Genomic DNA, 71,340 nt, shown 5'->3' with positions numbered 1-71,340 from the left:
TTTGTCCGAACCTGGCCGCCTGTAGCCTCAGCCATAGTCTGCGTAGAACCGAGACGGCCGACCCAGCGTAGCCTCGAAACGTTCCCCCGCTAAGCCGCGATCCGAGTACGCTCCGGCTGCGTGAGAACGCGGCAGGGACCGGCAGGGTGCTGGTCCGCAGCGCCCAGCTCCGAGCAGGGGCGGGGCGGCGGCGTGGGCCGCCCGGGAAGCTCTCTCTGGAGACAGCCTGATCCTTTCTGCGGAGAGCACGCTTCTCGCAGAGGGTTGAAGACGGGCTCTTCCAGCACTACGGTTGCTGATCCAAACCTTTCAGGCCAAGTTTTAGTTCAAATATATTCATTTTATTAAAAATAGGCGGCCCAATATCATACCTCACTCGAGCCTCACCGAGGGCGCAAGAGAATACAGTTTTCAAAATTAATTGGAGGCAAATACTTTACCTTCTAACACTTGAAAACACATCTGGCCGCGTCCGCATTAGTGGGCCCACCTGACCCCTACGCGCTGCGTCAGTCGTGCTGGCCCCGCACAGGCGGCGGCTGGACACACTCACCCGGTACGCGCTTCTCCTGCTTTTCGCTGCTCGCGCCCAAAGCTGAAGAGCAGAAAGCGACGCGGGAGGCGGGTCGGGTCTCCGGGTACAGCGAATTTGCGATTTATCCGGTTTCTGCGCCCGGGCCGGGGTCTAGGGAGCTCTTATTTCGGGCCATCCTGTACCCGATACGGAAGGTGCGCAGCGCCCAAGCACTGTCTAGATGCCGTAGTGCGGTGCGCTCAGGGGTCCCCGTCTGCGCTCCGGGGAGGTTTCTCATCTGACAGCCCTGGGGCCCCTCGCTGTGGCGTTTCCGCTTTCGGCCATCCGCCTAACTCGGCCTAGGATCTTCTCGAGCAGGGAGCCGCCGCCGAGCACCCCTCCCCGCCCCTCCGCCCCCCCGCCCCCCGATCCCCGGAGCCGGGGCGCGGAGTTTCATGGGTGGGGGGGGAGATCAGCGTGGAACTCGCGGCTGAGTCCGAGGACCGACCCGAGAACCTGTACGTGGCTCTAGGGGAACCTGTCTTGGGCTCCGGTGCACACACAGCCTGCGTTCCGGGCCCGCTGGTGTTGGGCGGGTTGGGAAGACCCAGCTGGGTCCGAGTCGTCGGCCGAGACTTCCAGTTGCGGGCCCCGCGATTCTGCGCGCCTTTGCGCACAGTGGCCACTTGGGGTCGCACTTTATGCCTGTTTGAGCCTCTCCTCGGCTGGCTGACGCCGGGATCTGCTTAATCGTTACAAAACGTTCAAACAAAAACAGGGCCGGTTTCCCAGCAGCCAAGAGCCACCCGGAGCACCGTCCTGGGCTGGCCTCAGCCCCCAACCTCGGAGAACTCAGGGTTCACTGCGTTTGTCTGGGGAGAGGGCTTCAGAGCCTTTGGGCCGATTCCTTCTCCACTCCCTTCGTCTTTTGCATTTGTGGGTGGGGTGTGCGGGGAGCGGCGGGGCCCGCCGAGTCCTGTCTCGGGGCTCGGCCACCACAACCGCCAGGAGGGGGACGGCTCCCGCTTGGCCCGAGGAGCGTCCTCTGAGGCTGAGTTGGATTTGAACACAACTCTTCGAGCCCCAACCCTGCCCCCCAACACACAATCATGCTCAGCCCTGCAAAAACACAGCCACGCACTGCACACACACGGCCCGCGGCCGCGCTGCACACGGAGAGTCCCCCACTGGGCGGGGGACGCTTGCGAACAATGGACCCGAGAGGTGTCGTCCCGGCGCTCATTCTGAGCCTCCTGGGGGTGACACGGACTGGGGTTGGGGGAGCCAAGGGTAAAGAGGGAGGAGAGCGCACGAAGGGGTGGACGAAGCGGCCCAGCCTATGGTGGTGGAGGGGGTGGGGGGGCGGCTGGCACCGAAGGCGAGCGGGCGGGGGCCGGGACACCGAGGGGGTGGGGGGCTGGGCCCGAGCCGGCGGTCCCTCTCTGCTCCAGCCCTCCGCCAGGCCTCGGCGGCTCTCCGGCTGCTCGCGCCGCCAGTCAGCTGACACGGGGGGCGGAGGAGCTGTCAGGCGCGCCCCGCCCTGCGCCGCCGGTCCGCGGGGCCCGTACAGCCATTGGCCAGCGCGCCGGGCTGCCCGGGCCCCCGCGCCCCGGTGACATCAGGGAGGCGATAAAAGGCAGCGGCTGCGCCGGATCCCGCACAGCTGCACCGCCGGGCTGCGAGCGGCTGAGACCGAGAGAGCCCAAGAGCAAGAGAGCTAGAGAGCGAGCGGCGGGCGCTCGCCCGGCGCCACCCCTCGACCCGGCCGCGCGCCCCGCTCGCTTCTCCGCCCCTCCCGGCTCGGCCCGGCCCCGGCTCGGCCACAGCCCCGAGCTCTGGGGCGGCGCAGGCAGCCTCGGGACTCTCCCGCGCGCCGCCGCGTCCCCAGACAAAGGCTTGGCCGGCGGCCCCGGCCCGCTGCGCCCTCCGCTCCCCACCTCCCGGGCTCGCCGCTCTTCGCCCCCGCTCCCGGCTCGGCGCGCCCCGGCCGGCTGCAAAGTTTCCCCGGGCGGCGGCGGCGGCGGCGGCTGCGCCTCGCGTGAGCGATGGCCGCGGAGCTGAGCATGGGGCCCGAGTTGCCCACCAGCCCGCTGGCCATGGAGTACGTCAACGACTTCGACCTGCTCAAGTTCGACGTAAAGAAGGAGCCGCTGGGGCGCGCGGACCGCCCGGGCCGGCCCTGCACGCGCCTGCAGCCAGCCGGCTCGGTGTCGTCCACACCACTCAGCACGCCGTGCAGCTCGGTGCCCTCGTCGCCCAGCTTCAGCCCAACCGAACAGAAGACCCACCTCGAGGACCTGTACTGGATGGCGAGCAACTACCAGCAGATGAACCCCGAGGCGCTCAACCTGACGCCCGAGGACGCAGTGGAGGCGCTCATAGGCTCGCACCCAGTGCCACAGCCGTTGCAGAGCTTCGACGGCTTCCGCGGCGCGCACCACCACCATCACCACCACCACCCACACCCGCACCACGCGTACCCGGGCGCCGGCGTGGCGCACGACGAGCTGGGCCCACACGCGCACCCGCACCATCACCATCATCACCAAGCGTCGCCGCCGCCGTCCAGCGCGGCCAGCCCCGCGCAGCAGCTGCCCACCAGCCACCCCGGGCCTGGGCCGCACGCGGCGGCCGCGGCGACGGCGGCTGGTGGTAGCGGCAGCGTGGAGGACCGCTTCTCCGATGACCAGCTCGTGTCCATGTCCGTGCGCGAGCTGAACCGCCACCTGCGGGGCTTCACCAAGGACGAGGTGATCCGCCTGAAGCAGAAGCGGCGGACCCTGAAGAACCGGGGCTACGCCCAGTCGTGCAGGTATAAACGCGTCCAGCAGAAGCACCACCTGGAGAATGAGAAGACGCAGCTCATTCAGCAGGTGGAGCAGCTTAAGCAGGAGGTGTCCCGGCTGGCCCGCGAAAGAGACGCCTACAAGGTCAAGTGCGAGAAACTCGCCAACTCCGGCTTCAGGGAGGCGGGCTCCACCAGCGACAGCCCCTCCTCTCCCGAGTTCTTTCTGTGAGTCGTGGCCGCTCCCGGCCCCCGCCCTTGCCCCGGCCCGGACTCCCCGTCCCGTGTCCCCAGCCCCGGACTCCCCCGGACCCTGTCCCTGCCACGGCCCCAGCCATGACCTGTTTGACTTGAGGGAGAGGGAGGAAGGGCGCGCGGGACGCGGGCGACGGGAGGGCGCGCGGGCAGGCAGGGGACCTTGGCCAAGGCGAGAGCGGTGAGCGCCAGCGGCGCCTCCTAGACTCGAGCAGAACCAGAGAGAGGCGAGGGGGTGGGAAGTTCCAGAGCAACTTTTCTCCAGGCTGGAGGGCGGCAAGGCATAGTCGCGAGGAGTCGCCAAGGCCGTCTGGAGACTCCTGGCTTCCTGAACTTTGCGCGTTAAGCCGGGGCCGCTTCCTCGCGGCCCGGTGCGTAATCCAGCCCAGCAAGAGAGCAGCGAGGAGAGGAAAGGAGAGGGACCCTGGCGTCCCGGCAGGCGCGAGGCGAGGCTGAGCGAAGGAAGGAAGGACAGACGGACCTGTCTGTCCAGGGTCCGGAGAACACTGGCTCTCAGCCCCGAGACGCGGGCCTCAGTTAGGACGTTCTGCGCGCAAATCTCATCAGTTTTATTGCCTGCTCGATTATATAGAAAAAATACGGAAATCTGCATTAAAAATATTAATCCTGCATGCTGGACATGTATGGTAATAATTTCTATTTTGTACCATTTTCTTGTTTAACTTTAGCATGTTGTTGATCATGGATCATAATCCCCCTTGTTTCTTTGGGTGAGAAGGGATCGCAGTTCGGAAACTCCGGCGGCTGCTTGTCGGGTTTCAGTCTATGGGCTGTAGGCTTGTAAATACCCGCCCCGCCAAACCGCTTAAGAGAACCTGGCAGCAAGCTGAGTGTCTTTGTTTGGGTTTATTATTATGGCATTTTTTTGTAAGTAAAAAAAAAAGAAAAAAAAAAACTTCTGGGCATTTGCATCAGAAAACAACTTTGTCTTGGGGCACCCTTGGAAATTGCATGTTTTCTCCCCCTCCCCTGCCCCCTTTCGGTCCTCTTTTCCTCCCGTTCTAGTTTTAAATTTTGTTTTTGTTGGGATAACGAGGACTGGGGTCCCAGCTCCCTAGTACCAGGGCAGGGCAGCTGCAGAGTTTCACACCCTGGAGGCCGGGGAGTGTCCTCACATCACCTGGTTTTAGGGCTACGTTGTCGACACCCCTACCAAGAAAGGAAAGGAAAACAGATCTTGTTTGCTTTTTATTGCAACCAGAATCACCCCAGGGTCCCCACGAAACTCTCCAGGCCCGCACTAATTGCTGGGGCCGAAATGCTCCTCGGGTGACCGGCTTCACCAGCCCAGACTGCCCAACGGTGACCTGAACTTATGTTGAACCAATCACCACACTCAGAAAGTACCAGAAACCCAAACATTGGCAAGTAATTTTGCAACTTTCAAGTGCGTTCTTTAGACCAATATGTTATGTGTGTTTCTTTCCCTGCTTTTGAGATAGCGGGAGAGTTATTGGTGGTGTTACCCCCGCCGCCTTCAGTTGTATAGTAGTTATAGGGACGATCTGGGTGTTTTTGCTTTATTATTACTTTTTTTCCCCTGCAGGTCAGTAAGAGGATTTAAGTTGCACTGACAAAAATACCAAAATGAAAGCGTATTTTTTAGTTCTCATTTGAAATTGCTGGCGCTGCTGGCCGGATGCATTTTTGAGTTTGTATTAGTTGATAAATTAACAGTAATAACAAGATTGTATGAACCGCATGGTGCTTGCAGTTTTAAATATTGTGGATATTTGTCCTGCATCAGAAACGAGCTTCGGTTTTTACGGATTCAACTGTGTTGAAATCAAATTTGCCTCAACAGAAATTGTTTTTATTTCATGTACAATAAGGGATCAATTTCAAACCCTGCTTATGATATGAAAATATTAAAACCTAGTCTATTGTAGTTTTATTCAGACTGGTTTCTGTTTTTCGGTTATTAAAATGGTTTCCTATTTTGCTTATTAAAACCATGGAAATGGTGTTTATTTACAGGACTCCGCGTTCGCCTGTCTTTTCTTCTCTTGCCTCTTCAAGTATCGCCCCAGTTTGGGCGGCACTCTCACCCTTCCCCCGGCCAGTGGGGAAACAGACAAATCTGGGCAAAGCTCTCCCTTGAGTGTGTGAGTGCGTGTGTGTGGGTACCTGAGCCTCAAACGTGTCTTCTGCTTCTCACTCTAGGTACGGACACCGGTCAGGAGCCGGTTGATGAGCGGAGAGGGGGCACACGCCACTTTGGCGGAGCTTTCAGGCTTGGGCATCAGGACTGGTCTGCTAGCCTGCTGGCTCTGAGGTTGGCTGAACCCAGGAAGCCGAGAGCTGCCACCCTGATGGGGAAGCAGGGTGTTTCTGGCAATCAGGCTCTCGGGCCCTGCCATTCTGGCCCTCCTGCTTGGAGCACCTGCTGGGAGCAACCAGAATTGCCCTAGAATGCTGGCTCTGAGTGGAGGCCTAGCCTCCTCTCCCCCAGGGCTTGTGAAAGCAGGTGGAATCCGGCACGAGGTCTTGGGGTGTAAGACCCTTCAGACAGGAAGCCCATCTGTGCAAGCCGTTTGCTGCCACTCAGGCCTGGAGCCCTCAGCCCCAAGGAAGGGCACTGCACCATCGGACCAGGATCTCAATGACTCCACAAATCGGGGGTCGTAGGGGGTTGGGGCATTGTTCTGGTGCGGCAGCTCTGCCCATATGTCCTCCACAGGGAGGTGGTTCCAGAACCTTTCCTTTCCCAGACTCTTAGAGGAGGCAAGGTTGTCTGTCTAGGTTCCTCCAAGCCCCTCTCAGCCTTCTCGGAATCCCATCTATAACTCTGGGTAGGAACCGCCCCCTCCCACCACCTCTGGAAGAATTCTCTGCTTCTTTGGCAATGGCAGGTTCCAAGGGGTTTCTGCTCTACTCAGACCCAGTACCTGCAGTCCGGGAGACTCAGCTTTCCAGCCATCGGGCTCCCTGGCCCGGGATTCCTAATGTGGAATTTCAGGACCTGAATGGGGAGATGCAGGAAACCCAAGCAGTAGAACCCCAGCGGGGAACTAGAGCTGGAAAGAGACAAGGAGAAGAAAGGGGACGGTGAAACTAACAGGCAATAGATTTTGGCCTAGGTCCCTGGGGGCCTGGGATTGGTGGTCAGGGTATGGCAAAGAGGGGGGAAAATCCCGACGGTAAGGATGCAAATAATACCAGAGTAATTTACATTTAGCAGAACTTTGGTGTTGTTTGGGAGGAGAGAAGTCAGAAATTCTAGCTTGAATTAAATTCCAAGGCCCAGTTCATTTCACCAACCCGAAGAGGTACCTGGCAGGGAGGGCTTTGGCTGTGATCTGGGAGTAGGATGGAAGCTGAGTCTGGCCGTGGGGTGCTCTACCGGTGCATGCACAGCGGAAGGAGCAAGGGGGTATGATAGTTGGGTAACTGCGTGTGCAAGTGCACATGCACAGAAGGGGTAAGAGCGTGCCCACATGAACGGTGTATCCCCTTTGGGGCAAAAAAGGTCTGGCAGGTGGAGCTCTGGAAGAAATCCGGATGCGTGGCTCGGGGGACCAAGGGAGATCCCCAGGACTCCATGCGGTGGAGACTTGACTCCCTTTGGAATCATCCCAAGCTGACTGGCATCCTCCACCTCTAGAGTCACCTGGACTCCGCCAGAAAAGCCTCTGGGCTGGGAAGGGTCGCAAGACTCCAAAGCGTTGTTCCTCCTTCCCCAGAGCACAGAGACACACACACAGTCCAGTGACCGACATCATCACGCTGCATCCAGAACGACACGGTGGCTCAGGCCGGTTTAGAGTGACCATTTGCATTTCTGAGAAGCTGACAATCCCACGACACAGTCCTAGTGACACACTGACACACAGATAAACAGACATCCACATCCTGCATCCACACTGATGCCCTCTCAGGCACTGTTAGCCCCTGCGCAACCTACCATTGGAGCACCAACCGGCCCGGGCGCGCGCAGAGGAGAGCAGGGCGTCGGAGGAGGCCGGGACCTCCAGCAAGCAAGTTCCGGCCACGTCCCTGCCTGCCGCCTCGCCGCCTCGCCGCCTCGCCGCAGACCCGGCGCCCAGAAGCTCCGGAAAGCGACCGGGGGCCCGAGGTCCTTGGGTTCGTCCCACCCCGACGGCGCCTTGCAGGCCGGAGGCTCCTTTCGGTTCCCACCACTCCCCGCCACCCACGGGCTCCTCGCGACCCTCCGTGAGCCGGCGGAAATAATCGTCCCCACGTCGGGTGTGCTCCACGCCAGCACGGGTCCCACGCAGAGAGGCTGGCGCCTGCCCTTGGGAGCGCATGCCGAGACAGACACGCGGGCCTCGAGACAGTGGCTCCGCTGCAGCCCGCGCCCCGGGCTGGGGAGGCCCCGGTCGGGTCGCGAGCGCAGGCCCCCGCTTGCGACCCCGGAATCTCAGGGGCGCTCGGGAGACTGTGCTGGCTGGACCGGTCGGGGAAGGCGCCATCAGCTCCACTCTCCTGTCCGCTCGCGTCCTTACTTTCTTTGCCATTACCCTTTCCTCAGCTCTTCCTTTGGGAAACTCATCATTTCAGAAAACTTTCTCCCTCTGGTTCCCCACCCCCCTTTTTTCCCATTCTCTTCTGCCTTTTATTCCGGCGCTGACTGGCAGAGAGGGCTTTGAGAGCGGGCTCTGGGGTGCCGGGTAAGTGTGGGGAGGAGTGGAGGGATGGAGATGAGAGTCTGGCGTCCCCAGAGCCACCGCGCAGCGCCGGAGCCCTGGCCAGCTGTTCTGGGCTCCCGCCGGCCCGATTCCGCTATCCTCCCTTTCCCCTCCTCATCCTTCCCCCAGCGGCAGGGCTGGTTGGGGATGGACCCGGAGCAAGGTCCTCGCTGGTGCGAGAGGGGACCGGTCGGTCTCCACTCTCCGTGAAAGGGGTCCCTGGGGAGCTGGGGCTGGGTCCTACACCCAGACCCTTCTTTCTGCACAGCCAGGCTTCCTTCAGTCCAGGGTCTCTGGACATTTCTGTGGCAGGACAACCCCCTCCCCTGTCAGAGGTGCCCACCTGCCCCCTGCCCACTCCAGCTGTGCCTACCCAGGGGCCTCACAGTGGGAGCTGCCCATAACCACGCCAGGCAACCCAAGATGGTCGTTTCACTTTTTCTGTGACCTAGAGATGCAGCTTCTGCCACAGCCGGCAAAACCCTCAGCCACCCATCCCCACTCCTCAAGTTCTTTCTCTCCAGGCCTGGGAAACAGCTGGGTTTAGAGACTAGTTCCCTTGCAGGCTTTCAGATGCAAAACCCGCTTCTGAGCCCTTCTGTTTTCAGAAAGGAAAACCCAGCACTGGCGTCTTGCGTAACCCTTCCCTCTACAGCCCTCTGTCCACCCGCCTGGCCTCCCAACCCTGAGATAGCAGTGTTTGGATTTGTTATGTAAGGACGGGAGGATTAGAGGTTTGCTCTGCCCCTCCTCCCCCCACCAAAATAAAAGTCCTCACACGGCGCATCCTGTAGACAGTGTCTTCTGCAGCAGCAGCTCTCCTGGAAGAATTCAGTCAGGGTAGAAAAGCTGCTCCGGAGCTTGTGCCCAGCACAGTACTTGGGGGAGACATGCCAGCTTACCAGAAAGGGAGAGTCCCACGTGCAGGGTGTACCTGGTTTGAGGAAGCAACCACCATGAACCGTCCCAGGCTGATACTTACCAGGCTCAGAGGACTAGCCTCCTCTTGGGGAAGGCAGATGCTTCTGCTGCGGGAATTTTCATCATTTCTACACTTCTTGCCCCTGGAGCAAGGTGTCCAGACCCTGGAGAGCACCCCTTTCACCGGGGGAGCCCACGTTCTCTGTGCCTTGTGTGTCTTCACCATGTGCTACATGCATTGTCCATGCCTTACACGTGTTCTTAATATCTTGTACCCTTCTCCCTTGTCCTGCACATATTATCTTAAAAGATGCATTTAGATAAGAACATCAGAGCTAACTGTTCTCAGCTGGAGGAAATTAAATATATCAGAGAAGTTGCTGCTCCAGTTTGGAAAACAGCCTACCTTATTAATAACGATTTGTTCCAAAGCAAAACTTGGTTTTAGCTGCGTCTCTGCATTCTTTGCATGTGAAGGTACTTTCATGTAAAATAGCCACTCATTACACATTCCTTTTTATTGGTGTCAAAAAAAAGATGATTTCCTCTAGGCTGGAGGGGCCGCCACAGAGGCAGTGCGAGGAGGCCTGCAACTTTTGGAAGAAGCCAGTTGCAGCGTGAGAAGAGAGCTGAAGCCCACAGATCCAATGTTTATATTGTTGTGTTTTCCTTTTTGGAGCTTGGGGGCTTTTATTGGGACTTGCATTTCGTCCAGTAAATAGACGGGGTGGGAAGCTAGAGGGTGTCCATTTCGGAGCCGGGGATGGTGAGGTGGACATTGAGCCTGGCCTGTGACTCCATCAAAAGTGAGGAAACGAGGCTGTCCTGAGCTTACTCTCAAGTCCCTTTGTTTCTTCCGATCTGTCACTTTCACTGCCCTGACCCTGCCAGGGTTACCTCCATCTGTGTCCTACTGAGGAGAGCCCACGGGCCTGGGCTGGTCTGGGGACAACAAAGGGCTGCACTTCCCAGGGCAGGACTCGGCATCTGCCCTCCTTTGTGTCCTGGGAATCCGAGCCTGGTACATGTCCATTTCCACGGACCGGGGCAAGCAGATCGCAGCGCATACAAGGTCTGACCAGATCACGAGGTTAATCTCATTACGACATTCCCCTTAACTCTCTGAGTGCAGGCTGCTAGTACCCATTGCCGGTCAGGGATGGGCAAGTAGGCCCAGAGTGGTCATCTCTTACCCCGGGTCACCCAGTGCAGGGTCTAGGACTTGAATCCCCACCTATCTGATGCCAAAATTTGTATTTTTGCCACCAAACCCCATATGTCCACTATCCCTTATCTGAAACACTTGGGAGGTGGGTAGAGCTTGGGGAAAAGTATGGACCGGTGGGAAATAGCCCTTTGGGGGACAGTTTCCTTTTTAATTCCCTTTGCAGAGGGTAGTCACTTTCTTGGGGGCATACGTAATGCTCTCCAGCCACAAGGCTCCCTGCCCAGGCACAGAGATGGGGAATGGGGCCTTGGAGATGCAGCAGGACAAACGCCACAAGGGGGTCAGAGGGACACTGCAGGTCTGTTGCTCATTTCAGACTCTCATGGAGGAGCCAGCAGGGTGGTTATGTGTGTGTGTGTGTGTGTGTGTGTGTGTGTGTGTGTGTATGTGTGTGTGCTGTGGGGAGGCCCGCCTGGGCATTGTTAGGCTTGGGACATTGGTGCTGTCTGTAATTAATCAGAGTCCTTTCACCTTTTATCTGTTCTCAACTGAACTTTCCAAAAAATGTATCGTAATGATCAGAGCAAGTGTTTATAGAAGAAGTAGCCTCTAGGTGAGGCAATTTTAATGGAATTACTCATAGATGAACCAAAGCTGTTTCCAGTATGATATTGGAGCTTTGGACCCGCACAGAGATGTGCTTACACTCTCAAGCAGGCACCTGCAGAAACACGTATGTAACTCATGTTTACATACACAGAGACAGGCACATAGGTGCACACACACTTAAACGCAGAATCCACGTGTGCTTATTTGCCATACATGCACTCTCAGAGTCACGTGCACACACACATGCATGTACATTGCACATGGATCCACAGGTGTGTATCCTTGCCCGTGTGCATGCATGTCCAAATGCTCATACACAGCCATTTACACGGTATGCATGGAATGTGCAAAATTATGCACATGCCCGTTTGGATTTATACTCGCACTGAAATACAATTGATTGCATACGTATATACACTCTCACAAAATGCACGTGGGTCACATACACAAACACACACGTTGTATGTTGAACACTGGCCTTCATATTCATTCACACACAAGCATCATGTCACAAGTGAAATGTGGCACTGGTGGGGTTAATGGAGGCCCAGACTCCCATAAATATTTATACGAAGCACTCAAGCTCTCAAAGTGGGAGACGAAACCTCTCCCTGCAAGCCGCTGTAAATCACGCAGCTGCTGTGTGGTACCTGTCAGATCCAGGGCTGTGTGATCCTGGACTTGTTCCATGAGGGCAGCCATATACGTGCTGGAGCACACGGCCCTCTCCCCGCCTCACCAGGCATCCCAGCAGATGTGCCAAGGTCGGTCCCCGCTCCGAGGATTCTTCTGTGAGCAGCAAAAGGAAGCATTTGAACACTGCTGCTACTGCAAGTGCAGGGTTGGGGTGGGGGGAGGCAAGGGCGAGGCTTTTTGTGAATATCTGAGCCTTGTCCTCCCCAGTGAAGAGAGAAGTTATCCCGGAGGGACTTGGAGAGCAGGTGGGTGCAAGAGAGGGCTGAGGGTCCTGGGCTGATCCAGGTTCACTGCAGCAGGGACTTCAGCTTCTGGGGTTGAGTTCACCTACTAAATTTTGGGTCCCAGGAGCCTGCTGAATGGCAGTGTGCTGTAGCCGCTATAACCCTGAGTTCAGTGAATATTCTGCCTCCAATCCTGCCACCTCAAAGCATTCATTCAATCATCGAGCAAATATTTGTTGTGTCTTCCCGATGCCAGGCACTGTGCTAGGTGTTGGCAATACAACAATGGGCAAAACCAGAGACAATCTCAGCAAACAAATCCTCGTGTGGTTTACAGTCTAGCAGGAGAGAAAGAGAGAGAGAGAGAGAGAGGAGAGAGAGAGAGAGAGATGCAGTTAGATGTTACAGTAACCAGGGTATAATTTCAAAAGGAGATAACTGTTATGGAGGAAAGAAACTGAGCCCTCTGAGAGCCTATGTACAACAAAGAAGCTGACACAGACTGGGAAAAGAGTGGTTAGGGAGGGCTTCCTGGAGGAAGTGATGTTTGAGTAAAGAGCCGAAGCCTGGGTAAGAGTTATCCAAGTCAAGTGGGTAGGCGAAGAACATTCTAGGTCTAAATTTCTTTTAGTCTTAATTTTAAAATAAGTGATCAGGATCTCTGTCTCCTCCCTGATTTTCTCTTCTACTTTCTCACCTTGCTCACTATTCCTGCCACACTGACTGCCTGGTGTTTCTGGAACTTGCTGGTTACCCTCCTTGCTTAGAGCATTTGCTTGAGCTCTTCCCTCAGCCTGAACCACTCTTCCCCCAGATAAAACTGTGGTAAACTCCCTCACCTCCTTTAAGTCCTTGCTCCCATTTCACCTCCTTGATCAAGTTTATCCTGACCTCCCTACTTGATCTGGCAACCCACTCCCTTCCTCCTGCCTGGGCACTCCTGACCTGCCTTATTCTGCTCCACCGTTTCTTTTTTTGTTTTTGCCCCATAGCACTAATCACCTTAGGACACTGGATTACCTCTTCATTTATTGCTTATTTTCTGGTAAATAAGCTCTGTGTGGTCACTGTCTGATGGCTGTTTTGTTCACTGATGCTCCTAAACAAGATGAGTGGTGCCTGGCACTGTAGGACCTCAATAACCCGATAATGGGCTGAATGAATATGTGTTGAGGAAAATGTATTTAAAGCGGAAAGGGGCAATAGCTGTGAAAGCATGGGTTTGAGGTCCTGGCTATCTGTATTTACCTGTCTATCTATCTATCTATCTATCTATCTATCTATCTATCTATCTATCTATCTATCCAGCCAATCTATATACCTGTTCATTTATCAACCATCTATCTATCTAGCCATCCAATCTATGTATCTATTCATCTATCAATCATCTGCCTATCAATTATCTATCTATCCATCCAATCTATGTATCTATTCATCTATCAATCATCTATCTGCCTATCAATTATCTATCTGTTTATCTATCCATCCAATCTATGAATCTATTCATCTATCAATCATCTACCTGTCTATCAATTATATATGTATCCATCCAATCTATGTATTTATTCATCTATCAATCATCTGTCTATCAGTTATCTATCTATCTGTTTCTCATGTATCTAGTTTTTTGATACTCCTTAAAATACATACTGCTAAAAAATTTTTTTAAAGATTGTGTAATCATGCTCCAAAATCTTGTATATGTCAGTGGTGCACTTTGGGATACATTTTGGTGTCCGTGAGGAGAAAGGCTGACATCTGATAGGAGAGGCAGGTCGGGGAGCGCTGGGGTGTGACAGCAGGGGAGGGGGAGTTGGGGAGGGGGCCAGAGCAGAGCTTAATCTCATTGTTTCCCCCTAGATTCCTGGTGGGTCTTTGAAGAGAAAAAGGCAGGGTGGGGGGGATCAGAGAAGGGTCTTGTCAGGATGCTGAGGGCAGGGAGCTAGCCAGTTTCCCACCCGTTGCTGACTGCCCTCCCTCCCCCAGTTTATCCTGTCCCTCGCTCTAATCTCAGGCAGAAAAAAAGGCTCCTTCTCCCAGTTGCTTTCTGAGCTGAGAAGAAAGCCTCCTAAATACTTTGTCCCCTTGACAAGTTATTTTTAAAAAGAAATAATGTCTCTGAATCCAACATTTGTGATTTTTTTTTTTTTTTTTTAGAGAAAACACTCCACAAATCAACAGCTCTCTTGTTTTAAGCGATTGCTAGGGTTTGGAGAGCAGGCTGCTTGGTAAACACACTTTGTAAACATCCAGAAAAGATTGCATCCAGTGTCCTCCAGTCAGAATCAACCTTCCCCAAGCTCCTGCTTTGTGTTTCATTGACGCAGGAAGGGGCTCTCTAAAAGCAGACCAAAGGCGAGTCTGCCGCAGTTCCCGGAGGACATTTCTTCTGGATAATCCGGTCTGGGAAATGTAGGCACGTCTGTGAGCAGCCCCCGACCCGACTCCCTAGCCATTTGGCTCTTTACCTCACACTGGAAGGGATCAGCCATTCTGCCCATCTCACAGCTGGGTAAACAGAGTCAGGGGCATCTTGTCTCCAAGCAGAGCTGGGAGAGAATGTGTCTCCGGGTGCCTGTTAATACCACGTGGCCAGTGAACTCTTCCAACTTATTGTTTTAGTTCTTGAAAAATAAGCTGATTTCTTGGGGCCAAATCTGCATTTATATCCTCCATTTCTGGCTTTTTCCACCACCACACCTTAGTCTGGAATGTCCCCGCTTCTTTTTTGGTTAATTCCTAGAGTCTTAATAAACTCGTTTTCCAGGCCCCACCCTACTCCTCCAAGACTGCCTGGGCCCTCTTTCAAAAACTTACCTGTGAACATGTCACTGTCTTGTTGGCAAAATCAACAAGTCATTGGTTTGTCTTTGCCCTGGAAGAGAGCAACTTTCCAAATTGCAGTTCCGTCTAAACAGTGGCTTTGGCAGTACAAGATGCTGAGCCCAGATTCTGAGGCAATTTGGGGAAGGTCAAAGGTCAGAAGCGAAGTGCAGTGGCCCCTGGGAAGTCTGTCCTGGCCTTCAGATGACCTCTAAAGGGAACCCATATTTGCCTGCCTGTCGGCCTGTCCAGCTTCTGTCTCCTTCAAGGTCAACAGAGAGTGAACTTTCTCTGGGTTTTATACTTTTATATAGTAGGAAAGTTATATATGAATTGGATTATAGGCATCTTGTATCTAGAAAACCTTTCTCTTGCTTGAGATCTCTAAAAAGAATGACTCTGCTGTGTTCTCTTGGGTGGCACCTTCCTCTCTCTGTTGGCATGATGGAGAAGAGTGACCAGAAGACCAGGAAGGGCCCTGAAGTCCTGCTCTCGAAAAGTAGAAGCATTAGGTTGAAACTTATGAAATTATTGATATGTGATAGATTCATTCTGCAGAACCTGTGAGCCTAAAGTTGGTTCTTGGGAATCTTCCAGGGCATGTTATTCAAAGGATGGCTTGTAGGTAGCAAAGGAATTGGTGATTATTAGGACCCAGAATGGGATCACTAAGAACACACCATGTCAGACTCATCCTATTTTTATCTTTGATGGTCAGGGGCTGTGGCCTTGAAGAACCTTATTTGACAGACACTTTCCACGTGCCTGGCACTGTTAAGTGTTTTACAACTGTTAACTCACGTAACCCTCACAACAACCTTATGAGACAGGGGAATAATATTATCTCCATCTTCTGGATGAGGAAACGGAATCAGAGAGGTTAAGTAACTTGCTCAAAGATGCACAGCTAGTAAGTGGCAGTGCTGGGATTCAAACCCAGGCTGTCTGAATTCAGAGTCTTTGTTTTCAACTATTATACTCTTCTGAGACTGAGGATTGGATGATAGGTGAGGTAGAATTTGGGACTGGTTGTAAAATGTTTCTGGGATTATATCCAGTGGAGACTTGACCCTGGGAAGAGTATGCCTGCCACCCCCAGACCACCCTGCACCCTCTCTTGAGCTATTTGTGCTCCACTGGGGACACTGCTTTAAAAATTTTTTTTGAGATATAATTGACATATAACTTCATATTAGTTTCAAGTGTGCAACATAATGATTTGACATTTGTGTACATTGTGAAATGGTCACCACAGTAAGTCTAATTAACATCCATAACATCCCTGGTTACAAAAAATTTTTTTTCTTGTGATGAGGAGGGATCTTACCTTTATTTTTTTAATTACAAAAAAATTTTTTTTGTAATCCAATTTTTAAAATTTATTTATTTATTTTAAAATTAATTTTTATTGGAGTATAATTGATTTACAATGTTGCATTAGTTTCTGCTGTACAGCAAAGTGAATCATTTATACACATATGTATATCCACTTTTTTAGATTCTATTCCCACATAACTCATTACAGAGTATTGGGTAGAGTTCCCTGTGTTATACAGTAGGTTCTCATTAGTTATCTACTTTATGTATAGTAATGTGTATATGTCATTGCCTGTAAATTAATTTTTCTGAGATATTGACAACTAGTCAACTAGTCAAGAAACCATTGATGGCTCCCCTTGGCCTCCTGGGCACGTTCCAAATTCTTTAGCCTGGCCTTCAGGGCCCAGCACTGGGAGCCCTTGTTCCTCACTCGGCGTCTTGTGCTCGGGCCAAATTGACCCCAGAACTGGCCCTGGGTTCTCCAGCCTCCACACCTTGGAGGTGTGTTTCCCCATGAAGTTCTTTGTCACCCACAGTCCTCCCCTCTTTAGATCACCTCCTTCTTCAATTGCTTCTAGGTCACAGATAGGTTAAGCAACTTGTTCAAGGATGCACAGCTAGTAAGTGGCAGTGCTGGGATTTTTTTCTGACATCCTTACTGGAGCTGGAGTGGGGGCCTAGATGGAATTCAGCTTGTAGAGTCAGGTAGACCCGGGTGTAAACCCAGCCCCTCCTCTTACTGGCTGTGGGGACTTAGGTTCCGACTTCGCCTCTCTGAGTCTCAGTTGCCTCTTGGTAAAATGAGGAGCATCTTGTGCACTTCTTCTGCATACAGGGGAGATCTGATGGGATATGGCCTGTCAGTGATGGCTGGTGGGTGGTGTGATTTCTGGGAGGGCGTGGCCGGGCTGGTCAGAGTCTCCCTCGGATGATGGAAGTTCTGGAGAGAGGGCTGGATCTGAGCCATCTCTGGTCCCCAGCAGTGTCTTTCTGAAAGGGTCCGGCCTTTCGGGTAGCAGGCAGGAGCTCAGGAAACACTCCTAGAAGTAACCTGGAAGGATTAGATTTAGCCGCAAGCCAGACTCCCACATTGCAGCTGGGAGACTGTCAAGCAGGTCTAACCGGTCCCATCCTCTGGCCAGGATCTCGGGGTCAATTTGCATGGAAATTGATTGGCAAGGAAGGCACTGGAAAGCAGTGTGCAAACCCCAGCAGGAGCTCCTGGGAAGTGGGATTTACAGCCTTGAATGTACTGTGGGAAATAAGCTGGAGTTTCAGCCCTGGTGAGAATAGTCTCACCCCCACCAGCTTTTTCCAGATGCTCAGAGCCCAGGGAGCCTTGACTCACAGGGCTAGCCAGCATTTTTCTGGCATGGTCGCAGTACATGCTTGCCTTCCGCCTTGGGAACCACGTTTTGGAGAGAACATCTTGAGTCTTTAGGCTGAGGGCTTGGGTCCCTCACTTGGTGACAACACAGCCAGTTTTTGGTAGCCGTATTTTATGTGAGTCTGTGTGGTGAGTGTGTCCTGGTACGCATGCGTGTGTGGGCACAAGGGCCCCTGGAAGGGTGTGTGTGCACGTGTGTACACAACCACAGAAAAACAGTGTGCCTTTGTGGTTAAGATGGGGGACCCAGAGTCAGGCTGCCTGGGTTTGATGGTCACCTCTGCACTTGCTGGCCCCTTGATATCAGAGAGATTACTTCCACTGCAAGGTTTCAGATTTTATATCAGCTGAACGGAACTATAATAATGTTGAGGAGTTAAAGCTCTCATGAGAATCAAGTTAGATGTGCATGTAAGGTGCTTAACATGGTCCCTCATGCATAGCTGCTCAGTAAAGAGTGATCGCTATTTTCATTGTATTATACATCTAACGTGGGTAATATTGAAGGCAGGAGTGTAGACTCTGCCTTCAAACCGGAATGTCAGTTCCAACATGTTCTAGCCATGTGGTTTTGCACAAGTTACTTAACTGCTCCCTTAGTTTCTTCATCTGTAAAAATGAGGATGATAATATTTGTACCTGTCTCACAGTGTTGCTGTGTCATAAGGTGCTTAGAACAGTCAGTGCCTGCTGGATACGTGGAGCTCTGTGTGTTATTATCACCGTCGTGATCTCCAACTCCATCTTCACCATGGTGATCATTACCTTGTTAGCCACTGTTGGTACCCACTTACTCTTCTAGGGGAAAGTCTGTTGGTGAGGGGAGCTCTAAGGCATTTAGTCCATGTTCAGACCATAGAGGAGGCCTGATGAAGTCTCCAGGCATCATCTAGGATAGCACGTGGCCCCAAGTTCAAGTCTTGCCCCGCTGCCTTGGTCCCTCTGTTCACAAGGCGCTGTCAGCTACAGCCTGTCCCTCACAAGGCACTCTGGGTGAGGAGCTAGCCCTCCACACCCCAGTCGGCCTCCTAATAATGACACCTGGCTCCTCCCCAGCCAGGAGGGGTGCAAGAGCCTGGCTGGCCCAGCCTTCCGGGCCCTGAACAGCTGACTGGTGTCCACATTTGCCTCCTTATATTTATTTATTTATTTATTTTTGGCTGCGTTCGGTCTTTGTTGCTGCCTGCGGGCTTTCTCTAGTTGCAGCGAGTGGGGGCTACTCTTCATTGTGGTGTGCGGGCTTCTCACTGTGGTGGCTTCTCTTGTTGCAGAGCACGGGCTCTAGGCGCGCGGGATTCAGTAGTTGTGGCTCATGGGCTTTCTTAGAGCACAGTCTCAGTAGTTGTGGCACACGAGCTTAGTTGCTCCGCGGCATGTGGGATCTTCCCAGACCAGGGCTCGAACGTGTGTCCCCCTGCACTGGCAGGCAGATTCTTAACCACTGCACCACCAGGGAAGTCCTGCCTCCTTATAAAGGGCCTCCGATTCATCCCTCAGGAGAGCAAGGGCTAGCCTTCTTCCTCCAACCCAGGCAGGAGCTTCTCCCGGCCACATTGGCAAGACCCCAGCTTCTGCAGAGTGCCGGTTCTGATCTGAAACTCTGGCTCCACCACGCTGGGTGGCCTGGGGAGGCCAGGTAATCTTTCTGAGCCTCACGTCCCTCATTTGCAACATGGCTATAATCATATTAATCTGGCGGGGCAGTAAAGGAGAGATGAGGAGTGAATGAGAAAATGCACATAAAGCAGTAAGTGCAGCGACCTGCACGGGGCAGGTTCTCACCAGAAAATATGGCCCTTTCTGCCTTCCCCTCCAGCGCCCTCCTAGTCCTGGGGGATCCCAGGGGCCAGGAGATGGTCATAACAGATGGACCAAAGGGCTCAGAACTGCTCCCCAACAGGGCCTTCTGGAAGCAGGGACAGGGTGCGTTCCCCTTGGGGGAGAGAACGAGGATGGGTGGGCCCTGAGCCCAAGGTCTGTTGAGACCCACCCCTCTGCACGTGCTGTGTGTGTGAACTCACCACCTCTACCTACAGAGCCAGAAGTCAGGGGCTGCTCACCACGCCCTTCCTGGTGTCCCTGGGAACTGAGAGGGTCAGGAGCCGGTATAGGGGCCACTGCCCGGCACTGGGGAGTGGAGTGTGTGTGGGTAAGTGAATGAAAGCCTGCTGTTCTTCAGGCATTAATCCCCCTCCTTCACTCAACAAACACTCTGTGCTCAGCACTTCTGCACCCCCAACCTCTCTGATTCCCGTGTCATCCTACAGTAACTCTGAGTGGTTGTGAGTCTGTGCTCCCAGGTGGCAGCTTGTGAAGGACTGGGGTTTGTGCCCAAGTCGTCCTTCTAGGTGGCTGAGCTAGGGTTTGAACTGGGGTCTGTACACAGGTCCTAAGGGGCTTGGATTCCAGGATGAGGAGTTTGCGGATCACCCTGCAGTGATGGAATCCTGCCGCCATATCACTGCTGTGTCACGGAGCCCAGGGACACAGCTGCTTGAACTAAGAGTGGACATTTGATCCCAGCTGGGCCAAGAAGCATCAGTTTCCCAGAAATTAGAGTTTGGATTCTGGGGTGCTGGTTAGAGTGTGGTGGGAGCTGGGAAGGGGGAAAGGGTGGGGAAGGAGAGTCGGGGCAGCTTCAGCTGGTTCTTGTGCCTGAGGAGCTGGAGAAGGGCTCTCTGCAGAGAGGGAAGGATGAAGTTGGCATATAGAGAAAGCTGAAGAGGATTAGGATGGCTTCATGAAGCTGGGTATAATAGAGTGAGCCTAACTACTACAAATCAGTGAAAAATAGGAGGCAGTACATGAAAGCAGGGTGAAAGGGTGAGAGTGAACCAGAAGTGACATTATGGTTCACATGTGGCATAAAGTCCATGTTGAGATGGGCCACAGAGTTGCCTCTGGGCTTCCTGGTGGCCAATGGGAAGAGGCAAAAAAGACCACCTTTAAGACCCATAGTGCTTCTCAAGGAAACATAAGCATTGTTGGCCCTGGGGCTGGAGAGAAATTTCTCTGGTGGACGGTCAAATACCCAGACAGATTTTTGGTCGGGGAGAGATGAGTAGAAGTAGCAGAGTCTGCTCTGGGAGTCAGGAGACCGCATTCTGGTCCTAACTTCACGTGTGAACTTGGATGGTTGCTTAGCCTGTCTGAGACTTAGTTTCCTACTGTGACATGGGGCACCTGCCTTCAAGGGCTCTGAAAATGGACTGACATATGTGATGGAATTCCCAGGCCCACAGTTCCTGTCAGTAAGGCTAGGCTCCCTCCCTCCCTCTGTCTGAAAGCTGTTTCCCTTTAATTAAGCTTCTTATTGCTCTCCTGACCTCTTCCTGTCATGGGCTAGCTCCTCCCAAGGTGCACTCACTACCCTTGGGACCAAGGCACAGCCAGGTGGCTGCTGGAATGTTGTCTCCTGGAATGAGCAACGGCCCTCAGCTCCCCGCTGAGACTGCGCCCGTAGCCAACAGAACGCAAGCCAGGCTCCACCGGCCCGCATTCTGCCAGGGCCTCCTCTGTGCCTGGCCCTGGATGGGGCTGACAGCTCTGCCCCTCAGCCCTGCTCAGCCTCCATCGTGTGCTCCTCAGCCCCCTGTACATCTTCCAGCACAGATTCTAGGAGTGGATAAATACTTGTCTGTGTGATAAGTTGTTTTAACATCCATCCCCCAGCTAGGACACGTGGGTCATAGGCATGGTGTATTTTGTCCTCCGCTGTTATGTTGGTCCACACATAGTACGGTGCTTGCTACATAGTAGGTGCTTGAAATATATTGACGGAGTGAATGGATGAATGAATGGATGAATGAATGAACTGAATGAAACCTTGTAATGGTCGGTCCTGGGGAGTCAGGATCACTATCTCCATTGTACAGTTACACTGCGTTTTCGTCTCATCTTCCACCTCCTTAGCAGGCCAATTTCTACTCATTCTTCAGGTTTCAGCCAAAACCTTCGTCCTTTAGGAAGGCCACACTAAAGCTCTCGACTGGATCAGGCACCCCACCATTATCGCCAGCCGCCTCCTCTCCAAGGTGTGCCCAGGTTCCCTTCCCCCATATCCATCTACTGGGAACTGTTTATTTGGGTTCGTGACCCTCTTAATTCCATCAGTTTCATAATTTTCAGGGCCCAGTGCAAAATGAAGATACAGGGCCTTTTGTTTAAAAATTATGGAGAAGTTTAAGATGGCAATAGAGCATTAAAGCAAGCATGGCCCTTTCTAGCTGTGGGGTCCTGTGTGACTACAGGGGTCACATGCCTGTGAAGCTGGTTCTGATTCTGTGACAACACAGACATTGCAGATCTGGGTTTACTGCTGCCTCCTCCTGCCCTGAGCCTCACACAGTGCCTGGTCCTCATTCGCATCTCATTTAAACATCAAATGAATAAATGAATGAAAGCAGATGTGTGGATAGAAGTTACATAGCCTCTCTGAGCCTTATTTTTCCCATCTGCAAGATGGGAATATCTTGCTTCTCCCTCCACAGGCAGGCAGTGAGGAACTCCTGAGCCTTGGGGCTATGGGATGATGTAGCACGTGTCCTCGAACTAGTCAGTTGCAGGTGATCAGAGGACAGAGGCTGCTCTGTGTGGGGCAGAGTGAGGTTGGGCCTTATCAGGTCAGTGGACTCTGCTCTCTTCAGGCGGCCAGCCTGCTTCTGATGACATACTCCTACCTGGCTGGAGCCCAGGGATGAGGGACAGACTCTGAGGCTCTCTCCCTTAGCAACCTGGTTTATTAAATAACTACCACGTGTCAGGCAATCTGCATGCATCATCTTTCATCCTGTTTGGCAGATGGAGGCATCAAAGTTCAGAGAGTAAAAATGGCACTTCCAAGGCTACTCAGCTGGCAAGGGGCAGAGTCAGCTGGGGAAGCCAGATCTGTCGTCTCTTAGACTGGTGCCCACTGAGAAGGGAAAGTACACACCGTGAGAGATCGGTCCGCAGAACCCTGCATGAGTGTGTATGTGTGTGTGCGCGCGCTTGTTCCAGTGTACAGGACATCCTGTGTCTCGGCTCGAGACCCTGCTGATCTTCCCTGAAGCCCATCCAAGCCGGCCTGCTCAGCCCTGGGTCTGGAGGCCGCATGGATTCCAGGCCGCCCTTGGTCGGTGTCATCATCACACGTAACCAGCAGTGTTAGAATCTGTGGGACGAACATTGCTGATTTCCCTGGGGTGCCATTTTTACACACATGCTTTATTATATATTGACTTCTTGGCCTCTGTGTTTTATAATTAAGGAAATCCTAGTTTGTTTTTTTAAAAAGATTGATTGATTGATTGATTGATTGATTGCTAGGTTGGGTCTTCGTTTCTGTGCTAGGGCTTTCTCTAGTTGCGGCGAGCGGGGGCCACTCTTCATCGCGGTGCGCGGGCCTCTCACTATCGCGGCCTCTCCCATTGCGGAGCACAGGCTCCAGACGCGCAGGCTCAGTAATTGTGGCTCACGGGCCTAGTTGCTCCGCGGCATGTGGGATCTTCCCAGACCAGGGCTCGAACCCGTGTCCCCTGCATTAGCAGGCAGATTGTCAACCACTGAGCCACCAGGGAAGCCCGGAATCCTAGTTTTTAAGCTTAAAACTGTGCTAGCTAAGACTTGTGGGATACCTGTAGAAGCTTGCTTTAAAAAAAATTAAGGAAAGGCACAATGTAAACAGAAAAAAAGGAAAGAAATCCTTCTGTCTCACTACAAAACCATCATGAATTTATAAACCTCCCCCACACACCATATACACAGACACCATACACACACACACACACACACCCTTTCAAAGGCTCCAGAGGCCAAAGTCTGACTACCCACTTTGAAAACTGGAATTTGAATGTTTTTACAGTAGGGTGACACAAGCCTAACTTCTCCCTAGAGTCTTACATCCCCCCACTTCCCGTCTTGTGCCTCAAAAGCATTGTGTTTCTGAAACTTGGCAAGATGGACACTTTGTTTTAAACAAAAATGGGTCCAACCTACACCCAGTGTTATGAAACTTTTTTCTTTTGCTTAACAACATGTTTTGGACATCTTGTCTGTACAGAGTCTGACCTCACACTTTTAAACAGTTGCACCATGTTCCAAAGATCTGTAGCTTGAAACATTGTTCTTTATAATACAGCAGCAGTGGACAGCCTCTGGAACACAATGTGTCAAAAAGGAGACTTCAAAGAAATGTCCTGCTTGGGGAAGCTCACTGAGGTCAGGCTCCCAGAACCGTGGGGTCTGTGGATGCAATGGCTTTGGCCTTTGGAGGAACTTGGGTTGGAGGTGCCCGGCCCATGGGAAGGAGCACGGGGTTCCGTTCTTCGTGCAAGGGAAGCACTCTCTTACCCACTGATTCCCACCTTCATGCTCATATATTAACACACTTGCCCACGTTCCTACACACACACACACACACACACACCTTGCCACACACTGTAACTGCTGTTGTAAATGTGAACCTGACCGTCATGTCCCAAGGATGTGGAATGGGCATATTAAAACACCAATTGAGCCCTTACTGGATGCCCAACAGTGTCATAGGAACTTCATGGGTCATCGAGTGTGGTTCTCAGAATGAGATGTCCTCCACCAGATGAGGAAACTTTGAGGCTCAGCCAGGAAGCGATGTCCCCACAGACACACAGAGGGTCAGTGGCTGAGTCAGATCAGCACCTCTCTGCCCCTTTCAGATCTGGGAGGAGCTACCCAAACCTGGCCAGATGGGACCTGGGAATTTAAGCTGGAATGCTCTTGAACTTGGAGACTGTAGCTTGTCCATTGCCAGTCTGGCCACCTCCAGCCTCTTCCAGTGTCCTGAGCTCCAGGACAGATGCCGAAGAGAGATGCTTACTGATGGATTCGACTGCCACAAATGTAGAGCTAGGACGGCCTTTTCCCATTTGTGGAGGCAGAATAATGGCCTCCCGGAGATGCCCCTGTCCTAATCCCTGGAACATGTGTATGTGTTATCTTACCGTGGCAAAATGGACTTTGCCTTTATGATTAGAGTTTGTGACCTTGAGATGGAGAGGTTACCCTAGATTCTCCGGGTGGGGCAAATGTCATCACAATGTTCTTAAAGGTGGAGAACTTTTCCCACTTGTGTGCAGAGAGAGATGTGGTGTGAAGCAGGGTTGGAGGGACACAACATTGCTATCTTGGAAGAAGGAGGCAGGGGCTGTGAACCAAGGAGTGTAGGCAGCCTCTCCAAGCCAGAAAAGGCAAGGAAACCAATCCCCTCCGAGAGCCTCCTGCAGACACCTTGATTTTAGCCCAATGTGACCATGTCAAACTTCCAATCTATAGAACTGTAATTAAAACTATAATATAGAACCACCATTTATCCAGGAAAATCCACTTACTCATCCACAGGGCCCTTCCTTGGTTGTATCACACACACGCACACACACAGTCAATGCTACTTGGGTTGAGTTTGGTTTATGACTCCAGGCACGGTGCTAAGTAATCAGAATAGTAATGATAATACTATTAATGCTGATACTGATGGTAGTAACAATAGCAAACACTGAAATCAACCCGCCATGAGCACTGGCTAAGTGCTTATATTTATGAATTCTTATAGTTCTCATGACATCCCCAGGAGGCAAGTAACTCTTAGTAACTCTATTTTACAGAGAGAGATATCGAGAGGCAGAGAGGTTAAATAATTCTCCCAGGGTCACTCAGCTAAGAGGTGGAGCTGGGATTTAAACTCTGGCCATCTGACTCATGTTTATCTGCTCACCACATACATCCCCTCACATTTTCACAGAAAATCACACAAGCACTTCACGCGGCTCTGACCAGCCTCATTGGCCCCAGGGTGCATGAGAGAACTGGGTGGAGAAAGCTGAGTTCAGAAACCCTGGCTCCAAAAGAAGATTTTCACGGACGGTTCCTGTCAAAGCTTCGAACAATGCATTCATAAGAAAAAAAGTTGCTAATTACCCCCCCCCCCCCCCCCCGCTTAATTTCACATCTCTTTTTGTGAAACTTCACTCGTTTCAACCAGATGATGGGTTCCATGTGTAATTAAACGTGAGTCAGTGTGTCTGGCTTGGCAGGATTCTTCAGACCTGTCAGCTCTCAGTAGAGGCTGCGTCCTTCGTGGGAGTGATCCTAGACTTCAGGGTCTGGAAATGCAGTCTCCCGAACCCGGGGCATCCTCCCCTGACCCCCACCTCCCCCACAGCCCCCCAGAGCCACCAAGCCAGGCTGGCTGGGGACCACAGAGATAATTGGTGTTTTCAGGCAGCCAGCAGCTGGGGGTTCACAGCTCCACCTCCTTACCTGCCTCTGGGGCAGGGCTGGGTCCCCTGGAACCTGTCGGGCTGGTTTGGAGGCTGTTATTACTGTGGCTCTCTGGGATGCGATGGAGACCTGGAGGAGGGTGGGAATGGGGGAAGGGGGGCTTGGGGGGATGGGAGAGAGTGGGGAAGAGGTGGGATTGGGGCTGGGTTGGAGAGGAAGAGGGTGTGAGTGAGGGGGGCATGGAGATACGAACGGGGCTGGGAATGGGGGGATGGGGGGTGAGAGGAGAGGGGTGAGGCTCTGTATCTGCTCACTCCCGGTTTAGCCAGCAGATTTCCTCATTTCCCACCCCTCACTCCCCACTCCAAGTCCCAGAAGAAGGACCAAATCTGATTCTCTATCTAGTTCAAGGTCTGGTATTTAATGAGGATGGAAAACCACTTTGCGAATCTCCCCCCAAATAGCGGGAAGCCCACCAGGTGAGGGTCCAGCCTGACTCTGCTTCCTTTTGGCCCTACTCAGGCCAGTGAGGGGTGTTGGGGCTCTAATTCAGTCTGAGGTGCTTGCAGGGAGGGTGTAGGTGGGGTTTGGGGTCCACTAAATGGGCACCCTGAGAATTGATGGGGCCGTCTACACAGCTGGGTTACTGGGTAATCTGACAAAGCAGACGCCCCTCTTTCTGCTCTCAGCCACGTTGGACCTAATTACTAAAATAACTAAGATCTAAGTTATTTCCCATTATTAACCTCCAATCCCATTATCAATCTCCAGCCGCTTTCTTCTTGCCCATTTAATTCTCCCTCTTCCCTCTTTCTCTCCTTCCAACAACACAGTCAACCCTGTGTTTTGGGTCAGGGTACAGAGGAGACCCCGACCCTCCCAGATCTCGCAGCCCAGGGGGCAGCACTCTGCCTGCTTGTCTGAGAAACTCCCGGAGGGCATCTCGGAGGAGGTGATGTTTGAGCTGAGGTTTGAAGGATGAACAAATGGGGGTAGGTAATCATGGTGGAGGCCAGTAGAGAGAATACCCACTGAATTCCCACCCTGTCCCTGTCTCTCCTCCTGTCTTTTTTCCGTGAATTCTCATGAAGAATACAAGATAGGCTTTATGGCTCCAGTTTTATGATTGAGGAAATCAGTGTGTTCAGAGAGATACAGTGACTTGCCCAAGTTCGCACAGTTGGACCCAGGGGCGCGGAGGTAGGACTCAGACCCAGGTCAGAGTATCAAAACTTCAGGTTCAATCCACTAGAGAAATTCTTCCATTGGGAATGTTCCAAGCTGAGAGCATGAGAGGATGAAATAGGTGGGAATTTGAAGAATCATCAGTGGTTCTGGATGGCTGGAATGTGCCTGATGCCATGTGGGGCAGTGGTGGCAGCCGGCGGGGGCGGGGCGGTGTTATAGGCGTTTGGCAAAGGCTAGGCGAGGAGAGTCTTAAGAGTCAGGCTCGGGAATCGGGAACTGGGAGGCATGGAAGAATTATTTTTGAGAAGCAGCAGGGGCCTGGTGCTTGGAGCAAGCAAACTCTGGAGCCAGCCGGGCAGGTTTGAATCCTGACCTGGCCGCTTACCACCATGTGACCCTGAGCTAGTCTCTTAACCAGTATTGCTCCCTAGCCAGGCAAAGATAGTATCTACTCCGTGGAGTTGTTATGAGCATTGAATAGTTACAGTGTTTAGCGCGGAGCCTGGCACACAAAACAGTTGAAAATTATTCCTGTTTTCTTTCAGAAATCTAACATCTGGGGCTGGTATGGGGGATTCTCAGGAAGCCTAGGAAGGGTGGTTTTGATTTCTACATAAGACATACTGAGGCTGCAGGAGGATGAGGTGGGGTATCCCGGAGCCCAGGATGAGAGGAGGGGGGACGGGCAGGTAGACTGGGGGTAGGTCCCACCATCCCACCTGCCTGTGCCCTCTGCCCTTTTCCAGCAGTTCTTGAGTGATGAGGGTGGGGAGAGGAGGGAGGGAAGACAGAGATCAGAGATGCCAAAGGTCACCCATGGGGCCCCAGCTCCTCCCAGGGAGGTAGCTCTGGGAAGCCCAGGGTGAGGACAAAGGGCAGAGGGCAGCCCAAGCATCTCTCCTCCTCCGGAGATGAGGACAGGCAGGGCTGGGGCTGGACCTGGGGCAGCCTGGATTTTCCTACTGTTTCTCCGTGTGCACAAAATTGGCCTGTGTCCTGGGGCAACTGGGCCTTTCTCCTCTCTGACTGTGTAGCTGAAGAGGCGACAATGCCTCCAGGAGGAGAGTCACCGCCCAGGGGGATGACCTGGAGGGGTCTGGCATGTGCCATGGGATACCCCTCTGACCCACTGGGCTACACCCTAAAGAGTGGCTTCGGTTAGTTTGAAAGGGGACCCACAGACAGCATGCCCAGGGTCTACTTCTCTGACTTTTCCTGCAGGCACAATGGGACCTGTGCTACTGCTCGGGATACTTTTAGGGGCCCATGGAAATATATTCATTTCTTTAAAGTCAGAAAAAAAGAGTGGATATTGTTCAGCCTGGATTATATTTTTCTTTATACCAACACAGTCATGCATTACAATTTTAAATATATTTTCGTGGAGGTCAGAGCCCATGAAAGCAACAGTTCCTAGGTCCCATGAAAGTCATGATGCAGCCCGGTCTTTGCACTTCCTTCTCTGCAGGACAAAGTCCCAAGAGACAAAGGACTTAGGTGTGGACCCACAGGGAACTGGGTTCAAGCCCTGATTCTAGCACTTGCCTGTTTTGTGACCCTGGCTAAGCCACTAGCCTCTCTGAGCCTTAGTTTCCTCATCTATAAAATGAGATAATGAAAGAAGGAAGGAAGGAAGGAAGGAGAGGCCTTTAGCAAGGTTACCTCTGAGCACATAAAAAGCATCCAACCTATCAAAGCTAAATTAAGGCAATCAGCCTGGTATTCAAGACTATGCACTTAATAGATATTTGCTGAGTGCCTGCTATGACTCAGGCTCTGTACTGGGCACCCTAATCATTCAGCCCCTACCTGTTCCTCAGCCTCTGCAGATTGTGGTCCCTACCCCACCCATGTCTATATCCCCATCACTTGACTCCCTATTCTGGCTTACAGAGACCCTTACGGTTCCTGCCAAAGCGCTCCTTCACTTCTACTTCCTTATTTGCCACTGGATCCTTGGAATTCTCCTCCTGAGCTGGCCAGGTAGTACCACCTGGACCCGGCAGGAGTCAGTTGTCATCACCTCAATTTTTGTTCATTTCAGGAGGAGCTGCCCCACCCTTTGTTCCACCCACATCCCCATGCCCCAGTGGGTCCCACTGGGACCCAAGATCCCCATTGCTCCCCCCTCCTCCCCAGAGCCACATCCAAATTCAACCCTGGAGTTGTCTACTTTAACTTTTCCCCAACAATCTGCAGAAAAGGGGTCAGGCAACCTCTCATTTGAAATGTTGACAACCTTAACTTCCTAATAAAATAGAAGCCTGTTTTCTATCTTATCCCTGCCAGAGACATCACGAATGATTGATTGATTGATTTAAAGAAATTAAAACATGTCACATACTTTATAAGCAACTTAACCATCCGTGCTGGAGCCTGGGTACCTGACATAAAGATTTCAGCTTTAAATGTGGAAATAAATATTTTTCAATTACCCAAATCAATATAAAATATGAAAAGATGAATAATAAGGAAACATAATTTCCTTTCTCTTAAATGACACTAAAAACCTCTGAAGTCGCAGATTTTCCACGGTGGTATTCATGGCTTAAAGTAGGAAAAAAACACCATATGTGTGTGTGTGTGTGCGTGTGTGTGTGTGTATATACACACACATACATATATATAGTGAGCCCCTCCTTCTGCATCCCCAAGATATACCTCTTTGCTCCTACCTGTGTGCTGTTCCCTCTGTCTGAGATGCCCTCTTCCTCTGATCCTGTTGAACGTATATAAAGTCTCACAGGGCAGAAATCTTATATCCTTCATTGATGGATCCCAAGTTCCTAAAAGAATGCCAGGCACATAATAGGTGCTTATTAAATATTTGGGGGAATGAAAGGTCAGCCTAGAAAACTCCTATTTATACTTCAAAGCCCCAATCAAATGTCCTAGCTCTTTGTGCCACCCCATCCCCCCTGGCAGTGTCTGACATTGTATTTCCCACACTGCTTTGTGTTGACGACTATATTTCTGCGAATCAAGGAGAATCCGGGTCTCTGGAGGAGGCAGACCTGGGTTCTAATCTTGCCTCTGACATTTCACTCATTCACTCACTCAACAAAGATTTACTGGGCATCTGCCTCTTATGTGCCAGTCACTTAAATGGTGAGCAATAGCAGATCAGTGCTGGCCGCCCGTGGAACCCCGTGCACGTTCCCATTATCCTTCCCAAGCCTCGGTTTCCTCAGCTGCAATGTGGGTAACAACCCCTTCCTCAGTGTTGGGTAGACTAAACTGGAAGGCACAGCAGGCACTGGGGCCTGGCAGGGGCTCATTCGTAGGTTTCCCTGGGCTCCCGCTTCCTTGCTGGACCCTGAGCTCCTTTTCAGGGTGGGGGATCGTTCCCATGTACTTTCTCTTCCCTCGGGCACAGAGGAGGTGCCAACAAATGTTGGCTGGTACTGAGCATGGCTGAGCTGGTCTTTGTGCCCATCTCTGTGGTGCTCTCTCTCTCTCTCTCTCTCTCACATACACACACACACACACACACACACACACACACACACACACACACGGTCAGATCTGGCCTGGCCTGACCTCACAGTCTCTTCCAAGGTCCAGGACCACCCTCCACCTTTGAGTGGGCAGGTGCTAGAGCTAAGCAAGAGTGCCAGCAACTCAGGATTCTCAGCTCCGAGTATGGGTTGCCCTGGGGCAGGACATGCCCAACCTCTGACCCGAAGTGGCCGAGGCCCAAGACATGGTACACTTTCACCCAGTTTCTTGGAATCTCTGGGGGTAGTGATGCAGGGCAGATTACAGAATCATCCCCCATCCCACCCCCCGCTCCTGTGCCTCTGTCTGGTCATTCACACTCAATAACCGACATGTGACCAGATGGCCATCGCCCGCCCCCTTGAGCAAACACAGTGCATGCAAACAGCGTTTGGCCTCAGGTCTGGACAAGGCCAGCCAGTCACTCAGGACACCCACCCCCATTCCACAGAGGAGGAGGAGCACAGGAGACCTGGACACCTGGGTTCTCACTCCCACCCCAACCTCAAGGCGTGATCTGGTGCCCATCCCTTCTTGTCTCTGTTTCCCTATTTGTACCAGGGTTTGGCTGGCTCATAGGAGAAGCAAGGCTTGGAACCCTTTTAGTCCCTTTATTTTGCTATCAAATTCTTGGCTTTGGGGCCGGAGAAGAACCTTTGAGCTTTTCAGATTTCGATTCTGCACACAATTCTTATGTAGCCACCATGTTGCCTTAGCAATTTCTGGAATCACCTCCAAACTCATTTCATCTTGGGTTGCAAACTCCCCAACCTGCCAACTTTCTCAAGCCCCTCTAGGACTTCTCATGCTCTTGGGGGGCCTCCCGGATTATGTGTCCCTTCTCCCAAAGAAATTGAGTCCAAAGAGTTGAGAGGGAGGGAGAACACCCGCTCCAAAACAGACTGGTGAGTCTCACATCTGGGAGTTGGGTGTCAGCACATCCGGAGGGGCAGATGGAGGGGCAAGATGGAATTCAAAACATGCATATCATATAATTTTATTTGAAATTATGACATAATTTCCTATTGGCAAAATTATTTTAAAACTACAAACCACAGAAAATAATGAGTGTTAAGACTTGCTTTGCTGAGTGGGGACTTTGCAGAAGGTATCTTGAAAGGGGTGATGGCTTAACATTAAGCTGAACCATCGAAGTTGCTGGTTTTTTTTTAAAGTCAAACACAGTCGAACATTGCCCTTTCATATGGTGCATCTTAAAATTTGGAGGTTATCAGACAAGTGTGTGGGCAGCTGAGAACTACTGATGATTTGAGAGGAGGGAAGGCTCACATTGCGGTGATGAGGGGAGAATGAGGAGGTGGATACAGAAATGGAGAAGGGACTGTCAGAGGGCAGCTCAGCCAAGGAGATCCAAGAAGGAGGGTGGGTCATGGTCCAGCAGTTTGGTGACTCTGCCAGTCAGCCCCTGCAGCCCTGTCCAGCATCTCCTTCACCATCTGCCCCAGGACCTTTGCACCTGCCACTGGCCCTCTGTTGTGTGTGCCCTTGAAATGCCCCGAGTGCTCTCAACCCTGGCCTCCCCATGGGCTGTTGTCTTTGCCTGTAGTTTGCTCTCCTTCTTCCCTTCGGATGGACAATGAACTGTTGATCAGCCCTTAGATGATCACCTTTTTAGGTCTTCCCTGCTTCCATTGCCAGACATGGTTAGATGCCCCTAATGTTATACATCTCCATTTCTAGCTTAAATTGCTTTCTGACATCAGTCTTCCCCACTGGACTGTGAGGTCCTGCGGGCAGAGCCTGCATCCATTTTTTTTTTTTTTTGGTCACTGTATCCCTATCCCTAGCACATGGCCAGGCACACTCAGCCATGCGATAGCGACTATGAAAGGATGGGCCCCCAAATCCTCAGGATGCTGAAGTCCAGGTCTCCAGCAAGCCTGGCCTCTGACTCAGCCCAAACACCCAGGTCAGACATGACTTTCCACAGGGTGTGCTTGGAGCTTCTGACTTTGGAAATGACGTGCCTTTCCATTGACAAGTTCAGAGCACTGAGAAAGGAGGACCCATTGTCAGATGGTGTTCTGATTATCTACTGCCACAGAAGAAGCCATCACAAACCTGCTGGTGTGAAATAGCAGCGCTTTCTGTCTGCTCGCAGCTTCTGTGGGTCAGGAATTCTGGAAGGGCAGAGTGGGGACTGCTCTTCTCTGCTCCGAGATGTCTGGGGCCTCAGCTGGGATGACTCCAATGGCCAGGGCTGCGAATCCACTTCCCAGATGGCATCTTCCCTCCCATGTCTGGTGCCTGGGCTGGGTTGGCTGGAGGCTGGGCTCAGGTAGGACTGTCACCTGGAGTGATTAAATAAAGCGGAAGTTGCATGGTGTGTTATGACATAGCCTAAGAAGTCACAAAGCATCATAAGTCATGCCTGTTCACTCCTGCCATATTGTATTGGTCAAAGCCATCACAAATCCCCCCGGTTCAAGGGGAGGGAGTATAGACCCCACATCTCAATGGGAATAGCGTCAGAGAACTTATGGCCATGTTTTAAAACCACAATGGATGGTTTATGCCATTGCAGACTTTTGGGGTCAGGCCCATGGGCAGATGGTGAGCTGGATTACCAAATACATCTCCCACACAACTGTTAGCGTTGGAAAAGCATTTTAAAACCCGCCAGGTAGAGGAGGAAAGAGGCTTGTAGCTGCATAGGCCTGAGTTCGGATCCTGGTGTCGGCACTTGGTATCTCCGGGGTCTTGAGCAAGTCACTTAACTTCCCTGAGCCTTGGTCTCCCTGAGTTTTCAGTTACCTGAACAATGGATGTAATAGTACCCCATCAGGCCGGTGCTGTAGTGAGGATTTAGGGAGTAATAGGGAAGGGTCCGGTGCATGGCGCTACCTTTTGTTATCACTAATGCTCTCACGTGCACAATGAGAGTAAGAATAATACCTCATGACCTGTCTTCCGTGCTTTCAGCCATCCATGAATAGGGGTGAATTCTACTTATGTTCTTGGGCCAGTAGCTCCGCAAGGATCTGGAGATACAGACGTGAGTGCGGACAGAGCTGACAGCTCTTGGAGCATCCGCATCTGGTGGGCAGGGGAGGGGACAGGGAGGGAGGCAGCTGGGTGTGGAACATTCCCACAGAATGGGGATCCGCGGGCTCTCAGCGCTCTCGGCAGCATCTCCTTTGGCTGATCTCAGCCAATATATTTACCAATGATTTGGTGAAAGTCTGACAGCTTGCTGACCTCACTGGGATGACCAAAGATGGGGAAAACCCAGTTTAATAAGAACCGGTGTGAACAAGGCATAGCTACGGCTTCTAGCCGACCCCTGATACTACCTAATGCTTCTGCAGTACTGTGTTAGGTGCTATTTGTATAATTCCACCGAATCACCCTGATCGCTTTATGAGGTGGGTATGTGTGGGTATGTGTCTGCACTTTATAGATAGAAACTGAGACTCAGAGAAGCCAAGTGGTTTGCCCATGGCCACATGGGGTGTAAGCTGCCAAAATACTAATGCAACCCCACCTGCAGGAATGGAAGCAAAGGGTCCTGAGCATGGCAGAGACGCGTTGCCTTCTGTGCAGTTCGATCACCTTCGTGGGTGGTTCTCATTGAATTCCGAGACACTGGAGTCCATCCAGGGGAGTCCATCCAGGGGATGGAAGGAGAGAGGCCTTGAAGACGTAGGACCCTAAAGCTATGTTTTGAGGTGGGTGTGTGTGGGGGGGGAATGCTTTCCTTACTATGGGAGAGAGAAAACTCATGGGGCAGAGATGACTCCCTCAAATCTCCAAGGGACTGTTATAGGGCAAAAAGAATCTCATGCTCACTGCGAGGCAGAACTTGGCCCAATATTAGCCATTCAGAGCTGTCTGAAAACCGATCTGGTTCCCCTGTGAAGTAGTGAGCCTCCTGTCACTGGGAGTATGCAAATCATGTAGCTCTAGAAGTGCAGCTGAAGTCAGGCCTGTAGTGGCTGGGCTGTTGGAGAACATAATGGCTCTAGCACAGTGCTAGGCACTGAGTCAGTGCTTGTATCAGAGGACCCGCAAGGTTTAGGATTAGTGCTGCTTGGTAAGAATCAATTTTTGGATCCAGGCAGCCTCTTGTTTGCTAAGGAGGTAAGAATTATTTTAATGATGACCAAGCATCTTACGTACATTATTTCATTTGAACCTTGTAATAATGCTAATAACTGTGCAGAGCTTATGGGGTTACTATCGTTGAGGAAACTGAAGCACAGAGAGGTTACGCAGCTTGCCCAAGGCCACACAGTAATTGGTAGAGCTGGGATTTGAACGCCCGCACCTGGTTTTGCTCACTGCTGTCCTCGCCTAAGGATCTGACAGAGGTATAAGATTGACCCTTGGAGTCTTTGTCCAATGCTGATAATAATGAAAGGTGTTCCAGGTTTCTTCTTGTGGCTTTGCCTCCTGGATCTTTGGGTTTCCCGGCCAGAAAACTGAGGACACTGTTGATAGGACCCCTGAATCACTGGTGGGCTTGGGGACCGACCCAAGGTAGGGCACGATTTTGATTCACCAAATATGCTTTTGTGACAAGTACTGTGCTGGCCCCTGGGAATACAGCCACAAGCAAAACAGGTGCAATGCCTGCTTGCATGAAGTTTGTGGTCTCGTCCAGGAGAGGGCGGGCAAGATGCAACCGCAGTGCAAGGTGGTGGGGCTGTGATGGGGTAAGTGCACCCCAGTGTGCGCTTACATGCCCTTGGATCTCAGCATCATAGCGCTCACCACCTGATTTCCAGGAAAATTTCTCTGGCTGCTTGAGCCCACCATGCTTGTGGCAGGCCAGATAATTGATGTCCATCAGGAGTAGCCCCCAGTCAGTGACTGATGGGACTGGTGGATTAATACCCCAGCTCCTTCCCGAGCTAAGGCTGAGATAACTCATAGGTGTGCTCTGCACTGAAGCCCAGGGCTCCCAGCAGAATTAACTCCCAGTTGCCCACTGTGGTAACTTGCCTGATACACACCCTTTGTTGGCTGCCTTATTTTCCCTGTCTCACTTTCCCCTTCTCTGCCAGCAGATGCTGGCATCAGCTCCCAGATCAACTAGCTGCACTTGAATCTTTTTTTTTTTTAACATCTTTATTAGAGTATAATTGTTTTACAATGGTGTGTTAGTTTCTGCTTTATAACAAAATGAGTCAGGTATTCATATACATATGTCCCCATATCTCTTCCCTCTTGCGTCTCCCTCCCTCCCACCCTCCCTAGCCCACCCCTCTAGGTGGTCACGAAGCACCGAGCTGATCTCCCTGTGCTATGCGGCTGCTTCCCACTAGCTATCTATTTTACGTTTGGTAGTGTATATATGTCCATGCCACTCTCCCACTTTGTCCCAGCTTACCCTTCCCCCTCCCCATGTCCTCAAGTCCATTCTCTAGTAGGTCTGTGTCTTTATTTCCATCTTGCCCCTAGGTTCTTCATGACCATTTTTTTTTTTTTTTAGATTCCATATATATGTGTTAGCATACGGTATTTGTTTTTCTCTTTCTGACTTACTTCACTCTGTATGACAGACTCTAGGTCCATCCACCTCACTACAAATAACTCAATTTCATTTCTTTTTATGGCTGAGTAATTTTCCATTGTATATATGTGCCACATCTTCTTTATTCATTCATCTGTTGATGGACACTTAGGTTGCTTCCATGTCCTGGCTATTGTAAATAGAGCTGCAATGAACATTGTGGCACATGACTCTTTGAATTATGGTTTTCTCAGGGAATATGCCCAGTAGTGGGATTGCTGGGTTGTACGGTAGTTTTATTTTTAGTTTTTTAAGGAACCTGCATACTGTTCTCCATAGTGGCTGTATCAATTTACATTCCCACCAACAGTGCAAGAGGGTTCCCTTTTCTCCACACCTTCTCCAGCATTTATTGTTTGTAGATTTTTTGATGATGGCCATTCTGACCGGTGTGAGATGATATCTCATTGTAGTTTTGATTTGCATTTCTCTAATGATTAATGATGTTGCACATTCTTTTATGTGTTTGTTGGCAATCTGTATATCTTCTTTGGAGAAATGTCTATTTAGGTCTTCTGCCCATTTTTGGATTGGGTTGTTTGTTTTTTTGATATTGAGCTGCATGAGCTGCTTGTAAATTTTGGAGATTAATCCTTTGTCAGTTGCTTCATTTGCAAATATTTTCTCCCATTCTGAGGGTTGTCTTTTCGTCTTGTTTATGGTTTCCTTTGCTGTGCAAAAGCTTTCAAGTTTCATTAGGTCCCATTTGTTTATTTGTGTTCTTATTTCCATTTCTCTAGGAGGTGGGTCAAAAAGGATCTTGCTGTGATTTATGTCATAGAGTGTTCTGCCTATGTTTTCCTCTAAGAATTTGATAGTGTCTGGCCTTACATTTAGGTCTTTAATCCATTTTGAGTTTATTTTTGTGTATGGTGTTAGGGAGTGTGCTAATTTCATTCTTTTACATGTAGCTGTCCAGTTTTCCCAGCCCCACTTATTGAAGAGGCTGTCTTTTCTCCACTGAATATTCTTGCCTCCTTTTTCAAAGATAATGTGACCATATGTGTGTGGGTTTATCTTTGGGCTTTCTATCCTGTTCCATTGATCTATATTTCTGTTTTTGTGCCAGTACCATGCTGCCTTGATTACTGTAGCTTTGTAGTATAGTCTGAAGTCAGGGAGCCTGCTTCCTCCAGCTCCGTTTTTCTTTCTCAAGATCCTGCACTTGAATCTTTGTTGTAGCATCTGCTTCTGGGGGGACCCCACTGGCTAAGTCATGGGACAAACCTGGAGGATGCTGTGAGTCCAGAAGAAGGACTCTTTGCCCAGCTGGGACAGAGGTCCAGAAAAGATCCCTGAGGGAAGAGAAATCTAAATTGAGACCTCAGGGATAAGTGGGAGTTAGACAGCTAAAGGGGAGTGATCAGAGAGAGAGGGAGGGATAAGTGTTCCAGACAGAGGGACTAGCATTTGAGGTGGCTCAGAGGCAAGCGAGGGTGTAGTATGCATGGGAGTGATGGTGGGGAAGTTGTTGCAGCCGGCCTGTGGAGTGGGGCAGGGGTGTTGTGAGAGACGAGGCAGACCATGGACCACGCAGATACTTGGCGGCCAAGTATTTTGTTCTAAGAGCCTTAGGGAGCAGCTGAAGGATTGTTGGCAGGGGACGTGCACGCTGATGGGGCCAGGTGGAGAACCTGGGAGTTGGGAGGGTGTCTGCAGAGGCCTGGGCATCAGGGTCTTCTGCGGGGGTCTTCTCTCTAAGCCCCTCAAGAGGAAGAGGTCCTGCTGGGAAGATTCCCGGGTCCCTTTCAAGGGACTTCCTCTTGCCGCCTGGTCCCCCATTTCCAGGAGCCCGTAAAGCCAGGCACTGCGGGTAATTATAGGCTGCGAGAGGCCCAGGGCAGGGAGGCTGGGGACATGTGGGGGGATGGGTGGGGTTCCAACAGGAGATATCACGCCCACCTGGCCACCAGGGGGGGAAGGTGCAGACACCAGTACCCCCATAAAATTACCCTGGAGCAGGCTGTTTTTATGGGCATGCTGGGTGGGGGCATGACATCCCTGGGAGCCAACTGGGGGCCCCCCTGGCCCTTTTTTCTTCTTTGGGGCCTGTCTCTGTGGTTGTCGAGGTACATTCCTGGTAAAGTGGATGCCTTTTGGAAGGCTTGGACCCAATGGGTTTTGCAGCCACTGGCCTTGCCGGTCCTCTTTCAAGCTAAGCCAGCCACCCCCTGAGACGACATTCCCTTCCAAGTCCTCCTGGGAAGACTGAATGGGCCACCTTGAGTTCTCTTCAAGCCACAACTTCCAACTTCTTCTAATGAATCAGCTTCTTTTAAAATATATCCACTTGAGAAAAATCATCAACATGGTTTGAGAAACACAACAACAACAAAGGGGCCTGGATTTGAGCCGGGCTCAACTCAGTTGTTCTGGGTCAAGTCTCCAGTGCATCCAAGCCTCAGGGCTGTCTTGCATGGGTATTAAGTGCTCCACAACCATTAACCAGTACTTTGGATAAACCCATTCTTCCTCTCAGGACTTGATTCAAAGACTTAAAAAGCCTTCTCAGGTCTGTCCACCACCCACATGACATTTACGGGGCAGATGATCTTAAGGAATATGGAAATGAGGCGGAGAGAGGCCGAGGGTCTTATGAAAGCTGCGCTGTCTAATTAAGCTCTGTTTGTGGTTCTTTTGTGAAGCATGATCATTTGTTAGCTTCAGTTAAAAGAAACTATAAAACAAATATACAATCCAATTGAAAATTTAGAAAACAAGGGAAAAAAAAAACTTCCCATAAGGCTACCAGCCTAGCATTGTAAGTGCAGTGACTTTTATGTTAATCCAGTTTGTACATACTGGCCTTGATCATAAACTTGAAATGTGAACACTGCTTTCCCACTTACTGTTATCATTTAAAGTGCCTTTGCCTGCTGCACCAGCCTTGTAGATTATCATATTAATGGTTACCTATCATTTCATCAAATTGCTGCTGGTTATTGTTGAATTTTACTTTCAATTTTCCCCTATTCCAAATAATGCTTTAATGAACACTTTTCTTTTTCCACAGAATGTTTCTCTTTATTTGTCTCATTTCCTTAGGATAAATTCCCAGAAGTGGAAGCAGTGAGTCTCAGGATAGGAACATTTTTGTGGTTTGTGATACATATTTTCCAATTTACTTTCCATAAGGGCTTTTCTAATTTACTTTGCCTCCAGCAAAGTTAGCCTGTTTAGCAGTTTCAGGGCAACCTCACCAGAATTAGGTATTATTGTTTATAATTTTGTTTGCTATGAGATAAACTGTTACTCCTTTTTCTTTTCTTTGACTGTGGATTCAAAGATGTTTATATAATGTGTTTTAAATAATTTTTTAAAAATTAATTAATTTTTAATTTTAATTTTAGGCTGCGTTGGGTCTTTGTTGCTGCGCGCAGGCTTTCTCTAGTTGCGGTGAGGGAGGACTACTCTTTGTTGCGGTTCGTGGGCTTCTCACTGCGGTGGCTTCTCTTGTTGCGGAGCATGGGATCTAGGTGCGTGGGCTTCAGTAGTTGTGGTTCGCGGGCTCTAGAGCACAGGCTCAGTAGTTGTGGCGCACGGGCTTAGTTGCTCCGCAGCATGTGGGATCTTCCTCGACCAGGGCTTGAACCCGTGCCCCCTGCATTGACAGGCGGATTCTTAACCACTGCGCCACTAGGGAAGCCCCTGTTTTAAAGAATTTATATTCCTTTTATTTTTAACATTATCCGATATTTTTGGTGGTACTGAATGAGTCCTTTGCTACAAAATGCAAGATTGGCATTCCTGTGTGCCTGTGAAAGGCAAGTCTATTTTATCCCATGCCAGACAGTAATAATTGTAATACACTGGGGCTGCCGCCAAAGTTGAAATAAACAAATGATTACAGCAGACAATAGAAGTGCAAACCTGACCCTGATTAATGAAGTTGCTAATGTGGCTTCCCGGGGTGGCTGTCAGCCAAGGGCTTCCCCTGTGACTTTGCATTAGGTCCCAGTGACAGCCATAAGTGGTTGGGGGATTTGGGGGAGGTGACAGGATGCCTGTGGGGCTGGGGAGGAGGGTGCGGTTTGGGGCAGGTGGGCGGAGTTTGGTTTCTACAGAGAGCAGGAAAGGACTGATGTGGAAGCCTTCCACGGGAGAGGAGTTTGCAGGGAGTGCAGGAACGGACCGATTGGGAATATCTGAGGCAGGGCCAAGTGGTGGCTAGATTAGCCATCCCCTATCAGAGGCTCATAACCCAGCCCAGAACTGAGCATCCCTGGTGGGTCTGAAAATCAGAGCCGTGAACAGCTGGACCCAGGTTCCAATCTTGGCTCCACCAACTGAGGCTGGCAGAAGATGCCACTGTGGACTGAGGGATGACAAGGAACCCAGGAGCACATGCTGTCCCCTTTGCTGACCTCCTGGCCAGGCTGGTGTCTTCACCGCTCTTTAGTGAGCACGGCTCCGTCTCCTGAGTCATGGGTACAAGGCTTCCCTTGGACAGCTTGTCCTCCTCCTGGTTTGAAGGTCCAGTGCAGCTGCCTCCAGGCTTCTTGGAGTTCTGCCCTCAGAGCTTCTACACCCTGAATGGGTAACGAGCAAAACCTATCTGGGTCACCCCTGTTGTGGCACCCAGGGCATGCTGGTTCTCTAACTGGAGAACAAGCTCGTTGCTCAGACTTGAGCAGCCTCTGTGCCCATTCATCCTTGCAACACCACTGTTGCTTCCCTTTCTCCAGGAAGCCTGCTTTGACCTCTCCTGTCTGCTAATGACACACTCCTTCGCCCTCCTCCGCAGAAGCTTTTATTGCTGTTCTTATCACACCAGGTCCGTGATTGATCTGTTCACAGGTTGATCCTCCTTCTCAGATGCTGCTAAAATCTGTGGCTGCACCCGTGCCTCCCTCATCCCTCCCCAGTACCCGCCTGGGCACATCGCTCAAGGAACGTTTGCCGCAAGAGTGAGTGATAAAATCAACAGTTGGCCATTTACAAGACACTCTCCCCATGCGTTTTCATATTTGGTGTGACTCCATTGTAAAGGCAGATAGGCTGAGCATTGTAGTACCCATTTCACAGAAGGTCATCGTGAACGACACCAGCTGACACTCTGAACGTCTCAGTGGGCCCAGCACAGTGCCCGCACTTTACAAGCATTTCCCCATGTGATCGTCCCCAATAACAAAAGGAGACACCAACTGTCCCCATTCCAATGGGAGGAGGCTGAGGCTTGCTGAGGACAATAATCTGCTAAGGTCTCATTGCTGGGAGGGGACAGGGCTGGGATCTGAACCCAGCTCTGTGCTAGGCAGCACCTCCTAATGGCATCACCTTCCTGGTCTCCACCTCTGGACCTTGAGCTCTGAAGGGGAAGGAATAGTGTCTCATTTGTCCCTGCACCTCCAGCGCCTGGCACAGGGCTGGGCATGGGTAGGTGGTAGTACATGCTGTTGAAATGGATGGATAGGTGGGTGGATGGACGGTTGGATGACTGCCCCAGCTCTGTTGCAAGTGGGGAGTTTCTGCTTTTGTGCAGTGCAGCTGGGAGATGGGGTTGGGTTTAACTTGGGGCTGATCTTGTACCTGAGTTGTTCTGGCCATAAAACATGAGGGTGTGTCCCCGTGGGGACACAGTGAGCAACGTGCCGGCCCGCCAGTGCATCAGAGAGATCTTGCCCAACATCGAAGGCAAAATGAGATGACCTGAGAGAGCCAAGAGCGGCCTCCTTCCAGGGCTGGGCAAACGGCATCACTTTGCCCCATCTGACCACGTGCTCCTCTCCCTGTGGATGGCCTTGGGAGATCACATGTCCCGCGTATCCCAGAGTGTGGGGAGCGGCTGCTGGGAAGGAGGTGGGTGCTGCAAGGGCCCGTGTGTCTGGGTGGGGTGGACTCAACCCCCTTCCAGGCAGCAATCTCTTTTCTCTCAGCATCTGCCTCTCCACCCAGATCTGGGCAGAGCCTGAGTGTCTGGCCAGCAGATTCTGGCCCACCGATGTCGAAGCTGGAATTCGTCCTTCTGTTCGAAGCTCTGTGTGCGGGGTCCACCAGGCTGGACGTGGCGCTTGGTTCTCGATCTGTATCCAGAGTCCGACTTTCATGCGTATGCTGCCTGGCTTCGCCATCAGGACACTAGGCTTCACCCATGTGACCTTCCTTGGGCTTCAAGGTGGACGCTGAAGAAATGAAAATAGCTGGCATTTATTGTGCATTTGCTCCGTGTTACATCTCAGAGTGGTCAACAGCGGGGATGTTAGAGCCAGCAAGACTTGGGTTGAAATTCCAACCCTTCTGCTAGTGACTCTGTGAGTGTGGGCAAGTCTCTTCACCTGTCTGAACTCTGTCTTTCCACCTGCCGAATGTCCTGACAGGTAAGAGTCTTCGTACCGCACAAGTAGTGGTGGTGGTCGGGGTTAAGGGAGAGCCCACCCACAGGGTTCAGGGCCCCGCGCATTGTTGGAGTTGCTCTAGGGGAGGCGCTGTGCTTCCGCCAGGCGTGTAGTCCCAGCTCCTTGCTGGCCAGGGCTCTGCCCCTCCTCACGCTGCTCCCACGCCTTCAGCTTTGACTCTGGGGCTCCTTTGGCCAGTTCTGTCCTGGCTTCTGGCATCCTGACTTCCTTCCTCGGTGCTGACTGTGCCTCTGTCCTTGGCAGGTGTTCCACTGGCCTTGGGGCAGGACAGTCGGTGGTTATTTCTTTCCCTTTCAGGGCCTTTACCAGGCCTGAGGTTTCTTCTCTTCTCTGTGAGTACGTGTGTGTGTGTGTGTGTGTGTGTGTGTGTGTGTGTGTGTGTGTGTGTGTATGTGGGTATGTGTGAGAGAGAGAGAGAGAGAAGCACTGGGTCAGGAGGTGTGCAGGGCAGTGGGGATGGGGATTAGCTGGTGACGCCCCTACTCTGTGCTGCTGGGGGTTCATTCCTGGCCTCTGCTCAGAACTGCAGGGCAAGGGCAGGACCCCTCCCTGGCAGGGAAGTCAAACCTTCCTGTTCTCTGTCCTGCGTGGCTTGTATTAGAGAGAAATTCCATGATTCTCTGAGCAAGAGCTAGGGCCAGGGCCTGGGAGCTGGGGCTGCTGGAGGAGGAGACTGAGGCTGGGGCAACCCTGGCTTCCCAGGGCTCTAAAGGGGGCCCCCCCACACCTGCTTTTCATACTTAGGTCTGAATTCAGCTCTCCTGCTGTTTCCCAGGGAGGGTCTCTCCAGTCCTCTGTGCTGCTTCCCCAAACTGGGTTCGGAGCCACGAAGCAGGTGACCATGACTATCTTCCCCAGCTGTATTCAGAAGGCCATGGGTGTCCCCCCTCATCCTTCTCATTGGAAGTCCTAGTGAATGTCCTTTTCAAGAAAATGTTTGTTGAATGAATGAATGAAATGTGAGAATGCTTACAGTTGCTTGGGGAAGGAGAGATGATTTGAAACAGGCTTAGTCTCTAACACATGGGGTAGGGCATGCAGTCACACTGGGTTTGTGTGTGTGTGTGTGTGTGTACACACGTGGGTGTGAAAGGTGGCAGGAAAGAATCAGGCAGCCACTCCCCTGTGGCCACTGGTGCCGCCAGAGCCTGAGATTTCCCAGGCATGATCTCAGTCTCCTCGGTCACCCTTCTGGCTGCTAGGGGTGGGATGGGTATTGCGGGGCTGAGTGTCGGTCTGGGGCTCTTGTTTTCCTGGGAGGGGCACCGGTCCTCACTGGGGGATTTGTACCAGCAGCTAAGCAGATAATTGCTTGTCAGATTGATTGAAGGCTTTTCAAAATGTCTTTTCCATGAAACATCCTTCCATCCCCCAATGAGCAGATTATTTAGTTGGAACTGTTTCCCCCTCAGCTTTTTTCCCCTCCTTTCTCAAAGTAGTAATTACCGCCCGAGTAGCCCTCCGTGGTGTTTCCTGTCATTTGGAGGCTGCAGCCAGGGGCTGTTTCCTCTGCTGGTGAAGGACAAGCAGGCCAGTTAGGGAAACACCCCACCCCCCAGCCTGGCCCTGAGCTCCAGGGCTCCTGGTGGCCTCCGTGGGGATGGCAGGTAGGAAGGAGTGGCTGAATGACCACTTGAGGTGGTCCGTGGCCCTTTTCCAAATCCCGGGGCTGTCCTCATCCTCTGCGTCCTGTTCCTTTGTGTGTGTGTGTGTGTGTGTGTGTGTGTGTGCACACATGTGGCCGGTGGATGCAGTTTTGCATACATGCACACCTGTGTGTGTCCACATGGACTGCACATGGGCTTTTTGGTTCAGTAAAACCCCCGTAACTGGGTTACCTATAGTGGTTTTCCCAAGGAAGCTCAGCCTTGATCACCTCTTCCGATTTGAAAAATCTGCCAGTGTCTGCCATTTTAAGTGGCTGATGGCGGGTGAGAGCAAGCAAGTACAGGGAAACGCTCATTGCCAAGTTTAGGTGGTGTGTTTATGGATGTTCATGGCACTGTTCTTTCAACTTTTCCATATTTTCAAGTATTTCCAAACTATTCAGAAGTAAATGTGGGCAGAAAGTTTGCAAGTCTCACTACTCACCCCACCCAAACACAGGATGCCTCGTGGCTGATAGCTTTGCCTGTTGATTTCCTGCTGCTCCTCTCCTCTTCCTCTTCCTCCTTCCCTTCTTTACGTCTTCCCCCCTCAAACTTTCAGTCACAGAAGCCAAAATTGAGCAGGACACAGTCCAAGATGAGATTAACAGCTGAGGCTCATGAGTCAAGATAGCTTGAGTCTCTTCCAAGCTCTGTCACTCTGTGACCTTGGACATGTGACCTAACTACTCTGTGCCTCAGCTTACCCATCTGAGAAATGGGGCTAACAATAATAAAACCTTCATTAGGTCTCAGTAAGGATTGACTAAGAGAACGTACATAAAATGCTTAGCCTAAAGCCTGGACCATAGTCTGTGCTTCACAGATGTTTGGCAAAGAAACAATAAAAACAGATCTCATAAGGTGGTACATACCATAGAGAAAGATGGGTGGAAATGTGCCCAAGAGATGCGTGTGGCAGGGAATTGTGTGTTTGAGGGACCCCGGGGAGTTTGGTGTAGCTGGACTACAATGTGGATGGGTGGAGTGTGGAAGGAGTGGGGAGGGAGGGAGGTTGGGACCGCTTTGCTTTGGTGATTACAAGCCTGGACCCTGGGATCAGGTGGCTTGGTTCAAATCCCAGCCTTGCTACTTACCAATTAGATAACTGGACAAATGACTCCCATCACTATGCCTTTGTTTCTTTATCTGTAAAAATGGGGATTGTAACAATTTCTACCTTAGGGGGCTGAGTTAACTGAGTTAATAAATGCAGAGAAGGTAGGATGGTGCCTGGCCACCTGGCCCATGGGGAAGTGTGCAATGAGTGTTCGCTACTGTCCTCTTTCTCCGACTCGTGGACGTGGCCCACATGTGGTTGCACATCTGTGGTTTCCGTACGTGCGCACAGGTGCCTCTGCAGCCCTGTGATTCATCTGGGTCTATATGTAGGTGTGTGGGCACAGGATACAGAAAGTCCATGGGGCCAGTGAACTCCTGGGAGACGATAACCCAACCATCCTCTGCAAAAGAGCTCTCCAGGGAGAGGTGGAGTCCTGGTGGTCCCCAGCAAGAGTGGGAAGTATTCCTTATCAATGAGTCAATGTCACGTCCCTCCCTGAAAGCCTCCAGTGACTCCTCATTCCTTCCTTCCTTCCTTGCTTCATTCATTCAGCCAACCGACATTTCTAGAGCACCCATTAGGCGTCATGCCCAGCTTCTTTGGCCCTTTGCACTTGCCGTTGGCTTTGCTTGGCTTGGTCTTTCACACACCCTCCTCTTTGGCCTTCTGGACTCCAGTCCAATGTCACTTCCTCTGTGAAGCCTTCCTGACTGCAGCAGCCTCTGTGAGTGGGTTCACTTAGCACCCTGGTTTTTATGCCCACAGTGAGACTGGTGACCTGCGTCTGTTCACCCTGGAATCCCCAGCACCAGGCACAGCCTCGGTGCCTGCGCTTTTGATGAATGAATGAATTGTTCAATGTGAGGACACCACTGGGCGGGGGAGGGGGTGGGGTGTCCCAAATCCTGTTGCCCAGTTCAACAGAGAGGCTGGGAATTGGCTCACCAGCTTCTGAATCCCTGCCTCTGTCACTGCCAGCTGTGCCACCAGTCTTCACCAGGAAAGCGGCAGAGACTGGAGAGAGATTGCTCTGGAAGAGTTAAAGGAGCAGGGGGCATTGGCCGCCAGGGTGTTGGGTCCCTCAAGGCTGCTGGATGTGTTGGGAAGCAGAGCGGGAAAGTTGTCAGCGTCCTTCAGATAACAGGGACATTCTGACCTTGGGCTCAGCCCAAGGTTCCCTCCCTGGAAGCCCCAGCATGCCAGGCCCTGACCCCCAGGGGAGGCCAAGGAAGCTGCCTTGAGTGCAGCAGCATGGACACCAGGCCCCGCTTTGTCTGCCTGCACCACACGCCGGCTGCAGCGGTGGGTACACGGTTCTCTGGCTCGGGAGGTGGGAGGAGTCTCTCTCTCTCTGGGGGTCAGAGGTGACTGGAATTTGGCAGCCAGGGAAATGGCAACTTTCTGTGGCCTGCTTCAGAGCTGAGGCTGGCAGCGGGAACCCAGACAGAGCTGGCAGCCCAGAGGTGCCAAAGCTGGGATTTTCACGGCCAGTTCCTCCTGCAAGACACACGGTGGGGCTGGATTTCACAGTATATAGGAGTAGAGGGTATGTGTGCGTGCACACACGTGCTATATATGCGTGTGGGCACGTGTATAGTACGTGTGTATAGTTTATGTCCACACACGTGTAGAGCGTGAATGCACACGTGCGTATAGTGCATGCAGGTGTGTGCATGCACACCCAAGTATATGCGTGTGTGCATGTGTAGGTGTGAGGCAAAAATTCAGGGACTGTGTGTCTCTAGAGTGTCTGTGTCTGTGCTCAAATTTGTGTGCCTGTATATGCGTGCTCTTGGCGTAGATGTGAAGCAGGGATCTGTGTGTGCCCATGTGCGTTCTTATACATACATCTGCCTAAGGTGGGTGGGAGCCCGTGTGCCAGATACATGTGTATGATGCATAGAGGACAAGATCTCAGTGCCTATGTGTGTGGGTGTCCTGAGAAACCATCCTGCAGCCCAGTAGGATGAAGCAACTGAGGGAGGGGATAAAAAGCTGTGATGCTGGAAACATCTAGCCCTTCCTATGGGCTGGGGTCTCAGGAGAGGGTTTTGTGTTTCCTCCTGGCCAATAAATGCGATCCTTCTCAAGCAAATACACGAGCACGGGTACTCTCTATTCAGTAACAACCCCAGGCCTGCTCAGCCCGGGTTGTTAATCAGAGCTGGGCAGTTGGAAGGAGTGGCAAAAGGAGCGTCTTTATGGGTGAGGGGTGAGCAGAGCTTGCCCTCTGCTGGGACTGGGGCTTAGGCCTGGCAGCCAGACGGGGCCATGACGGCCCTAGTGCGTCTAGTGCCAGCGAAGGGAACCTCAACCAGGATTAGGTGTGACATCAATGATGGGTCCAAAGCCTCTGGATTGGAAAGGGGAGGTGTCTCTGCCCAGAATGACCGCTGACGTTCACTCCACACTCAGGGGTTTGGGGAGCAGAGAGCAAGGGCCTCTGACATAAGGGCCTCGCAGGGGAGGAGGAGGTGCAGCAGAATCTTGGCCTTCACAGCATTTAAGAAAGTTTGTTAATTATAGTTATTAGGCATTTGTGTAATATTTCTTCAATGTCTGTTTCTAACATTAGACCAGGAGTTGACAGATTATGGCCTGTGGACCAAATGCTGCCTGCTGCCTGTTTTTGTAAGTAAAGTTTTATTGGAACACAGCCACACCTGTTTGGTTATGTATTTTCTGTGGCTGCTTTTGTGCTACATCGGCAGTGAGTAGCTGTGACGCAGACCCTGTGGGCCACAAAGCCGAAAATATTTACTATCTGAACCTTGATAGAAAAAGTTTGCTGACCTGTGTACTAGACTGTCAATTTCCTGAGGGTGCGGACTATAAACTTGACACATAGTAAGTGCTTAATAAATATTAGTCCAATGAATGAATGACTTGGTCAGTTTTAGAGGGTAAGTTTGTTGGAATTCCAGGCAGAGGGAATAGGGTATGCCAAGGTTTGGGCCAAGAACTAGCAAGGGGTGTGCTGGTGATGTGGTGCGTGGTGTGGATGGAGTGCACACACACACACACACACACACACACACACACACACACACACACACACACACTGGTGACTGTGGGGGCCAAGAGATTTTTTTGTTTAATTTTTAAATTTTATTTATTTTTTAATACAGCAGGATCTTATTAGTCATCCATTTTATACACATCAGTGTATACATGTCAATCCCAACCTCCCAATTCATCCCACCCCCCCACCCCCCCGCTGCTTACCCCCTTGGTGTCCATACATTTGTTCTCTACATCTGTGTCTTAATTTCTGCCCTGCAAACCGGTTCATCTGTACCATTTTTCTAGGTTCCACATACATGCGTTAATATACGATATTCGTTTTTCTCTTTCTGACTTACTTCACTCTGTATGACAGTCTCTAGATCCATCACGTCTCTACACATGACCCAATTTCATTCCTTTTTATGGCTGAGTAATATTGCATTGTATACACGTACCACATCTTCTTTATCCATTCGTCTGTTGATGGGCATTTAGGTTGCTTCCATGTCCTGGCTATTGTAAATAGTGCTGCAATGAACATTAGGGTGCATGTGTCTTTTTGAATTATGGTTTTCTCTGGGTATATGCCAAGTAGTGGGATTGCTGGATCATATGGTAATTCTATTTTTAGTTTTTTAAGGAACCTGCATACGGTTCTCCATAGTGGCTGTATCAATTTACATTCCCACCAACAGTGCAAGAGGGTTCCCTTTTCTCCACACCCTCTCCAACATTTGTTATTTGTAAATTTTCTTATGATGCCCATTCTAACTGGTGTGAGGTGATACCTCATTGTAGTTGTGATTTGCATTTCTCTAATAATTAGTGATGTTGAGCAGCTTTTCATGTGCTTCTTGGCCATCTGTATGTCTTCTTTGGAGAAATGTCTATTTACGTCTTCTGCCCATTTTTGGAATGGGTTTTTTTTTTTTTTAATATTGAGCTGCACGAGCTATTTACATATTTTGGAGATTAATCCTTTGTCTGTTGATTCATTTGCAAATATTTTCTCCCATTCTGAGGATTGTCTTTTTGTCTTGTTTATGGTTTCCTTTGCTGTGCAAAAGCTTTTAAGTTTCATTAGGTACTGTTTGTTTATTTTTGTTTTTATTTCCATTTCTCTAGGAGGTGGATCAAAAAAGATCTTGCTGTGATTTATGTCAAAGAGAGTTCTTCCTATGTTTTCCTCTAAGAATTTTATAGTGTCTGGTCTTACATTTAGGTCTCTAATCCATTTTGAGTTTATTTTTGTGTATGGTGTTAGGGAGTGTTATTGAAAAATAACACTCCCTAACACCATACACAAAAATAATTCTTTTTTGTGTTACTCTTTAATAACACTCCCTAACACCATACACAAAAAGAATTCTGTTTTGGACAGCTATATTTAATTCTTTTAAATGTAGCTGTCCTGTTTTCCCAGCACCACTTATTGAAGAGACTGTCTTTTCTCCATTGTATATCCTTGCCTCCTTTGTCATGGATTAGTTGACCATAGGTGCATGGGTTTATCTCTGGGCTTTCTATCTTGTTCCATTGATCTATGTTTCTGTTTTTGTGCCGGTACCATATTGTCTTGATTGCTGTAGCTTTGTAATATAGTCTGAAGTCAGGGAGTCTGATTTCTCCAGCTCTGTTTTTTTCCCTCAAGACTACTTTGGCTATTCGGGGTCTTTTGTGTCTCCATACAAATTTTAAGATTTTTTTGTTCTAGTTCTGTAAAAAATGCCATTGGTAATTTGATAGGGATTGTATTAAATCTGTAGATTGCTTTGGGTACTATAGTCATTTTCACAATATTGATTCTTCCAATCCAAGAACATGGTATATCTCTCAATCTGTTGGTATCATCTTTAATTTCTTTCATCAGTTTCTTATAGTTTTCTGCATACAGTTCTTTTGTGTCCCTAGGTAGGTTTATTCCTAGGTATTTTATTCTTTTTGTTGCAATGGTAAATGGGAGTGTTTCCTTAATTTCTCTTTCAGATATTTCACCATTAGTGTATAGGAATGCAAGAGATTTCTGTGCATTAATTTTGTATCCTGCAACTTTACCAGATTCATTGATTAGCTCTAGAAGTTTTCTGGTGGCATCTTTAGGATTCTCTACATATAGTATCATGTCATCTGCAAACAGTGACAGTTTTACTTCTTCTTTTCCAATTTGTATTCCTTTTATTTCTTTTTCTTCTCTGATTGCCGTGGCTAGGACTTCCAAAACTATGTTGAATTATAGTGGTGAGAGTGGACATCCTTGTCTTGTTCCTGATCTTAGAGGAAATGCTTTCAGTTTTTCACCATTGAGAATGATGTTTGCTGTGGGTTTGTCATATATGGCCTTTATTATGTTGAGGTAGGTTCCCTCTATGCCCACTTTCTAGAGAGTATTTTTTATCATAAATGGGTGTCGAATTTTGTCAAAAGCTTTTTCTGCATGTATTGAGATGATCATATGGTTTTTCTTCAATTTGTTAATATGGTGTATCACATTGATTGATTTGCGTATATTGAAGAATCCTTGCACCACTGGGGTAAATCCCACCTGGTCATGGTGTATGATCCTTTTAATGTGTTGTTGCATTCTGTTTGTTAGTATTTTGTTGAGGAGTTTTGCATCTATATTCATGAGTGATATTGGTCTGTAATTTTCTTTCTTTGTAGTATCTTTGTCTGGTTTTGGTATCAGGGTGATGGTGGCCTCATAGAATGAGTTTGGGAGTGTTCCTTCCTCTGCAATTTTTTGGAAGAGTTTGAGAAGGATGGGTGTTAGCTCTTCTCTAAATGTTTGATAGAATTCACCTGTGAAGCCATCTGGTCCTGGACTTCTGTTGGAAGATATGGGCCAAGAGATTAACAAAGCAAAGGAACTCTTTGGGGAAGGAAGGCTTCTCTGAGGAGGTGACATTGAGTGCAGTCCTGTAGATGTGTAGACCTTTTCCAGAAGATGGAGGAATAGCAGGTCAGGTGGAGGAAGTAGCGGAGGTAAAGGCTGGAAACCAGACAGAGGCCAGGTAGGATGCTGGGTGGAGGGCCCAGCTAAGTAAACCCAGCCTAGATGTGCATGTGATGGGCACCAGTGGGGTCCACATGAAGCTTGAGAAGTTTGGGGGCAGGATTTGCAGGGCCTGAAAGGGATTCCATCAAGGGGTCTGGACTTTGTTTTCTGGGCACTAGGGAATAGCTGGGGCTGTCAGCGGAAGTTCCAGGGAATAGCAGTGCCTGCCTCCCAGGGCTATGCTAAGGATCACATGAGATCAGTGACATGAGCACATCCAGCCCCTGCCTAGCACAGAGTGTCTAATAAGCAGGGTTGCCAGATAAAATCTGGGATGCCCAGTTAAGTGTGAATTTCAGGTAAATAACCAATCATGTTTTAGTATAAGCATGGGACATACTTATACTAACACATGATTTGTTGCTTTTCTGAAATTCAGATCTAGCTGGGCGTCTTGTATTTTTATTTGCTAAATCTGGCAACCCAGCTGCTAAGGGATGTGAGCTGAACCTGGGTCTTTGTTGGTGGCTTCAAGGCCTGGAAAACTTGCCAGTGAAGTCAGAAACAGGATGACAAGCCTGGGGATGGATACTGGGGCTGTGAGGTTACATGGAGCCCAATCGTCTTGGCTTATGGGCAACGAAATAAAGGCTCAGAGAGGGAAAGGGGCTAGCTCAAGGCCACCCAGCCAGAGGCAGCCCTGGCATTCTGCTTTTCTCTGTGGTTGGTCAAGAGGGAGCTTTGGCTCATGGGACAGGCAGAAGGATCCTACCGGGGAGCTTGAGGAGCTCTGAGTGAGCTTCCAGAATCTTCAGAGCCATCCCTGTCTTGACCGTAGATTCAGGGTGTGATTATTGCCACATCCTTTACCCCAACCATGCCTCAATTCATCCAGCCGTCAAATGGGCTAATTGCACCCACTTCACAGGTGAGTTGTGAGGATTAATTAATGTTTGTAGAGGCTTTGTGATCCCCAGATGAAACATGCTCCTTACATATAAAGGGTCATTATTTTTATTATTATTATACCAGTGCCAAGAATTATTACCTTAATTAGCTTTTCTAGATATCAAAAGCAATTAGACTGATCACTCGCTGAACTCCACTTTAGACACCCAAGTCACAGAAACTCACAGCTCGCATTGCGGTGAGGGGCCAGCATACGCCAAAAGGGAGGGCTGGGATTTGCAAAGGAAACTTGTTCTGTCTCTGACTGAGTTTCACCCCACAGCAAAATTTTCCAGGCATGTAAGATTCCCTGAAAACAGAGGTTTTCCAGTGGAAATGCTGATCCGGGGGGCTCTAAGGGGAAGGCTTTAGCTTTGTGGCGCAGGCAGCCTGGAATAGGGGTGGAAACATGTCCTGTTTTCCCTTCTGTACCCAGAAGCCCAGGCCTCAGCCCCCAGGGCCAGTCCAAGTGAAGGCAAGGCAACCTGATCTCTGATGCGGGTGTACTGTGTGTCAGGTCCCATCCTGATGTGTACATATATTTAATCAAATCTTATGCTGTAGGTGGGAATCTTTGGACCCTCATTTTACAAATGAGGACACTGTGGCTCAGAGAGGTTAAGCGACCTGGGAAGATCACACAGCTAGGAAGTGTAACAAGAAGGATACAAACATAGGTCTTACTGATTCCATAGCCTATATCTAGGTTTGATGTAGTTTTCCTTTCTCTGTGTTACCTGCAGTCTATCTGCCTGGGTCTGCCCTGGTCCATAAGTCATCAAGAGATTTGTTTGTACTTAAGAGAGTGGATGGGACCATGTAGGACTGAGTGGGTCGCTGTGGTGTAGAGGCCATCTGCAACCCCAGGCCTTGGACCAACATGGATTTGCCTATTCAGAGTCTTTGGAGCTAGTTCAGAACCCCAGGGCCCAGGTGGAGGAGGGGACTGTGGCCTGGATGTGCCCATCAAGATGGGCAGGACAGGCCAGGGCAGAAATCAGTGGGGTGAGATTTCCTTTGTGCTGTCCAGTTAGCTGAGAGGGTATGGAGATGGCTGTAATTTACTTTACCGGTGTCCTTAACAGAGGTGAGAAGACCTTTCCCCTACTCCCCTTTCTGCTCTGTCCAGCTTCCTTAATGGCTTTGGGGACCCTCCCAAGGCTCTTCCTAGGCAACGGGAGCACTGCACTGAGCTATGTTGCCACTGTGTGCCAAACCGAGATTATATCCCAGGTCTGCATGGCCTGCTCATCCAGTTTCTTTTCACTGAACCACCCTGAGGGCTGGGTTGGGGCCTTTGTGAAGTCAGTGGGTACATTGGGAGGTAGCTGAAGTGTTGAGGGCTTAGTGAGTGAAGGAGTAAGCATTGCAGGAAGTGGTTTATGTACTAATGGAAGAGTTGCTAGATGGATGGATGGATGGATAGATGGATGGGGATAGGTATTGGCGGATTGGACAGGGAGTTGTATGTCTAGATGGAGGGAGGGGTGGCCAATGAATGGAAGAGTTGATGTGTGGGTGTGGGGATGGATAGGGGTGGGTTGGAGATTTTGGTGGATGAATGGAGGATTTGCAAAGTGATAGATCGGCTAGAAGGTAGGGAGTTGAAGGAAGGGGGAGGGGCTGGCAAATGTATGGAGAAGTTGGCAGATGGGTGGAGGGGTTGGTGGGTGGATGGATGGAAGTGTTTGGAAGATAAATGGAGAGTGGCACGTGGGTGGAGGTAATATGAGATGGGGTTGGTAGATACACAGGCTGAATCATGGATGAAGGGTTGGCAGGTGGGTAGAAGAAATGGTGGTGACTGAAGGTTTTGTGGAGGGTGAAGGAATTGGTAGAGAGGTGAAAACATTGGTTGATAAGGGAGGGTGGGTGGATGGAAGAGGGGTTGGCAGTTGGGTGGAGCAGCTGATGGATGGATGGGGTGTGGGCTGAATCATGGAGTTTTTGATGGATGGATGGTTCGACAGATGGGTGAAAGTAGGTATGTGGAGGATAGTGGGTAAGTAGAGGAGATGGCAGATATTGGCAGATGGGGAGAAGGATTTTCAACGAGACGGAAAGATGGCAGATGGGTGAAACATTCAGTGGAAAGATGGAAGGGTTGGTAGAAAGAGGGGCTGGTGGAAGGGTGAAAGTTGTCTGAACGATGGAGGAGTTGGCTTTGTGACCCAGGCTTCAGTGCAGACAGACCTCCCTTTATCTCTCTGGCTTCAGACACCATTTGTCTGTGGGTGTTTGAGGGTCCATTCCAGGGCAGAAACTTTCAGTGCCCGCCTCAGTGAGTGGTTGTGACCATCCTCCCCCACAGGTCTGCCCTCCCCCTCCAGCAGCCAGGCTCATTCTAGGCTCATAAATCCCCAGTCGGGCAGGCTTTCTGTAATTATCTCTGGAATATTAGCCCAAGAGGTGGGGTAGGCGAGGCTCTGAAGAAAGGAGCTGACTCAGAGGCAGAAGTCTGTTGTTCAGTGGCGTGTCAAATGTGGCCAGTGTCCAGAGTGCCAGGCCCAGTGCCCCAAGGAACCTCCCTTCCCCACTGGCTGTCTTGGGTCCCATCCTAGCCTCCCCCAAAGAACCTGGGGTCAGGCAGGAGATGTTCACTTGGTAGGAACTTGACAGGCATCTCTTTCCCTTTCCCTTTTGTCTCTCTGTCTCTCTCTTTGTCTCTCTGACTGTCTCTTTTTCTTCTCTTCTCACTTTTTTCTTTTTTCTTTTTTTTAACATCTTTATTGGAGTAGAATTGCTTTACAATAGTGTGTTAGTGTCTGCTGTATAACAAAGTGAATCAGCTATACATATACATACATCCCCATATCTCCTCCCTCTTTTCCTCCCTCTATTATTTTTTCCTCTATTCCAGTTTCTCCCATTCTATTTATTTTCTGTTTTTTCTGTCTCTGGCTCTTTCTCTGGTTTCTCTTTTTATGCCTCCTTCCCTTGCTCTCCCTTTCTGTCTCTTCGCTGCTTCTCTTCACTGCTTCTGTTGCTTTCCCCTCTGCCATTTTCTTCATTTTGATCTGTTTCCATTTCTGCCTCCTGTCCTGCCTGCCTTTCTGCTTCTGTCTGGCGGCCAGGTCTCTACACTTCACAACCAGGAGCTGTTCCCAAAGCAGCACTGTCTCTCTTACCAACACGTGTCTTCTTTCACACGAAAGCAGAACAGTTTCAAGGGGGGTTTTCTCCTGGGCCTTGAGTTCTGTTTAGAATCTTCCAAGAAATCGTTTTTCCTCCTTTTATTGATTTATGATAAAAAGTGTAATTAACCTACAGGGAACTCTGGCTAGAGCTGGGGGGGCAAAAAGGAAGGGAAGACATCGACCATTCTCCATCCAGACTACGGGCTCTGACCAAGGAAGACACTTCTCCTGAAGCAATGGGGGGCAGGGGGGGCAGGATCCTGGCACAGACACAGGTGAGAACTCAGTGTTGCCAATCTCATGGGACCCGGTTTTCTTCTTAGGAGAAATAATGGTGAAGAGCACTTTGGAGTTTGAGAGGTCAGGGTTCAAGTCCTCGCCCCCCTCTCCTGACCCTGGCTGTGGGATCTTGGACAAATATCTCAGCTTCTCTGATCCCCACTTTAATCATATCTAAAATGGGACCTTCCTAATGCGGTTGCTGTGAAAATTAAATGAGAATGCTGAAAGAAAACACTTCTATCAGTCAAGGTTCAAGAAGAGAAGCAAAACAACTAAGAATGAAGTAAAACAAGGGTTTATTTTTATATTCTTTAAATTATTTTTTTATTGAAGTAGAGTTGATTTACAATGTTGTGTTAGCTCCTGGTGTACAACAAAGTGATTTGTAAGTCCACCTTGTTCGTAAGTCCAACAAAGTTAGCCTAGGTACCCAACTAACACAACTGGCTATATAGTACTGTATAGTAATAGGTTTATACTACTTTTCACACAAATAATACATAAAAAACAAACACAAAACATAAAGAACACTTTTTTTAAAAAATTAATTAATTAATTAATTTATTTTTGGCTGTGTTGGGTCTTCGTTTCTGTGTGAGGGCTTTCTCTAGTTGCGGCAAGCAGGGGCCACTCTTCATCGCGGTGCGCGGGCCTCTCACCGTCGCGGTCTCTCTTGTTGCGGAGCACAGGCTCCAGACGCGCAGGCTCAGTAGTTGTGGTTCATGGGCCTAGTTGCTCCGTGGCATGTGGGATCTTCCCAGACCAGGGCTCGAACCCGTGTCCCCTGCACTGGCAGGCAGATTCTCCACCACTGCGCCACCAGGGAAGCCCAACAACACATTTTTAATCTTACAGTACAGTACCTTGAAAAGTACAGTACAGTACCTTGAAAAGTACAGTGCAGTACCAGCAACATCACTGCTGCTTTTACGCTTGCATCTGGACATCCTGGGTTTGAAATAAAGATACTGTACTACTGTACTCTATACTGTACTGTACAGCAAAGTACACAAAAGCACAACCACTTGTAGAGGATGCACGCACGTGACAATGTATGCCAGACATGTGTACTAACTTATGTGACTGGACATGTGAACGTATGTTCGCATCTTTGAAAGTTCGCAAATTGAAGGTTCATATGTAGGCGACTTACTGTATTCTTTTTCATTATAGGTTATTACAAGATATTGAATATGCTTCCCTGTGCTGTACAGTAAGACCTTGTTGTTAATCTTTTTTATATATAGTAGTTTGTATCTGCTAATCCCAAACTCCTAATTTATTCCCCTCCCCTTTGGTAACCATAAGTTTGTTTTCTGTGTCAAACAAGGGCTTGATTTTGAGGATTTGGTCCCACACGGTGATGGGAGCTGGTTAAACAGTTTGTGGGAAGCCGTTGCATCTGTGTCTGGGCTTGAAGTCAACAGGGCCAGCAGTTGAGAAAGAAAGACAGACATTAGCTGGAGGGCAAGGGCAAACAGAATCCGAGCTGGACCACACAAGGACTTGTGGATCCATGCCTATCTCTCAACCCCTCATAGTCTCCAGCTTCGATGATGTGCGTGCCCTGCTGGAGAAGCTGATGTCCTGTGTCCCAGAGCTCAACATGTTCCTGGCCCAAGAGGTGGGGAAGCAGGGGAGGAGAGCTGGTGAGAGGAGCTTCTGTCCAGGTGCTGCCCCGCATCACCCCGGTGAGACTGCAGACCAGCAACTACATGCATGCACCCCGACAGCCCAGAGGACCAGTGCTGACCTTCTGAACCCAAACAGAATCTGGCTGCTGCTGCTTCCCTTCTGCCTTCCAAATCTCATGTAAAATGCCTTTTGGGGCCCAAGCTAATTATGCAGGGAAAGGAATTCTGGGAAACATAATTCCAGTTGAGCTAAATTCACTCAGTACAAATACGCCACAGCAGCCCCACCACCACAATATATTGACCTCAATATCTTTTCTCTTTTGAATTACCTAGCATGCATTTTGGGCCTGAAGATGGCTTCCTCGGTCGCCAAGTGACTTAGAACTTTAGAGTAAATGTCATATTTTAAAATAAATACTTTTGCTTTCCATGTTTTGAAAAATTCTCCAAATGATTCTAATGTACAGCTGGGCATGGGGGTCATTCATCCATATGAAAAGTGACTGGGACTAGTGGAGTTTACATAGGGCTGGCATATAGTAGGTGCTCAATAAATGCCAGGATCACAGGGACCCAAGTTCACACAACTGGTAAGTGATGGCTCTTCCATCTGACTACAACAAGCCCATGGTTCTGCTGTATCACTCTGCACCCTGAGAGGACGGAACAGGGAGTCGAGACATCGGTGAGCTTATACCTGTGTCGTTGAGAAAGGATCTATGAGGGGCGGGGTCTCTGTATCCATCTCTCCATAGACTCTGCTTCCCTTCTCCCGCTGCTGCCATGGTGTACTCTGTTGGTAGTAGATTTTCAGCTCTGGGAATCTGGCTTGGGGCTGTGGCTGGGCTAACCCACTTCCCAGAGGCTAGGAGGTGGGAAAGAACTTGTCAGGCACAGCAGTGACAGTGACAGACAGAAAGCTTGTCCTTCCATTGCACAGCCTAGGAAGAAGTGGATTGCTATGGAGAAGCAACTGCCCATCCAAGAAATATATTTCCCAGATTCTTTTGCATGAGGTGGGGCTGAGTGACAAGTCCTTGCCAATGACATGTGCATGGAAATGATGTGCATCTTTTTCTGGCCAAGGAGCGTAAGAAGAAGGTAGAGCTTCGCCACTTATTTCCCCATCTATTGGGGGGTGAGGGGATGTCAACTAGCCATGTGATCTTGGAAGGCAGAGCCTTCAATACGTGACCAAGTGTAGCAGAGTCCCCCACTCTCAGCAACCAGGAGGAGCGCCTGGATTGAGTGAACAGTTACCCAGATGGGAAATGAACATTCACTGTGATAAGCCATTGACATTTTGGCGTTTGTTACAGCACTTTGCATTACCATAACACAGTGATTATGGTAGCAGTGGTTCTCAAAGTGTGGTCCCTGGACCAGCCGCGCCAGCATTCCCTGGGAACGAGTTAGAAATGCACACTCTTAGGTGCCACTTCAGATCTACTCAATCTGAAAATTTTCAGGTGAAACCCAGCCAGCTGTGTTTTAACGAGCCCCCCAGGGGATTCTGATGCACATTCAAGTTTGAAACATCCTGCCCTAATCTAGCACCTTTTATTTATAAGTTCTGAAAGGAGAGCCAGACTCAGGACCTCCCCCATGGCCACCCTCACCGCCCCCCACCCTCGCCTTGCCACCCACCTTGCCCCACCCTCGCCTCCCCCCTGGCCTCTTGCAGAGCAGAGCGGTGACACCTGCTATAATTCTTGAAATGAAGACAGTGCAGCAAAATGGCATCCTCAGGAGATAACATTAATTCCTCCCTCATTTTTTCATTCTCTCGACTGTCACTAGTGTTGGATAGTAGACTGACTCACAAGCTTTTCTTGGGGAGCGACAAAGTACAGTTTGGATCAACAGCCTTGCAGGTGGGTTTTATTACCCCCCAGTTTTAGAGATGTGCAAACTGAGATTCCAAGAGGGCTGATGAGTGGCGGGACCAGGATCCAAGCCTGGTTCTCTCTGCCTCCACTTTCCACATTCTTTTGGCACTGTTATTACTCCCACATCTGCACGTTCCAGAGGGTTGGCCTTTCGCAGACGGAACTCACCAATTTCAATCTCTTTGCACCTAAGGAAGAATCACATCAGGCATCCAGCCCATTCGGGGAACATTTGCTTGTTACACATTTCTGGATGTGTTAGACAGGGGTGTATGTTTGCTTATGGCTGTGACTGTGACTTCAGTGCATCCTCAAAGACTGAATGGATGGGTTAATTAATTAATGGGCAGCTGTGTAGCTTGCTTGAACATTTCATCTAACTTTGCATATCTAGAAACTTCTCGGATTCTCACACTGAGAAAACACTTTCAGCAGAGAAGCTGGCACCCAGCTGCAACTGTTTCGTGGCTAGGCAAGCAAACAGACCTGATCTTTGTGGGCTATGAACGACATAGTGTAAATGGTGTAAGTTAGAGCAGTGGGTCTCAAACTTGAACGTGTGTCCGAATCACTGGTAGGGCTTGTTAAGACACAGATTGCTGGGACACCTCCACCCTTCCATCCCTGCCAGAGTTTCTGATATAATAGGTCTGGGACTGGGCCAAAATTGCTCATTTCTAAGCAATTTCCCAGGTGCTGCTGCTGGTTGGTCTGGTTACCACACTTGTAGAGCTACTGGGTTGCAGTAATGCTAACTGTTATGAGAAACAAACTCCCACATATCAGTGGCTTAACCGTGTAAAAGTATACTTTCCTTTCATTAACAGGGAAATGGTTGAATACGTTGTGCTTTTGTGTATGATACAGCAATTGGAAAGAATCAGATATACATGGAATGATCTGGAGTGTAATCTGGGGTCTGTTGCCTGGGAAAAGCAATTTGGCAAGTAATTGATATAATAAATTTGGAAAACAAAACAAAAACGGAAAATAAAATAAAACAACCCATTTCCCCAAACCTCGAGCCCTATATATGTTTTATAAATATAGTAAAAAAGTACATAAGACGATACGAGGCTATTAAGACAGGGGTGCTTCTGAAGGTTAAGGGAGATTATTAGCTTTCTAATAGCATTTCTATATTACTTAAGAGGATGTGATTTTAGGAATAATGAAATGCCATGAAATAATGAAAACTACTCAGCTCATAAAGGGATGGACTTCCTCCTGCTTCGTTTTTCAGCATGTGTAACCCCCTATGGGGGTGTGGGTCCGAGTTTCTCCTGTCTACAGGGCACATGCTGTTGGAACTCATGATGGTTTTGGTGAATGAATGATCACATTAGTGACCATAAGCAAGGCTGAGACTCTTGCTTCTTGGGATCTGCACCCATGAAGCAAACCATCCCGGAGGCTCCAGATGGGGATGCATTGAGTGGCAGCTACTGCAGGGTGTCTTCCAGGATGTCCTGGCTGTAGATGAGTGAGAATTGCATCAGTACAACCTTCCTTCTTGGTTCAAGTCTCCGGGGGATCTCAGAAGTTCATTCCTGAAACTGATGGTGGAGGGTAGGGGATTCAACCCTGATGGGCTGGGAAGTATTTTTTCAGAGGAGGGAAGACTCATTAGACACCAAACTCAGAGTCCTTGGGCCTGAAGGATCAGATCCAAATAAAGCCAGGGCAGGATTCAAGGGTCTATGCTCACAGGCTGCAGTCTCTTCCTCTTTGGTGAGTGGCTCAGCTGGTCCTAACAAGGGGAATTAGAGACCTGGCTCCCTGGGGTTAGGGGTGAGGATGCTGTCTTCATACTGGCAGGGCTGCCTTCAAGGGTCACTTAATTATAGCTCTGGGCTGATCCTGGTGGCTCCTGGGCGTGGGGACCTAGAACCATGTGTTGAGGTCTCTGTCACATTTCCTGGCTACGGGAGGTCCAAGAGAATGCATTACATTCTTCAGCCATGCCTGGGGTCTGGCCCCTTTGCATTTGGGAAGGGCAAACCAGCTTGAGGGCCATTTGCAATTATCTAGTGGGGAAGCAGGAGGTCAGTTCCATGATCCATCCCACAAGGTCCACAGGAAGCCCTTTTGTGGGAATGCAATTCACGAACAACTTGATTCAAGCTACTTGGCACAGGGGAGTGTGCACTGAACAGGAAATTTGGATCCCAGTTCTGCCACTTTTTAGTCATGTGACCACATGCCAGTCTTTCTGCTTAGTTGAAATATTAGAGATATTACCTGATTTCATCTTCACAACAGTTCTATACAGTTGTTGCAACCATCTCTCACCACCCACATTTGCAAATGGGAAACAGGCTCAGAAGATCTCAGAGCAAGCAATTGTCAGAGTTAGACCTGATCCCAGGCTCTGTGCTGATATTTTCTGTACTGGAATTTTCATACTTTCTTCCTTAACGGCTCTGAATGTCACCTCAGGGTTCATCTATAAAGTCAGTTTGTATTCGTCAGTTTCCAGCCAGGAAGTGAGAATTGCACTAGGTCTTTCAAACAGAGGGAATTTAATAAAGGGAATTGGTCACACAGGTGACTGAAGAAGCTGAGAGACACTCCAGATTTAAGTAAGAGCAGGAAGCTGTTACCACCCTTAGGGCTGGAGGAACAATGGGAGAAGGTATTGCTATTAGATCCCAAGAGCAAGGCCATCAGCAGAAGCTAAAACCCTGGAGATTTATGCCCAGTGGGAGGAGGTGCCATGGCGAACATGTAATCTCGGCCAGAGATGCTGCAGGGAGCAGAGAGAAAGGGAGAGACATACTTGGTTTCTCTCCTCCAATCTTCCTCTAGTGCTTCTCATTGGTTGAAACTATGGGAAGCCAGAGGACAGGGGACACTGGGGAGGGTAGTTCCCAGAGCAGAGCAGGGGAAGCGTACAAAATACATCTGAGACCAGATGGGCAGTTGACCAGCTCAGGGGTGAGGGTTGTTGGGAGTACTGAAGAAGATTGTGTGGGACAGAGCATGACATTGGGTGGGTCACACTGTGTGTGACCAGCCTGGCTGATTACTGGCTACCACTCTCATTCTACTGCCAGGAAATGGAGGTTAAAGACTGTGTTTAGTTCCTTGGCTGTTGAGCCTTCTTAGGGTATAAGAAATCTGTTTAGAAGAGACACAGAAGGAAGGCAGTCAGTTCCACAGCCAGCAGGGAACTTGCCATAGACCTGACCTGCTGACTTCTTCCCAACCCTGCTCCAAGCATTCAGACTCTTCCTTTATTCTCCATGCTGCTGCCTCTGAGTGAGTGTCCTGGGGATGGCTGGGAAGTTCTGGCTGCCCTGTATTCTTCCAGTTAGTGATGGGACCCTGGCTGGCAAATGTGGAGGAGAAGTCACAGAGGGCATGAGATCTGGGTCTAAGACTCAGATATTCCCGAGATTCCTTTGAGGCTTTCAGGCTTGGGACTGGGGGCATATGCTATTTATTCTCCTCTGCTTACATCTAACCATCCTAACATTCATCCTGAAGGCAGAACTGTCCCTGGTAAATTTTTGGTCAAACCAATTAGGGTCAATCTATGACCTCCCTCCTCCATCCTTCATTCTTTTCCTCTCTTCTTCCTTTCTTTTCTCTCTTCCTTTCTCTCTCCCAATAATCTTTGATCATTTATTATATGCCAGGTATTCTGCTATGTAAACAATGAAAATACAATGGTGAGTAGGGTAGCTTAAAAAAAGTATATATATATTTGAAATTAAAAAACCCATTTCTAAATAAGTCATGGCTCAAATGAGAAACCATAAAGTATGTAATGTAATTAAGATTTATAAATGAACAGTAATAAAAATTCTACATATCAAAACTTGTAGAATGTATCTAAAGCAATATTTGGAGTGCTATTTCTAGCCTTGAATGTTTAGCATGAACTTAAGAAGATAGGAAAAGAATAATAGATCAAACCCAAAAAAGGTTTAGTAGCAGAGGAAGGAAATAACAAAATGAGTGCAAAGGTTAATAATATAGGAAACATTAGGGGGATCAACCTGTTCCAAACTGACTCTCTGAAAAAGCAAGAAATGAAAAAGAGAGGCTGACTACCTATACAGCAGGCAGACAACACCCGTAACAAGACAATATGTGAATAATTTTATACTGAGATATTGGAAATCATTTTGAAAGAGTTTGGTAAAATTAATTTACCAAATCCGACTTAAGAAAAACCCAAATAGACCTATATTCAGGATCTTCTTATTCTAGATAAAATTTATAATTTCTATTTTATGAATAAGAAAATTGAGGCTCAGAGTGGTAAAGAAAGTTGCCTGAGTCTATGCGTTAGAAGCCGTGGAGACAGACCCGGATGTGGATGCCTTGGGATTTTCCCTCTGGTGGGGGGGACTTAATCCAGGGCGGCCTCTGTTGAGAAACTCCCCAGGGATGTCTGCTATTGGGGTTGCTCAACTACCAGACACTTTAAACGCACCTCTAGGAGAGGCATTTGGCACCCGAATTTCCCCTGGACTTTCTTTCATCATCTCCAATTAGTGGACGCCCACAGCTGCCCTGCCCGCCTCCGAATCCTCCTCTACTGCCCATGTGAAAGGAGCAGGGCTGTACAGCCCAAGCCTCAGCCTGGGGCCCTCTGACTCAGCAACCTCCCAGGCCCAAGAACGCCCAGTGCTTGACTCGGTACCTGCAGCTGCAGCCCGGGCCTTGGAGCCAGGTTGCCTCTCATAGCAAGCAGGTGGCAGTCTGCCTTGGAGTGTGGGTGGGTGACAGACTCCCACGGTCGGAGGCCTGCAGGAAACCTGCATCTCGTGGATGGGACGTGGGTCTTGAAATGGAAATTGTGGTGTTGGGAGGTGAAGACCCATTGGTTGGCCTTCACCTTGATAACCCTTGTGAAGTGGTGTCTATCATCTCTATTTTGCCTGCTTTCACCTCTTCTATTGAGACTATCACCTGTCCTTCCCTCCTTGGAGTTGTGGTGGAGTTGCCAGGGACAGAATCCGACCATCCCTGGCCACATGTGCCAAGCCAGCCCGAGCTCTTCCCTCAGTTTTGATGTACAGATCATCTCTCTTTCCTCTGGGTTTGCTAAGTAGGAATGACGTAAGCCTGGAGTTTTGGGGGTCCTAGTGATTTGTTCCCAGGGTCATATGTTTCTATAAAATTTGCAAAAGTAAGATATTTTAACTGAAATAAGTTAAGGCTACTGTCTTTTCTCTCTGACTTCTGTACTATCCCTCCATCTCTTACTGTAAGAGCGGCTCTGGGGACCTGGCTAAGAGTGAGCTGGGGATACACTTAGCTTGGGTTTATAGCTATGTGACTTGCAGTCTCTTCTATGTATAGTTGAGTAATGGCCAGTCATTCTGGTGTGGAAATCTCCTCCAGGGAAACTTGAACCACCTACTGTGCCGATTCACATGTGACATGTGATGTGTTGTGACATGAAGGTTTGGGACCAGACGCTGTGTCATGACATGAACGTGTCCTGTGGCATCCAAAGTATGGAGGAGAAACCGAGTTTGAAATATACAGAGCCAGAAGCTAATCCGTAGAAAATTCTCACAAGTCTCAGAACTCAAATGTGAAAAAACTTGATGAAGACCTTGCCAAGTTTTGGAACAACCCTGAAAACAGAGAGGATGTTAACAGTTATGAAGCAGAGAGACATTTTCTAAATTATCAATAATAAAAAACTGTTTTTAAAGATTTTTTTTTGATTTGGACCATTTTTAAAGTCTTTATTGAATTTGTTCCAATATTGCTTCTGTTTTATGTGTTGGTTTTTTGGCTGAGAGGCATGTGGGATCTTAGCTCCCCAACCAGGGATCGAACCTGCATCCCCTGCATTGGAAGGCGAATGCTTAACCCCTGGACCTCCAGAGAAGTCCCCTCAATAATAAAAAAAATTTTTGATCAACCATTGATATTAAAAAATTGTCGTGATATTAGTGACATGTGCAGAGACAAAGAGAATGAAGCCAAAGTACATAGGGAAAAAGTATTATAGATGTACGTCAAGTGGTTAATTAATGCACAATATGGCCGTTTTTCTGGTTGTGGCAATGTTTGTGATATTTCTCAGCTTTTTAAAAGTTGTAATTAGTTGTGATTTCTTTTCTAAATGAATTTTGTGCCTAAATTTTAATTAATTTGTTTATTGAAAATATCATATTTATTGAGATATAACTTAACCACAATGAAATGCATACACCTAAGGGCACAGTTTGTCAGTTTTGACAAATGTACGTACCCTTATAACCACCGCCTCCCCAATCGGGCTATAGAACATTTCTGTCACCCCTAAACTTTTCCGTCCTCCTCATTATGTCCACTTTCCTGCATGTTCCTGCCCCAGGTAGCCATTAATCTTTTTATCACTCTACATTTTGATTGTTCTAGAACTTTCTATAAATGGACTCATGCACTAAGTACCCTTTGATATCTGCCTCTTACTGGGGGGAGATGGCTCAGCATTGCATGTCATTTTCTGTTATTCACAATTTTGTATTTTTTTTTCTTAAATAAAACATCCCCATTTGGATACACCAGATCCAGCCCTGCTGCTGCACCCACCCTCTGGTTATGGGAGAAGGCCCCTCCAGGACAATAAAAATCCCATGTACACGCCTGAGTCCATGCCTTGAACACTCTGTTCCCTCTGCCTGGAATGCCCTTCCCTCCTGATTCACTTGGAGGATTCTGGCTGATCTGTCATTTTCCAGGTCAAATGCCTCCTTCCTTCTGGAGTCTTTCAGAACTTTCTCTGCCTTAGGAAGCATTTGGCTTATATTTCTCATGAATGCTCATCGTATTGTCGTATACTGGAACTGATTTATTTTTGTCCATCTCTCCCTCTAGAGTCTGAGGTTTCTGATAGAGATTTTGATGTGGGAGCTGTGTTGACCAACATGTGACACCCACTCCTCTCTGGCCTGGGCTCACCCTTAGTCAGCAGGTTGCCTTATTCAGAGCAACAAATGTGGAATGAAAATGGGGGGGGGGGGGAAGAAAGTGAAAGTGAAACTCATCTTCATCTCTTCAAAACAAACAATTCCCTCTTCTGCTGTAGCCATTTCTCTTTGGTTTCTCACCAAATTTATCGGGGACGGGGCACTCACCGTCCACCCAATGGGACTGGAGTGAACCCGTCATGTGGGGAACCTCAAAGGAGGCTCTGAGCTAGAGCCCTGCTCCGGAATCGTGTCCCCCCAAAAGATACGTCCAAGCCGTAATCCCCAGAACTTGTGACTATGACCATATTTGGAAATAGGGTCTTTTCAGATATAATTAAGGTAGGGATTTTGAGGTGAGAACATCCTGGATTCGGATGAACCCTCAATCCAATGACAGATGTCCTTATAAGAGACAGAAGAGGAGAAGACATGGAGAGACACAGGAAAGGAGGCCATGTGAAGACAGAGGCAGAGATTGCGATGCTGCCACCAGCTAAGAAACCAGGAGCTGGGAGAGCCAAGGGCAGATTCTCTGCTGGAGCCTCTGGAGGGAGCACGGTCCTGCGAGCATCTTGATTTCAGACTTCTGGCCTCCAAAACTGTGAGAGAAGAAATTTCTGTTGTTTTTAAGCCACCAAGTTTGTGGTAAGTTGTGTGGCAGCCCTAGGAAACTAATATAGATTTGCCAGACTTAAAGGATTACATATATGAAAGTGACATAAGCCGACTGAGATGTGACAGAAAAACTCTATGGAACTGTAGTCTCAGATTTGTCATGAAGAATCAAAACTCCAAAGGGCTTTTCGAGCATTTCAAACTATGCAGACAGCAGGATGCAAGGACCCTATTCTCTTATAAATAATTTTTTTGGGGGAAATAATTTAAATAATTATTGAAATAATGGAAACAATCTGAATTAAATAAGAAGAAACGATTTTCACCCATCAAATTGACAAATATTAAAGAATGTAGTACCTAGTTCTTACAGGATATGGAAAAAAAAAATGAAATTTTAATACTCTTGGTAGGAGTCTAAACTTCCTGAATTTGTCAACAGATAGGAAACATCTTAAAAGGTACATATTCTTTGCCCAATTAATTCCAAGTCTCAGAATTTATGCTAAGGAAATATCAGAGAGGTAAATAATATAAAGACTTATATTCAAGGTTATTCATTATGGCACTGTATGAATAGTGGGAAATTAGAAACAATATGTCTTGAAAGTGGGTTGGTTAATATATACTGGTACAAAAATAGAAAAATGCAGCCCTTAAAATTGAGATTATAGGACTTCCCTGGTGGCGCAGTGGTTAAGAATCTGCCTGCCAATGCAGGGGACATGAGTTCGAGCTCTGGTCCGGGAAGATCCCACATGCCGCGGAGCAACTAAGCCCGTGAGCCACAACTACTGAGCCTGTGCTCTAGAGGCTGTGAGCCACAACTACTGTAGCCAACACGCCTAGAGTCCGTGCTCCAAAACAAGAGAAGCCACTGCAATGAGAAGCCTGCGCACCACAATGAAGAGTCGTCCCCACTCGCCACAACTAGAGAAAGCCCGCGCATAACGAAGACCCAACACAGCCAAAAATAAATAATAAATAAATAAATTTATTAAAAAATTTGAGATTATAGACAACTCATAACTTGAGTAAATGCTCATGATAAAATATTAAGCAGAAAAAGTACAGTACAAGCCATTATTCAGTATGATCCCAATTTACTTAAAATTATGCATAGAAAAAAGACTGAAAGTGAAACATTATTAGTAGTTATTTCTGAGTGCTGAGATTAAAGCTGTTTGTTGGTTTGTTTTGTTTTGGTCCATATTAATTTTCGAGAAAACTCTTAAAGAAAACCCAACCAGATAGTTTTTTGTTAATCAGGAGAAACAGTGAATAGACCTTTATGATATATCACCTCACACCTGTTAGAATGACTGTTATCAAAAAGATTAGCGGTAACAAGTGTTAGTGAGGATGTGGAGAAAAGGGGACCCTTGTGCACTGTTGGTGGGCATGTAAATTGGTGCAGCCACTATGGAAATCAGTATGGAGCTTCCTCAAGAAATTAAAAATTAAAAAAATTTTGAACTACCATATGCTCCAGAAATTCTACCTCTGGGTATTTATCTGAAGAAAACGAAAACACTAACTTGTAAAGACATCTGCACCCCCATGTTCATTGCAGCATTATTTACAATAGTAAAAACATGGAAACAACCTAAGTGTCCATCAGTAAATAGACGAATGGGTAAAAAAGTCATGGTATATGTATACAGTGGAATACTATTCAGCCACAAAAAAGAATAAAATCCTGCCATTCACAACAACATGGATGAACCTCTAGCACATTATGCTAAGTGAAATAAGTCAGACAGAGAAAGACAAATACCATGTGATCTCATGTACATGGAGCAACAAATAAATAAATAAATAAACGAATAAATAAATAACTAGGGGTGGGAGTGGGGCAGGAGAAATGGGTGACCTGTTTTTGCTTTTTATTTTTCATTCAAATACATTGAATAAGTAAAAAAGGAATTTTAAGTTGTTCTAAAGTTTTTGATTTTGTTATTTTGATTTTGTTATTAGGGGTTAAGTTTCTCTCTAGATAAAACTACATGTGCTCAGTATTCCGAAAAGGTCTTAGAATTGGAAAAAATGCATACATACGTGTGTGCGTGTGTGTGTGTATGTATGAAACATTTGCGTGTGGATTTTGTGGGTAGGGAACTGAATCCTAGTTTCAGCCGGTACAGCTGTCATTTGACTCAACAGGAAAGACAAAAGTCTCATGCGAAATACAGCAAACGTGCCTGTGTGTCTCTTTGGTCCCTGGCTGAGCAGTGCAGATCCTGGAAGAAAGAGCAGTCCCTCTGCCCTCCTTGCAGGCAGATGGAGTTGGTACTGGCCCAGGCTCAGGATGATGCCTGGTCCCTACAGTCCTGCCTTCACAGCATGCCTGGATCCAAGTCTTCTCTTTGCTAATCATTCAAAGAAAACTCTACCTCCACATGGCTGCTGTAGGAGGGGCAGGGCCAGCAGGTGGAACCGGAAGACAAGCAAGAACTGGTCTTTATTTCTTCCCTGGAGCCTGGCCTGAGGCCCCCAGGGCCCCTGTTGCTCCTCTGTAGGCTTTGGGGCACCCTTTCCCTAGGAGCACTTGAGTTATGCTTGAAGTGACCAGATACCCCAGTTTTCCCAGGAACAGTCCCAGCGCAATCATGAATAGTGTCTCCTTTGACTCTCAAAAGTACCTTGGTTTGGATAACAAATTACATTATCATTGGAGTTTTAGTGCAAAGTGTGATCTATCATATCTGATTCATAATATGAAGAAAAATCATTGTTGCTACCATTTATTGAGTGCACACCATGTGCTGGTTGCCTTACACATAGATTTAATTAATTCTTACAACTGTCTAGTGACTAGACTCTAGCTGATGTCTCAACGGTCACCTCAAGTCAACTCATCCCCAACTAACCCCAACCTGTGCTCTCATCCTCCCAACCTGCTCCTCTGTGTGGGGGTTCACTCCCAGTACATGGAACCATGAGGTTCCTGGTGGCCCAGGCTGGTAATCTGACATCATCCTTGGCCACTCGTCTTCCTTCCTCTCACCTCTAATCAGGCCCCAGGTCCCACTGATTCTACCTCTGTAATATCACCCTATACGCTAGCCACACAGACCTTTCCATTTTGAGAGCTCTCCACGGTGTCTTCAAGCACAAGACTTGACACTTGCCATTCCCTTGCCTACTTCTGCAAAATTAATGCCTACATTTTATGGATTTCAGCATAAAATTTTCAATTTTATGGATTTTTATGGAATTATGCATACATTTTGTGGATTTTATCCATTTTATGGATATGGATTTTATGGAATTTTATGGATTTCTCTTAACTCGATCTGTAATTCTGGTAGGGTTACCTATTAAACAGGCCAAAACACCCTTTACATTTCTTTGGGTGGTTATTTGGATGATGTCTGTGGACCCCACTACACTGTGAGCTTGTTAAAGTAGGAACCTTGTCTGTCTTGCTCTCTGTAGAATCTCTGGGGCATAGAGACTATCTGGCAAATGGAAGGTTCTCAGTAAGTGTTTACTGAAAGCATAATGTTTAAGGGCATCCACTTTTCTCCATTCCTCTGTCCCTGCTCACCTGGCTATCTGCCTCTAGCTGGCCCCTAGCTCACACGTGACTTCTCCCATCCATTCTGTACCCGGAGGGAGCTCATAAATGAGCCTGTGTCCCTCCTCCACCTAGACTCATCAATGGCTCCCCATTGTTCCTGGGATAAGGCCCAAATTCCTAAACAGAAGCTTTTTGTTCTGGCTCAAGCTGCCCTCCTAACTTTCTTTGGATGGGTCAGCTGTGTCTCATCTCTGGGTTTTTGCAAAGGAATTCACACTTCCGTCCTATTTATACCTGGCTAACTCCTCATCTTTCAGATCTCAGTTGAAATATCCTGTCCCCTAAGGGCTTCCCTCAGTGCTCAGTTGGGGTCAGACACCTCCTTGGTGTTCTCACAGCCTTCTCCAACCACAGGGCGATCATAGGTTACTGTCTATTTAACTGTCATTTTTCCCTCACCAGAGTCCTCAGGTCTGGTGTACGCATGTTGTGTTCAAGTGTGTTGTATTCAAGTTTCCAACACTCTTCATCACATGGGAGGAACTCAATGAATATTTGTGAAATGAATGAATTATCCCTTTTTTTTTGGCTGTGCTGTGCAGCATGCAGGATCTTAGTTCCCTGACCAGGGATCGAACCTGTGCCCCCCGCAGTGGAAGCGTGGAGTTCTAACCACAGGACCACTGGGGCATTCCGTAAATTATCCCTTTTTGAAAGGTAAGAAATCTCAGGTAAAGGGGGGGGGGCATCCTTGATGAATACCATACAGCTAGCAAGTGAAACTTGAACACAAGTTTCAAGCCCAGGACAGTGTCATGCTGTTATGGGCTGAACTGTGTCCCCTGCACCACCCCCCCCCCCAAATTTGTATGTTGCAACACTAACCCCTAGCACCTCAGAATGTAACGGTATTTGGAGATAGGATCTTTAAAGAGGTAATTAAATTGAAATGAGGTCATTAGGGGAGGCCCTAATTCAATATGACTGGTGTCTTTATAAGAAGAGGAGATTACGGACACAGACACACAGAGGGAAGACCACGTGAGGATACAGGAAGAAGACAACCATCTACAAGCCAAGGAGAGAGGCTTCAGAAGGAACCAACCCTGCCAACACCTTGATCTTGGACAACTAGCCTCCAAAACAGTGAGAAAATAAGTTTCTGTTGTTTAATTAACCCCATCTGTATACTTTGTTATGGCAGCCCTAGCAAACTAATATACATGCCTAAGGGCTTTCCCCTCTGTGCCACATTTGAATTGTCTAGAGCAGAACTGTCAAACAGAAATACACTGTGACTCACATATGTAATTTTAAATTTTCTAGTAGCAACATTAAAAAAGTTAAAAAAGAGGTAAAATTAATTTTAGTAATATATTTTATTTAACCTAACATCTAAATCTAATATCTAATCTAAAATCTGATCATTTTAACATGCAATCTATATGAAACATTATTAGTAAAATACATTACATTCCTTTTTTTCAT

The 71,340-nt window shown here is 49.0% G+C and overlaps 1 protein-coding gene and 1 long non-coding RNA gene across 2 annotated transcripts; both read left to right on the top strand.

Moving 5' to 3' along the window:
- The first annotated feature begins 2,191 nt into the window (after window positions 1–2,191).
- MAFB (MAF bZIP transcription factor B) lies at window positions 2,192–5,469 on the top strand. Its single transcript, XM_057530244.1, has one exon. It carries the CDS (start codon window positions 2,560–2,562, stop codon window positions 3,529–3,531), a length of 972 nt encoding a protein of 323 aa, XP_057386227.1. The 5' UTR covers window positions 2,192–2,559; the 3' UTR covers window positions 3,532–5,469.
- A 42,000-nt stretch (window positions 5,470–47,469) lies between these two features.
- On the top strand, window positions 47,470–57,242 carry LOC130704958 (uncharacterized). Its single transcript, XR_009005544.1, has 3 exons — window positions 47,470–47,525; window positions 56,436–56,475; window positions 56,804–57,242. It is a non-coding gene; the product is annotated as an uncharacterized LOC130704958 (long non-coding RNA).
- Window positions 57,243–71,340: the final 14,098 nt, after the last annotated feature.

The sequence above is a fragment of the Balaenoptera acutorostrata genome, chromosome 15 (assembly GCF_949987535.1).
Source record: "Balaenoptera acutorostrata chromosome 15, mBalAcu1.1, whole genome shotgun sequence".
NCBI classification, from domain to species: domain Eukaryota; kingdom Metazoa; phylum Chordata; class Mammalia; order Artiodactyla; family Balaenopteridae; genus Balaenoptera; species Balaenoptera acutorostrata.
This window is presented reverse-complemented; position numbering and strand designations above follow the sequence as displayed.

What these genes read in the sequence shown, in the direction of transcription:
- MAFB (XM_057530244.1), top strand. Translation starts at nt 2,560, where the DNA reads ATGGCCGCGGAGCTGAGCATGGGGCCCGAGTTGCCCACCAGCCCGCTG.